At 36.7% G+C, this 60,948-nt stretch overlaps 5 protein-coding genes and 1 long non-coding RNA gene across 9 annotated transcripts; 4 read left to right on the plus strand and 2 right to left on the minus strand.

Annotated features, from left to right (window-relative positions):
• Nucleotides 1–9,109: 9,109 nt before the first annotated feature.
• Nucleotides 9,110–11,453, plus strand: LOC107779763 (glycine-rich RNA-binding protein 4, mitochondrial). The gene is made up of 4 exons (XM_016600248.2): nucleotides 9,110–9,314; nucleotides 9,430–9,498; nucleotides 10,963–11,069; nucleotides 11,153–11,453. Exons 1-4 carry the CDS (start codon nucleotides 9,188–9,190, stop codon nucleotides 11,267–11,269), a joined length of 420 nt encoding a protein of 139 aa, XP_016455734.1. The 5' UTR covers nucleotides 9,110–9,187; the 3' UTR covers nucleotides 11,270–11,453.
• Nucleotides 11,454–12,307: 854 nt separating this feature from the next.
• Nucleotides 12,308–20,154, plus strand: LOC107779764 (plant UBX domain-containing protein 4). Its single transcript, XM_016600249.2, has 4 exons — nucleotides 12,308–12,866; nucleotides 14,035–14,308; nucleotides 19,398–19,493; nucleotides 19,598–20,154. The coding sequence occupies exons 1-4, from the start codon at nucleotides 12,427–12,429 to the stop codon at nucleotides 19,976–19,978; spliced, it is 1,191 nt and encodes a 396-aa protein (XP_016455735.1). The 5' UTR covers nucleotides 12,308–12,426; the 3' UTR covers nucleotides 19,979–20,154.
• A 3,672-nt stretch (nucleotides 20,155–23,826) lies between these two features.
• LOC107779766 (chromatin remodeling protein EBS) lies at nucleotides 23,827–30,686 on the minus strand. 4 transcript variants are annotated; one of them, XM_016600250.2, is made up of 6 exons: nucleotides 30,288–30,686; nucleotides 29,198–29,540; nucleotides 29,003–29,071; nucleotides 27,636–27,774; nucleotides 24,645–24,699; nucleotides 23,827–24,291 (listed from the first exon to the last, which is right to left on the minus strand). In XM_016600250.2, exons 1-5 carry the CDS (start codon nucleotides 30,358–30,360, stop codon nucleotides 24,673–24,675), a joined length of 651 nt encoding a protein of 216 aa, XP_016455736.1. In that variant the 5' UTR covers nucleotides 30,361–30,686; the 3' UTR covers nucleotides 23,827–24,291; nucleotides 24,645–24,672. The 4 variants fall into 4 exon arrangements, with proteins under 4 accessions (XP_016455736.1, XP_016455737.1, XP_016455738.1 ...); XM_016600251.2 differs by having other exon boundaries at nucleotides 24,070–24,294; XM_016600252.2 differs by having other exon boundaries at nucleotides 24,162–24,297.
• Nucleotides 30,687–34,122: 3,436 nt separating this feature from the next.
• Nucleotides 34,123–40,136, plus strand: LOC107779767 (serine/threonine protein phosphatase 2A 59 kDa regulatory subunit B' zeta isoform-like). The gene is made up of 2 exons (XM_016600253.2): nucleotides 34,123–35,813; nucleotides 39,388–40,136. The coding sequence occupies exons 1-2, from the start codon at nucleotides 34,548–34,550 to the stop codon at nucleotides 39,775–39,777; spliced, it is 1,656 nt and encodes a 551-aa protein (XP_016455739.1). The 5' UTR covers nucleotides 34,123–34,547; the 3' UTR covers nucleotides 39,778–40,136.
• Nucleotides 40,137–40,603: 467 nt separating this feature from the next.
• Nucleotides 40,604–42,702, minus strand: LOC107779769 (uncharacterized). Its single transcript, XR_012702764.1, has 2 exons — nucleotides 42,582–42,702; nucleotides 40,604–41,315 (listed from the first exon to the last, which is right to left on the minus strand). It is a non-coding gene; the product is annotated as an uncharacterized LOC107779769 (long non-coding RNA).
• Nucleotides 42,703–44,462: 1,760 nt separating this feature from the next.
• LOC107779768 (peroxidase 3-like) lies at nucleotides 44,463–46,286 on the plus strand. The gene is made up of 4 exons (XM_016600254.2): nucleotides 44,463–44,763; nucleotides 45,050–45,247; nucleotides 45,466–45,628; nucleotides 45,739–46,286. Exons 1-4 carry the CDS (start codon nucleotides 44,548–44,550, stop codon nucleotides 46,161–46,163), a joined length of 1,002 nt encoding a protein of 333 aa, XP_016455740.1. The 5' UTR covers nucleotides 44,463–44,547; the 3' UTR covers nucleotides 46,164–46,286.
• The last annotated feature ends 14,662 nt before the right edge of the window (nucleotides 46,287–60,948 follow it).

Raw genomic sequence — 60,948 nt, forward strand, 5'->3', positions numbered from 1 at the left:
TACATAGGATATGCAACCAATAGTAAAGCATATAGATTTCTGGTTCATAATAATACGGTTATAGAATCAGATAATGCTGAATTCTTCGAAAATATATATCCGTATAAAAGGAATATGAGTCGATGGGTGAAAGATCTAAACAACCTCAAGAAGAAACAAAAGAAAGTGCATCTAATAAGGAGGATCCAAGACGTAGTAAACGTCAAAGAACGTCTACTTCATTTGGACCAGATTTTATAACTTTCTTATTGGAAAATGAGCCTCGTATATTTAAAGAAGCTACGTCTTCTTCGGAATCATTATTTTGGAAATAGGCAGTCAATAGTGAAATAGAATCCATATTGAATAACCATACAAGGGAATTGATTGATCTTCCTCTTGAAAATAAACCGTTGGGGTTCTAAATGGATTTTTAGGAGGAAAATAAAAGATGATGGCACTATTGATAAATATAAGGCAAGACTTGTGGCCAAAGGGTAATACAACGAGAAGGTCTTGACTATTTTGATGCATACTCTCTAGTTATAAGAATTACGTCCATACGAACGTTTGTAGCATTAGTTGAAGTATATGGTCTTGAAATTCATCAAATGGACGTTACGACGGCATTTTTAAATGGATATTTGAAGGAAGAAATCTGCATGGAACAACCTAAAGGGTTTATGGTTCCAGATAAAGAAAAGAAGTTATGTAGACTTGTTAAGTCGCTTTACGGACTAAAACAAGCACCCAACAATGGCATGCTAAACTTGATCAAACAATGTTGTCAAATAATTTTAAGATAAATAAATGTGATAAATGTATGTACATTAAAAATGTTCCAAATCACATAGTCATTGCTTATTTATATGTGAATGATATGCTCGTGAGTAACGACATTGCCAACATAAATGCGACTAAGTGTATGCTAACTAGCATGTTTGATATGAAAGACTTGGGAGTTGCCGATTTAATTCTGGGTATTAAGATCCATAAGACTCCTCAAGGTCTGGCATTGTCGCAAGCTCATTTCATTAAAACGGTACTTGAAAAATTCAAGCACTTAGATTTTAAAGTTGCAAAAACTCCAATTGGCGTGAATCTTGCACTAGCAAAGAACAAAGGACAAATCATATCATAATTGAATTATGCTCATGTGTTAGGGATGTTTAATGTATATCATGAATTCTACATGACCAAATATATCTTGTGTTATAAGTAAATTGAGTCGATACACGATTAATATAGGTCAATCTCATTGGATGGAAATGAAACGAGTTTTGGAATATTTAAAACATACTCAGGACTTTGCTTTGCACTGCAGTAAATATCCTGCGGTGATTGAGGGATATTGTGATACAAATTGGATTACCGGTTCAACTTATTCTAAGTCCACAAGTGGATATGTATTCACTATTGGTGGAGGAGAGGTATTTTGGAAGTAGTCCAAACAAACTTGTATTGCCCGTTCTACAATGGAGGCCGAGTTTATAGCCTTAGATAAAGCTAGTGAAGAGGCTGAATGGCTCCGAAATATTTTGAAAGATATTTCATTTTAGCCCAAACCGTTGGTACCAATATGCACACATTGCGATAGTCAAACGGCAATTGGAAGGGCTAGGAGCGTTATGTATAACGATAAATCTCGTCATACACAACGAAGACATAAAATCGTTAGGCAACTACCCTCTAGGGAGATTATCACAATTGACTACATAAAGTCAAGCGATAATGTGTCAGATCCGCTTACAAAAGGCCTAACTAGAGATCATCGAGGGGAATGGGACTATGGCCTAGGACAAATTATTGTGGAGGTAACTCTACTAGAAGAGTGAAGATCCCAAGATCTAGGTTCAAGGAGATCAAATAAAGTCATTAATAACGGTTCAACATTGTCAACTAAAATTTTGATCCATTCTCGTGATGAGACAATGTTCAGTACTAAGGATAAAGTATTAAGGATTTTTAATAAGTTTTAAATTTGAAACGGTTTATATCAAAGAGTGTATCTACGGGATGACACATTTAGGAATCACTTATATAAGTGTGAAGTGTTAGCCGCTTCAAGAAGAATTTTACAAGGCCAGTTCTCTAATGAAACCATGCGGTGTTAATGGCTGAAACGAACACAACAATGAGAAACAAAGACGGTTAAGGGTTGATTGTGTGACTTATGGTTGTCTAGGTATACACCAAAGTTCGACGGTTCAAAGATATCACATCTACCGATTGACCGAGTATATCCGACATAAGTTCGCTACTAAAAGTTCAAAGAAAAACCTACTTATCTAGATACGATTAATCCTTACTTGTGAATCACACAGTTTTCATGCATATTTTCGTGATATAGCCATTCCCCATTCATATAGGAGATTGTTGGGACTTGGGTTTAAGCTTGGTTTAGCTTAAAATATGGTGAATGGAAAATTGAGGGGAAAATGAAATTTGGATTTTTCCTCATTTACAAAGGAACATTGTCCCATATTGGAGGATGAAAGCTCATTTGTTGAGTATATATATGATTACACTTCTTCTAACTCTTAAAGAGTTGAGAATGAGGCAAGCCTCGCGTCGTCGTCGTTGCTCGGCTCGGCTCGGCTTTGGTTTCGGATTTCGATTCGGATTTGGTTCAATAAAGATTTGATTGATTAATTTTTTGGGCCAAATTTATTTGTTAAATATTAATATTTAATCCAAATCGACCATTTTGTAACGGTAATTTAAAGTTTCCCTCTGATTTTATTTTACCATTTTATTTTGCGTAAATAATCATTTATATAATAGCCGTTTTACGTGAACGGTTATCTTGAAGAGTTGTACCTATTCATTTTAACCCAAGGCCATTCTCTCAGATTTTTCTTACGAAAATTCTAAATTTTTCTCTTCCTTTCTGCATTATTTTCTTACAAAAACAAACAACGTAAGTGTGATTGCTGCTGCCATTTGTGTTCGTTGAAACACTGGGGTTTGAAGTACTACCACATTAGAGTGTAATCCATTCTATCATGGGAGAAAATAATCCATAATCTCGAGTACTAGGAGGTGATTAAGTTCCTTAAGGAACTTCTAATCCATAACCTCGAGTACTAGGAGGGGATTAATTTCTACTTCTTCTACATTTTTATTTTTTCGTTGTTTTTCTTCTCCATAATTAATTTACAAATATAGTATACTAACAAGCTTAAGGAACTTAATTTATATTCTATACTTGTATTCTATATACTGTTCTGGAGATTAAAATTTGTGCGATTTTCTACTCCCAGTTTTGGAGATTAAAGTTTTCGTGGTTTTCTACTCCATTCTTATATCTTAATGTATATTATGTTTTGTCTTATTATCTATTTTTTGAGACTAAAATCCTAGCGATTTTCTACTCTATTGGTAATTAAAATCTACGTGATTTTCTACTCCAGTTTTATTCGGTTTGAAGATATAAAAACTTCACTGTATATTAAACATTTATTTGCGTCATTTTTTTTTTTTTTACAGAAATGACGACTGAGAACGGAAATCAGTCTGTTCCTATGGTGACTGTCAATGCATCGACAAGCCGAACAACACCGGCATTGGCACTGGCAGAAAAGCCCGAAAAATTTTCAGAGATTGATTTCAAGCGGTGGCAGTAGAAGGTGTTCTTCTATTTGACAAATTGAAGTCTACAGAAGTTCATTAGGGAGGATGTTCCTGTTCTGCCCGAAGAAACTCCAGAAAATGAACGTTTCCTCGTGACTGAGGCGTGGAAATATTCTGATTTTTTATGCAAGAATTATATTCGTAGCGGACTGAAGGACGATATGTATAAAGTCTATAGTAATATGGAGACGTCAAAAGAACTGTGGGTTACGCTTGAAAAGAAACACAAAACTGAGGATGTCGGGTTGAAGAAATTTGTTGCCGCAAAAATTCTGGACTACAAAATGGTAGATAGCAAGTCTATTATTACCCAAGTCTAGGAATTGCAAATTATTATTCATGATCTCCTTGCTGAAGGTATAAGTCGAATTAATACTTTTGTTAAAAGTATTAATTATATTATTATTACTAATATAATTTTTATTTAAGATCTTGTCATCAATGAAGCATTCCAAGTCGCAGCGATGATTGAGAAGTTGTCTCACTTGTGGAAGTACTTCAAAAATTACTTGAAACACAAATGCAAGGAGATGTCACTCGAAGATCTCATCGTTTGGTTGAGGATTGAAGAGGACAAAAAGTTGTTGAAAAGAAAGGACGTGGAAACTCAATAATAATGGGAGCAAACATTGTTGAGGATGCTCCAAAAAATAATTAAAAGAGAAAGAAGCCTCGTGGACTAAAAAGTAACCCAAGCAAGAAGCGGTTCAAAGAAAATTGCAATAACTGCGGGAAAGCTGGACACAAGTCTGCAGATTGTCGTGCTCCAAAGAAAGACAAGAAGAAGGTTCAAGCAAACATGGTTGAAAAGTATGAGGATATTGATGACTTGTGTGCTATGCTTTCTGAATACAACCTGTTGGAAAATCCCAAGGAATGTTAAATTGATTCTGGAGCCACTCGCCATATTTGTGTTGTTAGAGAATCGTTTGCTACATATGCTCCCGTTGGACCCGAAGAGACGCTTTCTATAGGAAATTCTGCAACGGTCAAGATTGAAGGATGTTGGCAAGATATTTTATGAAAATGACTTCTGGCAAGGTGGTGACTCTGAACAGCGTCCTTTATGTTCCTGGAATTAGGAAGAACTCAGTCTCTACTGCACTTCTCATCAAGATTGGGTTTAAGTGCATGTTTGTATCTAATAAGGTTATAATAAGTAATAACGAAATGTTTGTAGGAAAAAGTTACCTCACTGAGGGCCTTTTCAAACTGAATGTAATGATTATTGAGAATAATAAAATTTCAGCTTCTTCTTACTTACTTGAGTCAAATGATTTATGGTATAGACATTTGGAATATGTCAATTATAAAACCTTGTAAAAAATAATTAATTTGGAAGTATTGCCTAAGTTTGAATGCGATCAATCAATATGTCAAATATGTGTGGAATCTAAGTATGTTAAACATCCATATAAATCCGTTGAAAGGAATTCAAATTCTTTAGACTTAATTCACACAGATATTTGCGACATGAAGTCAATACCATCTCGTGGTAGAAAGAAGTTTCATAACTTTTATAGGCGATTGCATACGTTTGCTATGTTTACTTACTTAGTAGTAAAGATGAAGCAATAAATGCATTCAAGCAACCAAAAAAAGAAGTTGAAAAAAGAAGCGATAGGGGTGGTACAAATTTCCTTTTGAAGAAATATGTTTAGAATATGAAATTATTCATCAAACAACGGCCTCTTACACGCCCCAATCCAATGGGATTGCGAAAAGAAAGAATCGATCATTAAATGAGATAATGAACGCTTTGTTGATAAGTTCTGGTTTGCCACAGAACTTATGGGGGGAAGCCATTCTTACGGCTAACCGGGTACTAAATCAAGTACCCCATCGCAAAACGCAATCCATTCCATATGAAAAATATAAATGAAGGAAGCCCAACGTAAATTATTTTAAAGTGCGGGGGTGTTTGGAAAAAGTGAAAGTTCATAAATCCAAAAGGGTAAAGATAGGATCGAAAATCGTTGATTGTGTTTTCATAGGATATGCATCCAATAGTAAAGCATATCAATTTCTGGTTCATAAATCAGAAAATCCCGGCATTCATAATAATACGGTTATAAAATCAGATGATGCTGAATTCTTTAAAAATATATATCCGTATAAAAAGGAATGTGAATAGATGAGTGAAAGATCTAAACGACCTCGGGAAGAAACAAAAGAAAGTGCATCTAATCAGGAGGATCAGAGACGTAGTAAACGTCAAAGAACGTCTACTTTATTTGGACCAGATTTTATGACTTTCTTATTGGAAAATGATCCTTGTACATTTAATGAAGCTATGCCTTCTACAGAATCATTATTTTTGAAAGAGGCAGTCAATAGTGAAATAGAATCCATATTGAATAACCATACATGGGAATTGGTTGATCTTCCTCCTGAAAATAAACTGTTGGGTTCTAAATGGATTTTTAAGAGGAAAATGAAAGACGATGGCACTATTGATAAATATAAGACAATACTTGTGATCAAAGGGTATAAACAACGAGAAGGTCTTGACTATTTTGATACATACTCTCCAATTATAAGAATTACGTCCATAGAAGCGTTAGTAGCATTAGTTGCGGTATATGGTCTTGAAATTCATCAAATGCACGTTAAGACGACATTCTTAAATGGAGATTCGGAGGAAGAAATCTACATGGAACAACCTGAAGGGTTTGTGATTCCAGGTAAAGAAAAGAAGGTATGTAGACTTGTTAAGTCGCTTTACGGACTAAAACAAGCATTCAAACAATGGCATGCAAAATTTGACCAAACAATGTTGTCAAATGGTTTTAAGATAAATGAATGTGATAAATGCGTGTACATTAAAAATATTTCAAATCACATAGTCATTGTTTGCTTATATATGGATGATATGCTGATAATGAGTAATGGCATTGCCAACATAAATGCGCCTAAGCGTATGCTAACTAGCAAATTTGATAAGAAAGACTTGGGAGTTGCCGATTTAATTCTGGGTATTAAGATCCATAAGACTTATCAAGGTCTAGCATTGTCGCAATCTCATTACATTTTAACAATATTTGAAAAATTCAAGCACTTAGATTTTAAAGTTGCAAAAACTCCAATTGACGTGAATCTTGCACTAGCAAAGAACAAAGGCCAAAGCATATCACAATTGGATTATGCTCGTGTGTTGGGATATTTAATGTATATCATAAATTATACACGACCAGATATAGCTTGTGTTATGAGTAAATTGATTCGATACATGAGTAATCCAAGTCAATCTTATTTGACGGCAATGAAACAAGTTTTGGGATATTTAAAACAAACTCAGGACTTTGCTTTGCACTACAGTAAATATCATGCGGTGATTGAGGGATACTGTGATACAAATTGGATCACCGGTTCAACTTATTCTAAGTCCATAAGTGGATATATATTCACTATTGGTGGAGGAGCAGTATCTTGGAAGTCGTCCAAACAAACTTGTAATGCCCGCTCTACAATGGAGACTGAGTTCATAGCCTTAGATAAAGCCGGTGAAGAAGCTGAATGGCTCCAAAATATTTTGAAAGATATTCCATTTTGGCCCAAACCGTTGGCACCAATATGCATACATTGCGATAGTCAAGCGACAATTGGAAGGGATGGGAGTGTTATGTATAATGGTAAATCTCGTCATATACGACGAAGACATAAAACAATTAGGCAGCTACTCTATAGGGGGATTATCACAATTGACTACGTAAAGTCAAGCGATAATATGTCGGATCCGCTTACAAAAGGCCTAACTAGAAAGGTAGTTGAAAGATCATCGAGGGAATGGAACTATGGCTGAGGACAAGTCATTGTGGCGGTAACTCTACCTAGAAGACTAAAGATCCAAAGATCTAGGTTCAAGGAGATCAAACAAAGTCATTAATGACGGTTCAACATTGTCAACTAAATATTTAGTCCATTCTCGTGATGAGACAATGTTCAGTACCAAGGATAAAACATTAAGGCTTTTTAATGGTTTCTAAATTTGATACGGGGTATATTAAAGAGTATATCTACGGGATGACACGTTTAGGAATCTCCTATGTAAGTGTGAAGTGTTAGCCGCTTCAAGGAGAATTTTGCAAGGCCAGTTCTCTAATGAAACCAAGCGGTGTTCATGGCTGAAATGAACATAACAATGAGAATCAAAGACGGTTAAGGGTTGATTGTGTGACTTATGGTTGTCTAGGTATACACCAAAGTTCGACGGTTCAAAGATATCAAATCTACCAATTGACCGAGTATATTCGACATAAGTTCACTACAGAAAGTTCAAAGGGAAACCTACTTATCAAGATGCGATTAATCCTTGCTGGCGAATCACGCAGTTTTCATGCATATTTTCATGATATAGCCATTCCCCATTCATGTGGGGCATTATTGTGTTTAAGCTTGGTTTAGCTTAAAATAGGGTGAATGGAAAATGGAAGAAAAAATAAAATTTAAATTTTTCCTCCTTTACAAAGGAACATTGTCCCATAATGGAGGAGAAAAGCTCATTTGTTGAGTATATATATATGATTACACTTCTTCTAGCTCTTAAAGAGTTGAGAAGAAGGCAAGCCTTACGCTGTCGTTATCGCTCGCTCGGCTCGGCTTCGGCTTCGGATTTGGTCAAATGATCTAATTCATTGATTGGACCAAATTTATTTGTTAAATATTAATATTTAATCCAAATCGACCGTTTTTGTAATGGTAATTTAAAGTTTCTCTCTGATTTTATTTTTCCGTTTTATTTTGCGTAAATAATCATTTACGTAATAGCCACTTTACATGAACGATCATCTTGAAGAGCTACACCTCTTAATTTAAACCCAACTTGTTGGCTATAAATAGCAGGCCATTACCTCATATTTTTCTTACGAAAATTTTGAATTCTCCTCTTCCTTTCTGCATTATTTTCGTACAAAAACAAACAACGTAAGTGTGATTGCTGCTTCCATTTGTGTTCGTTGAAACACTGGGGTTTGAAGTACCACTATACTAGTGTGTAATCCGTTCTATCATGGGAGAAAATAATCCATAACCTCGGGTACTAGGAGGGGATTAAGTTCCTTAAGGAAACACTATGAATTTAGTGGGCTCAGATTAATTTCTACTTCTTCTACATTTCTATTTTTTCGTTATTTTTGTTCTCCGGAATTTTTTTACAAATATAGTATACTAACAAAACTCCATATATACTTGCAAATATCTTCAAGAAATAGTCAAATATTAATAGAGGTCTCCGTACTAATTTTTATGATCACTTATAAATTTATATTGAATGTTATGCCGACCTGTGATGAGAGGAAATGATTAGATATTTTAACCCTAGTAATTTTGGATTCTGTACTTTTTTAAAAAAATTATTATTAAAAATGAGTATTTAATATGAAATGGGAGGAAATGTTACGTAGGCAACATGAAGGAAGATATATATAATTCACCTATAAAAATAATTTTTTAAAATAATAAACTAATCTCTTACCGTACAAATTCATATAATCATGAAATTTGGGGATTTAATTTCCTTTTTTCTAGAAGGAGCGTATAGTAGTCACTTTGGAGATTTATTATTAAGGAAAGAAAAATGAAGGGAAGTTTGATACAGATTTCCAGAAGAGTAATAAGACTTCCAAACATTCTAAATGGGCGATTGTATTTCTCTCATCCTTCAGCTTCTTCCCAACCTCCCAATAACAAGCTCTTCGTCGCTGGTATGATTAATCCTCTTTACTCAAATAACCTATAACTTCAACTTGTTTACAGCTCATGTTGTTATTTAATGGGTATATTATATTAGTTTTATCATATTGTAAATTACTTATACAGGTTTGTCATGGTCTGTGGATGAGAAGTCGCTCAACGATGCATTCTCTTCTTTCGGGCAAGTAACAGAAGGTAATATAAGTAGCGTATGATTGGTAGTATATATATGTTGTAGTTTACCTTTTTGATAAAATGCCCCAATGGTTTAACTCTTTATGAAATGTAACTGCCCTGTGAAATTCTATGCTTAGTACTTTACATGAAGATAAATTCATATGAAACTAATTGGTCATTTGGTTGAGGGAGATTGAGGGTCAAATTATGCGTGTAAAAGATTTTAACATCAACCCAAAATTCTAGCACACCCTTTGCCGGTGGGTTATGCAAGATTGTTCAAAGTCTATTTTTTTTTATCAATAACAAGTACTACTAATATTTTACCTTATACACATTTTATCCTATATACAATATAATTTTTCGGCGAAGGGTGCGCATAGCTTCGCCCCTGGCTACAGGTGGCACAGTTTAAGAACTATTTTTTGGTAAGGTAATTTGTACCTGTAGGACTTAATGGCTTTTGTTTCTTTTAATAGACAAGCAGCAAGTGTCTTTATTATTGAGGGCATGAATTGAAGGACAGAAGGAGCTAGGTACCACCAATGTGTAGAAAGCTGTGGACCAGCGGTCAGCTCATAAAAAAATTAAGCTCATGGTATAATTCGATGAAGCTTAAAAAATTGTTAAGAAATCATCATACTAATAAAAGATGAGAGATAGCGGTGAATGTGAACAGACTATACCTGAAAGGTTCACAGCGAGAAAGTCTTCTGCACGCAACGCATGAATATGAGGTGGCACTAAAATTAAGACTCTAGAGAGCCCAGCCAACTACAAAAGTAGTGGAGTAGCAAATGGTTTATGGTTTTCACATCCTTCAAACAAGCATGAGGCTGCAATTGACAAGAAATTTTGTTTGTCTTCTACTAATTATCCTTTCTTGATTAACCTTTTCGTATTGCCTCTCTACTTCCCCAGGGTAGGGGTAAGGTCTGCGTACACATTACCCTCCCCAAACCCAACTTGTGAGATTCCACTGGGTTGTTGTTGTTGTTGTTGTGTTGCCTCTGGAACACAGTTGTTAGAAATTATTCAATTGGAACTCACTCTTTGGTGAGTAGAAACTCACACCCCAGAGCCCATTTCGTGATGATGCTCCTGACAAACTTTCTCTGCCTTTACTCGACTAGGGAAAAAATTGACTAGCTCATCAATCAATCAAATCTTTTTTCTAAAGTAGGTAATCACCCCCGATTCTGCTTCACTCAAAGCATAAACTGTAAGAATTAGCTTTTAGAACACACTCCCCTGGGATGAAGGAGGTTTATTGCAGAGTTCTTAATGGTTAAGTATCAGATTATTTAACATAGCAGCCACTCGAGTCTCTTCAACAATCAGACAGTAACATTGAATTGCATGATATTACTGATTGTCAAGATCCTTTTTCTTGTTTCCTTTTGTTTGAACATACATGCACATTCCCACGTATTTCTGAGCTGAACTTAAATTGCTTGAATATCTGCGTTTTCATGTGTCTAGTAAGAATAATGTATGATAAAGAAACTGGCCGATCAAGAGGCTTTGGGTTTGTTCACTTTTCAAAAGACGACGAGGCCAGCTGTGCAAAAGATGCCATGGACGGAAAGGTGAGCTGACGACTATATACTGTGATATTTCAGCCTCGTCAGAATGGCATGGAACTTCCATTTGACGTTATTTTTTCTTTCAGGCATTTCTAGGTCGCCCCTTGAGGGTAAGCTTTGCCCTTGAAAAGGTTCGTGGTGCACCTGTCGTTGTCCCTCGACTAACAGGCATTGGAAATGGCGAGATAAATAAGACTCGTTGAATTCTGTTTTTTGGAAGTGTCCTGGCATTGAAGAGTGGGTTTCTGCTGCATTTTTATAGTTAAGTGAATATACCATTTGTTACTGGATCAATGTACTTGAGTAATTCTATGGACACTTAACCAAAGGCGCTTATTGTATTCAAAAGCTACTAGGAAATGAAGCAAGTGCTGAGGTAGTTTGGGTTGAAATTCATGTGTTAATTTGAGTTATACTTGTTATACATCCCTAAGATACAATGAGAAAATCTTATGATGCAACCAGGAAATTGTTACCGATTTGTAGCTTTTCTTCTTTTGGTCATTTTGTCGTCTGACAGTGCTAAGATCTTATTATAAATTCTTTAGATACTAATTAGTTGACATAATTTCCTTATTTGTCTGGTAAAGCGGCCATTTGGATTAATCATACTATTTTTATTTAGGTTAAACAGGCTGAAGCTGCACTGCTTTCTATTTGATTGTCAAAAACAATTCGGTGGATAGCTTAATCTGATGGCCAATAGGTCACTTTGGAGCAAAACATTGGAATACAAAATAGTAATTGAGGGTGCCAAATTATGTTTCGCTTTTGTAAAGAGCAGGAGCTTCTGAAATTACAATCTGAATTAAAACTTAAATTAAGCTGCTTACTCATTCAATATTTTAATTAATTAAACATACCATCTTGCATTGCATTCCTAGACTATTTTACTACAACAAACGACCTATCCAGTAATATCGGGTCTGGAAAGATAGTGTGTACGCAGACCTTACACTTACCTAAATATTAAAACTTGACACCATATTATTTGAAACTTTATTATCTAAAACATTCATGCACATTAATTTGCAAAAGTAAAATAAATTAATTGACTTAACTATGCATCCAGTACCGACTCCGATCTCTATACGTTTAAAAGTAAATATCTTTAAAAAATCACTAATTAAGAAAAAACTTTCTCTTCTTATTTATTTATTTATATTAACGTTTTTGCTTTTCTTCCCTTACAAGTCATAATAAATCCAATTATAAAGAGACTCGAAGTCATAAACCTGAAGAAACGAATATATACCAAACTCTGCCTCTTGTTAAAAAAGAGAAAAATTAGTACAGTACATACTAGTACTCCTAGTAGAAGCAGAAGGAGAGAAAGACGAAGAAGCAACAGCAGAAAAAGATGGAAAATCAAGCAAATCTCACCGCCGATCCACAAAGAGAAGCACTCGTCAACACATTCTGTGAAATCACTTCTGCTTCAAAACCCGAAGCCCTTTTCTTCCTCGAAAGCCACAACTTCGATTTGGATTCCGCCGTCTCCACTTTCTTCGAGAACAATACTCTCCCCGCCGCCGCCGCCGCTGACGAGGATTACAACGATGCCCCTGCTTCCTCCGCCGCTAACCTCGCCGCTGACCAACGCCGTTCGCCATCGCGCTCCCGATCCCCGTCTCCGCCTCGACCTAGAAACCCTTCTACCTCTAGTGGTGCTGCTGCTGCTGCTGCTGGGCGGAGAACTGGTGGAATTCACACTTTCTCTGATCTGAATCGTCGGCCTGTTACTGGTTCTGGTAGTGACTCCGATGAGCCTCAAGAGTATTATACCGGTGGAGAAAAAAGGTATTGCCGCTACTACTGCTGCTACTTTACTATTGGTTTTCTATTGCTTCTTTAGTATTCAGTAATAAAGTATTGGTCTTTATGCTGTACTTTTGTTTTTGAGTAAGAATTGGATAATGTGTTTGAGAGAAATTTGAGGCAATAATTCGAGGAATATGTGAAAACATCACCTTGACTATGCAGTCGGCTACCTGCATCCTCCCACTAGGTACCGGGTGACTTCCAATGCTTAGGTGGATTAGAACAAAATCATATTTTTTGCCTTTGCTAGGATTTGGTTCCTTTCATTCCAGCTCATTGGATTGCGTTATGTATCGTGAAATCATAATGTTGCACTATAGTTGCTTATCACTATCAATGTAACATGTTTGTGCTTTGTAACTTTTTGCTCTAAGCCAATGGACCCTTGGCCTATTAGTTAAAGAAGGAGGTGATAAGAGTAAAGAGTTGAGACACCATCAGGTTCAAATTTTGTTGAAGTATGGGGTCGGGTCTAATTTATGGGTTCAATGTGCTTTTCCTGCTAGTGTGTCCTATATGCTACATGTTTTCGCCACTTGGTGGTGTAAATATCGGAAATATCCTGCCCCCATGTCAAGGTTGAGGGACTACTGGACTAATGACTTTAGCTGACCGTTTTGAGTCCTGCACCATGCGAACTAAGCCTGGTATTTAAGTGGAGAAGGCTGTGGTTGGTCCTAATGGTTGGGCCCAGACAGATTTCTCGTTCATCAAATAAATAAATAACTATTGGAAGTATTCCTACGATTACAATGTTGTGGGATTTCACGATTTAGGTTGAGGTTTGGTCTTTATGATTTGTCATGTATTTAAGTACTTCTAAATTTTTTGGAATATGAAAGATTAAGCATGCAGTTCTGTTATCTAAAAATTTATACATGCAGTGCTGTATAAGGATTTGTTTCTGGTCCATGAGCATATGTAGATCATTTTAACTACAGGTTCTCGCTTCATCTTTCACTGTATTACATCATCCAATTTCTTGTTCTGTTGTTGTGAGACGGAGAATGCAAACATCTTAAATGCATAGTTCTTGGTTCTTAAGATGTTCTGTTACATGGATACACTTGAATACTATTCAGCCTTGTCTTGTGGAGATGCAGTGTGCACTCTCATTAGTAATTTACTGATCGAAGTCTTTTTGTAGTGGAATGCTTGTTCAAGATCCATCTAAAGCAAATAACGTGGATGCAATATTCGATCAAGCTAGACAATATGCAGCTGTTGAAGCACCTCCTGCATCTTCTGGCTCAAGAAGTTTTTCTGGAACTGCTAGAAGACTTACGGGTGAGACTGTGTCCGCTGCTCCTCAGCCACCTGAGAGTATTACTCATATTATCACTTTCTGGACCAATGGGTTCACTATAGATGACGGGTCCTTGCGGAGGTTTGATGATCCAGAAAATGCCTCTTTCTTAGAGGTAATGTCAATGTTGGTTTTACCTTTTGAATGCTACCTGTAGTTCTTCATCTTTGTGGTTTTATATTCACTATACAGATTGTGATTCTCTTCAGCTGAGTCAACTAAACCTCCGTTTGTTAAAATAGGGTTTCATAAAATTTGCGCCATTCTACTTTTTTAGTTGAAACTGATATGAACCATAACTCAACTAAAGCTTAATCAATTCTACTTCGCATTTTTAAAATAGGCTATGTCCAATATTACCTTGACAAGAGATAGGTCTTTGGGCACAACTTGGATCTTGCAGTTTCAATAGTCAAAACCTCCATTTTAAACTAGTTAATGTGATGGCATTATTCAGACTATTGAACACAAAAACTTCACAACAAAGAGACACTTTACACGGAGATACACTCAAGGGTTTTATTAGGAATTATCATATAGAAATGACCTTTGGAGTAGGTAGAGGATTCCTCGTGCTTACTGTTTATCTTGTACAACTCGAAATTTCTTACTGTTGAAGTATTGTGCATGTAGAAAATTGAAAAAAGGCACGTTGTAGGTTCGAAAAACAGTCTTTAGATTATACTGGCTTCTCCTACTCAAGGGTTTTATTAGGAATTATCATATAGAAATGACCTTTGGAGTAGGTAGAGGATTCCTCGTGCTTACTGTTTATCTTGTACAACTCGAAATTTCTTACTGTTGAAGTATTGTGCATGTAGAAAATTGAAAAAAGGCACAAAGCAGTCTTTACATTATGCTGGCTTCTCCTACTCCGTCAGCTATATGCCTACTTCCTGTAGCTATGTGTGAGAACTGAATTCATGGTTTCCCTCATAAAAAACCCTCCCACAAAACACCCCTTACATTTTGTTTGCTTTCAAGCGCTTCAGAGTCAGACCTCTAGTTATACATAAATGTTATAGTCCTAATCGTGGTGTCCAACATACATCCTCAGTTTAAAGTTAGTGACTAACTGAAACTTTTCTCGGAAAGAGAAATTTTGAATACAACATTTATGGGAGATTTTATGGCATGAACTAGCAGCTATCAGAGGTATATGGGAGGAGCAGTGGGTTATAGGGGGCGACTTTAACGTCTGCAGATTTGAGAGTGAAAAGATATAATTGTGTCAGAAGGTCCAGGGCGATGAGATCCTTTACAGATACAATTCAAGATTTAGGTATCATTGATCTTCCCCTTCAAGGAGCTCACTACACATGGAGAAGATTCCATGCTACACATGGTACAGAGGAGAAGATTCCATGCAAGCCTCAAGAATTGATAGGTTCTTAATATCTCCAGAGTGGAATGAAAACTTCAAGGCAATTAAGCAATTAGCTCTTCCAAGAGTTACTTCTGATCATAGGCCTTTATTGTTGGGGTGTGGTGACTGGGAAGCCAATCCCTTATATTTCAAGTTTGAAAATATGTGGCTTCAAGTAGATGGTTTTATGGACAAGGTCAAAGGATGGTGGCAGAACTATACAATTGGGGGCAGTCCAGATTTCATTCTAACTCAAAAATTGAGAAGTTTGAAAAGGGACATTACAGTTTGGAACAAGGAGTCCTTTGGCAGAGTGGAAGCACAGAGGAACAAACTGCTAGAGGAACTCGCATTATTAGAACAAGCAACTGAAACAAGACATATGTCCCAAGCAGAAAAAGAGAAATCCATGTAGCTGAAATTAGACCTCAAAAGAATGGCAAAGGCTGAGGAAGTCTCATGGAGACAAAAGCCTAGGTGTCTATGGCTCAAAGAAGGGGATAAGAACACCAAGTTCTTCCAAAGAATGGCAAAATCCAATAGAAGAAATAACAGCATAGATAAGCTAATGATAGAAGATGAGCTATGTGAAGACAAGGAAGTCATTAAAGCAGAAATTTTGAGTTTCTATCAAGACCTTTACACTGAGAATGAACAAAGGAGGCCAGAATATAACTGTTCAAATCTGCCAAGTCTTTCTCTCACAGAGAAGGCATGGTTAGAGAGAGATTTTGAGGAAGATGAGGTGTTGGCCGCAATCAACTCTTGTGCTCCAGACAAAAGTCCAGGTCCGGACGGTTTTACAATGGTTTTTTTTCAAAGGTCACGGGTCTTTGTTAAATCGGATTTAATGGGTGCTCTTAATCATTTTCATCAACACTGTTATATGGTGAGGTCCAGTAATGCTTCTTTTATTGCTCTAGTTCCCAAGAGGAAAGGTGTTATAGAGCTCAGAGATTCCAGGCCCATAAGTCTCATTGGAAGTGTCTATAAGATAATTGCTAAACTCCTAGCTGAGAGGATCAAAACAGTCATCGACAAGCTGATTTCAAAAGAGCAAAATGCTTTTTTGAAAAATAGACAGATCACAGATGCATCACTGATAGCTAATGAGCTGCTATATGGGAGGTTGAAAAGTGGTGTTCCAGGTATTCTTTGCAAGCTGGACATAGAAAAGGCCTTTGATCAAGTTAATTGGTCATACCTTTTTTCTATTTTAAAAGGAATGGGGTTTGGTGACAGATGGATCAGGTACAACCTTACTACTGTTAAGTATTCCATCTTGGTGAATAGAGCTCCAGTTGGTTTTTTTCACCGCAGAAAGGAATTAGACAAGGAGATCCACTTTCTCCTTTTCTTTTTATCCTTGCAATGGAGGGTTTGAGCAGAATGCTTGATAAGGCAAAGCAAATGCAGTGGATTGAAGGGTTCAGGGGGGAAACAACACAGTTGACCCAGTTGCAGTGTCACATTTACTCTATGCAGATGATACTTTAATCTTCTGTGGGGCAGAGAAGCTTCAGGTCCAGTACCTAAATTTGACTTTACTGATTTTTGAAGCTATCTCAGGATTACACATTAATATGCAAAAAAGTGTGATTTACCCTGCGAATACAGTGCCTAACTTGGAAGAGTTGGCTAGTATTATGAGTTGTGTAATTGGCTCCTTTCCAACAACATATTTAGGCCTTCCACTGGGAGCAAAATACTAAGCAATAGGGGTTTGGAATGGAGTTCTTGAGAAGGTGGAAAAAAGATTGGCAACTTGGCAAATGCAATACCTATCCATGGGAGGAAGACTGACACTGATCAATAGTGTCTTGGACAGCCTACCAACCTATATCATGTCCTTATTCCCTATGCCTAGAAAGATCCAAAGACAACTGGACAAAATCAGAAGATCCTTTCTTTGGAAAGGGAACAGTGAAGGCCACAAGTTTCATCTGGTAAAATGGTCTAAGGTAATTCAACATAAGGATCAAGGTGGATTGGGTGTTAGAGACTTAGCCAAGCACAATAAGAGTTTGCTTATGAAGTGGTGGTGGAGATATGGTCAGGTAGGAACATGTTTAAGGCAGTAGTGAATGCCAAGTACGGGAAACTAAACCACTGGAGTACCAAACAGAGTAGAGCCCCTCATGGTGTTGGTCCTTGGAAATTTATCAACAGTCTGAAAGAGGAATTCTTTCGGGACGTTTCATTTAGAATTAGAGATGGCACCTCAGTTAGGTTCTAGAAGGATAGATGGCTTCACAATCAACCATTAAAAGACACTCATCCAGCCCTGTACCTGATAGCAGTTGATCCGGACTCAAAAGTTGCCCAATGTAGATCAGGGAACATATGGGATCCCCTCTTCAGAAGACAGATGCAGGAATGGGAACTTGGAGAACTCTTTGATCTTTTCCGGCTACGGGAAAGCTTTCAAATGAATACACAAGCTCAAGACAGTTTAAGGTGGGGCAATCTGAACGAAGGTTGTTATTCAGTGAAGGAAGGATACAAGAAATTGTGTGCTAGCAATGAAGTAACTGAGCTTTGGCCATGGAAGCTCATATGGAAGACAAAACTCCCCACAAAGGTCATGTGCTTCACCTGGATAGCTCTTAAAGGTGCGATTTTAACCCAAGACAACTTGTGTAGAAGGAATTTCCAGCTTGTGAATAGATGTTACATGTGTCTAGACAACTCAGAATCTATAAACCATTTGCTATTGCACTGCAGAGTGGCTGCAGATTTGTGGCACATGTTCCTTTCAACAATTGGCATAAGTTGGACGACACCACAAGGGATAAAAGCAGTTGAAAGTTGGAGTCAGTGGAAAGTTGAGAGAACCATCAAGAAGATCTGGCAGATAATCCCAGCAAGTATATTTTGGTATATTTGGGCAGAAAGGAATCGCAGATGCTTTGATGGAATATCAACTCCCAACAGCTACCTGAAAGCAAAGTGCCTTAGGAATCTATATAGCTGGAGCAACCTTTCCTCTGTAAATGATTTAATTCCATTTCTAGATTTTATTAGCTCTTTGTCTTTGGCTTGATTGACAACCATAGGCTTTTGGTGCTTCTGGTTAGCTCCCTGGTCAGAACTGTATTTTTGTGTAAATGTAGCTAACCAACCTCTTTTGTAATGATTTGCATCAACCTCTTCCTGATGCCAGCAATATAACACCTTACTTCATAAAAAATAAAAAAATAAAAAAAAGTAACAAACTAGTGGACTTTAATTGGACACAGATCATTCAAGTGTTATGATTGTAGAGAAGGTAATCACGTGTAAGGTAGTGATATGGAAGAGAGTTTGCAATAATAGTAGTGAATTTCCTTAGAGATCCATGATCTTTCCCTGGAAGGAGCTGAAGAAACAAATTTGAGGGTGTCTTAGGTGCTCCCTTGAAGCATATATCGAGAACCATTTGTTGTGTCCTAGCCGTGTCAAATCATGAAACTGTTTTGCAACTTCCATGTTGGTGTTTGTATGTCCTCTACAATTTTCTCCAATCCTCACATAGGGAAAAGTAAAAACATAATATCCCCAAGTTTTAACCTTTTTCTTTTCTTGTGTGATGGCTCTGACTAGTTGAACTTAAATCTGTGAATTAAGCTCTTAATTCTTATTCCCTTTTTTTTTTGGGCAGAGTGCTCTAAATTCTGATATTCTGTATAACCGTTTCACAAGACCTTTTGCTTGTTGGAATTGGATAAATCTCTTATGTAATTTTATGCTCTTCTTGTTAGGCAGAACCAACCAATATGAGCTTTGCTTGTTTATGCTTTTGCTTTGTAGTTTTTTTGTCTCCAGAGTTGCTCTTAATATTTTGGTATCTGTAATACAGAGTATCCGGAAGTCTGAATGCCCAAAAGAACTTGAACCAGAAGATAGGAGTACATCTGTGCGAGTTAATCTGACAAGGAGAGAGGAGGACTGCCCTGTACGTCCTTATTCCTCTAACAAAGGGTCTCGATTATGCTGCTAAAAATCTCTGCTTTTCACAGTGACGCTCTTCTTTTATTTTTTATTTGATCTTATTTGCAGGTTCCAGAGAAGCGCCGTGCTACATTTCAGGGTGTTGGAAGAACTTTAGGTAGCACTAGCAATGCTGAACAAGTTGAGTCAATTGGTGCTGTCTCATCATTCACCGCAGCTCCAACCCCATCAGTGGGCCTAGTTGTTGATCAATCACAGCCTTCAACCTCAATTCAACTGAGATTGGCAGATGGTACACGAATGGTTTCGCGGTTTAACTTCCAACACACAATCAGAGATATTCGAGGGTTTATTGACGCATCAAGGCCTGGAGGACCAAGGAGTTATCAGCTGCAGACTGTGGGCTTTCCTCCCAAACAACTCTCAGATCTGGACCAGACAATAGAGCAAGCAGGCCTAGCCAATTCAGTTGTAATCCAGAAACTTTAGCTGGGCACACATTTTATGTTATATCTGCTGCAGTTACACCAAGAACCGTGCTGATTTTACCTCTCTATTTAAACTATATACGCACTCCTAATCGCAAGTAACTTCCAGGGCTAGCTGATGTTTTTCTTGCAGCCTACTGATGAATTTATCTTATGAAGTTGAGAGGCACTCAGAAATTTCTTTCTTCTTTCCATTGGCTACGTTTTGTTTTTTGCATATTGTTGAATCGCAAATGTCACCAATACATGTTGTAGTAAGATAAAAACCTTGGTATAGGATTGGCATCACAATACTACATCTAAAGTTCAAACAGCTGCAACTGTTAGATATTGGGCAAACCCATTTTTAGATACTGTTATCCATTGTCCTCTGTCATTATCAACTCTAAGTACTCTAGATCCTCAACTGTAAATTATTGACATACAAATTTCCCTAGTTCCTCAACTGTAAAAGGATTGGGATACGCCTTTCACTTAGAAAAAGTATATGATAGAGCAAAAAAAAAGTATATGAAGAACAAGGAAAAGGAGCAAACAAGGTATGACAAATTCTATCTAATTTTGTTGAGTTAAACCAATCAATTAAACTATTCTAATTCCGTGATAAAAGTACGCCTGAGAAGCGTTTATCAAAAATATCTCGTTTCTCTTGTAAGAAATAAAATAAGATTATAAAAAATTTGAGAGAAATTTATTAGCAAAAACCAATAATAAAAAATTAATTAACAACTTTGCATCTAATTTCAATATAAAAATGTACATGAAATTGTAGTAAAATAGGCAACCAGCTTTATTGAATCAAAAACATGATTTTCAATATCAATTTAGATGGAATAACTGAATATCTTTAGCTCCAAAGAAATAATACTAGTAATTAACATTAAAGCAATTAGAATTGTCAGTTTGTCATTATTCCTCCAACTATGTCCAAATTGTTTACGTAACTAATTTTACTAAATGAATAAATATTTTACTTACCATTTTTTTGTTACTTTTAATTGCTTTTGAATGGTCTGATATTGTAAATCCGTGTATACAAGTCAAACCAAGTTAAAGAAAACCTATTCCTAGCGTATTTAGGATTGAGTTGTTAGATTTTCCTATATATAAAACATATTCCTAGAGTAATTAGGATTGAGTTCTCAGACTTTCCTCTATATAATCTAAAAGTTTATAGAAAAAAACAAAACAAAACAAAACATGGTTAGCGTTGGCGCGGCAATGTCGTTCATTCGCCGTGTAATGTCCCACCCTAACATATACACTCCCTACATTCGACTCCTTAGTAATTTTGTAAGTGGAAAGTTGGACGGACCAACTGCTGCTTCAGAATTGCAAACGCTGTTCAAAGGATACGACGATTTGCTATATGGATGTCGTATGTTCTTGCCTCCTCAATGTCATGTATCATTGCCTTTCCAACCTCGGGAATTCCGAAAGAACAATGTAGTCGCAGATATGGACAAGTTAAAATCTTGCATTAATTTTCAGAATAAATTGGAGAATCGATTCGCTGATAATCAAGGTGTTATTTGTGCATACTTGAAGATTATCAAGGCTTTGACAAAGAGTGAACTTTCCAATAACGAGGCTTATGATACAGTTAAGAAAATTTTTGGTGATGAAAACCAAGATTTGGTGGATGAGTTTGCGTCAGTTTTGAAAATTAAGAAGAGAAAAAAGGAGGAAGAGAATTTATCTTCACCAAGTAGTAGTAGTGAAGAAATCAAAGCCAAAAGGCAAAAAACTGCAGAGGAACGAAATATCTACATGCGAATGGAAGATGAGATGTTTGAAATTGACGTTCACTTGTCACGTATGAGAACAACTATGCAATCTTCTAAGGCTTTATTGAAAAACTTGAGGGACTCAACACAACAATATCAGATTATTAATATTGTTGACAAATATATCAGTGATGTGAGTCTCAGTTGCATTAGGGAAGAATACAAAGAACAAGGTTTCTTTATTATAAAAAGACTAAAGGAAGATCCGAAACATGTTTTACCCCGAATTTTGTCAAATTTAGAGTCCAAAAAGGAGGAATTGGTAAAGGCCAAAGAGAAGCTGAACAAAAGTTGGCGTGAAGTTCATCAGCAGAAAAAAATTTCTCTGTTAATGGCATCATAGATAGATGTTGTTTTGAAGTTATTTTGTTTATCTGAATATTGCTATTCTGGTTTTTTGCCGACGAATGAGTTGTAGATTATGTAATCAATGGATATATCGTGTTTTGGGAGTGATCAAAAATCACGTTTAATATTTATTACTGTAATTTTAACTATACACATCAATTTGATAGTTCATCAATTTCCTATTGAACTTTTCTTCAGTATTTTCATCTTAACTTTTTTATTCTTGTATTTTTCAAACTTGTTATAAAAACATGTTTCTTGAGCCGAGAGTATATCAAAAATAATCTTTATCTCACACAAGGTAAGGGTTAGGTCTGCATACACCGAATTTGTTGTTATTGTCAATTTCCTATTTAAATAATGACTAGTTTTTACGCTCAAAATAATTCTTACGAGGAATTTGGAGCAAAGTTGGATTGCTTCACAGGGTGTAGCCTAAATAGTGAATTTTTTGGCTGATTCCTTCAAGTTCCCAAGGTAGCTTGTGGACATCATATTTGTTCGCAAATAGAATATACATATTCAGATTCTTTTGACTTCTAAAATGAATATAAAAAATTTAAACCAACTTTTTTATACAAACAAGTGAGGATTCGTATAACCAACCCCAGCTTGGCGTAATTGTTGTTGTTGTTTAATTATTGAGTTTTGATTTGTGCTAGTTAGTCAGAGATTCAATGACAAAGTCATTGTTTAACCAACTCTTGTCATTAAAATTAAAAATTCAACATTTACTTCATTGTCAAAAAATGGCCAAAAAATAAGAAAAGAAATAGTATGTTTAAGATGGAGGCTATATTTATATTTATATTTATATTTATATTTATAAATAGAAATATAAGAAAGAAATTTGAAAAGTTGCCTTCTTTAAATATATTTACAATATGCAGTTGTTAGCAATTCTTAACCCCTCCCCTTGAAAACTGCAGTGTGATCGCATTTCTTCAATTACAATAGACTATATTACACCAAGTAATTACATGATCCGACAAACAAGCCAAATTGTGTAATTACCACTCAAATTCAATTCTCATGTGCCTCTCTACCTTCTCAAGATTAGGGGTGGGCATAGTTTGGGCAAACCCGAAATCCGAATTTTTTGAATTTTTGATTTGGATTTTCAGATTACGAATTTAATTTTGGATTTAATTTTAAAAAATTTTAAATATTGGATTTGGTACTTCGAATTTTTGAATATCCGAAAATCCGAAATTCTTATAACTTGATATTTAGTCCATTATCCATATGTCAATAGTAATAAGTTCAATACCCTACCCATTAGATATTATCCCATATTCAATATATTAATTACTAAGTTACCGTGAGAACACTTTTTATTTGGACATGATTTTACTATTTCTACTTCTTATCGGCCGTATTAATGTCTATTATATTTTTTTGACAATAATTTCATTACTTGAATACTTCATTTTGATAATTGAGGCTAGAATGAGGAACTTTTCAGACAATTTAACATGAATACTTCATTTGGATATTCATTTTTTGTAAAAAGAAGAAACATCTCAACTTATATGCTCAAAACCGAAAATTCAAAATATCCAAACCGATTAATCCAAAACCGAACTTAAAAAATCCAATCCAATCCAATCTGAACTTATTTGAATTGGATTTGGATTGTCATTTCTTCAATCCGAAAACCGAAAATCCAAAGAGAAATTTCCATATGCAATCCGAACGCCCACCCCAAATCAACTAAGTAGCAAAAATAACTTCATTTTCAGATGATGAAGCAAGCTCTCTGGTACTAATTTACAAGCATGTTGCCATGACCTAGATCAAGAGATCACCATCGGTCGACGAATTCACAGGAACATTTAAGTGAATTAGATCACAACTCAATTTTACCAATTTTAACCAACTCAATATGCATCTGCAGATTGCATTCTCCTATGTACCAATTGCTAGTGCATACATGGCCTTGGCGCCCCAACTCAGCTGGAGAGGCTAGCCTAGCCTGATCCGAGAAGTGCTAGTTTAAGTTGTTTGCTATTTAAAATAGAGATAGAGCAAATGCTATAGCGCTATGAAATAAGGACTCCAGAGATATTGCAACTCGAGATCAGGCAAAGTTCTTATTCGTCAATACGAAATTCTTGATCAGCATCAGCTCCTAGAGACTTGTCATCATACATCCAGCTTCCTATCTAAACCAGACATCCTACTTCTCCATTTTCAAGAACAATAGGGGAAGACACAGGAAGAGGAAAGTCATAATTATAAACTAAATAAAACATAGAAAAAGACACCTAGACTTAAAATGTTTATGATACTTTTACCAATTAGGATTAATCTTTTGGTAGACTCTGCAATATACAGTTATTACGCATTTAGGACACACAAATTGCATTCAGTTGACAACACAGTCTAGTGCATAAACTTTAATAAATAGCAAGTTACCACAGTAAATAATAGAAGGGTTTCTGGCTTTTGGAAAAAGGATAGTATCCTCTCAGTGCTATACAATTTGATAACACATACAACAATGCCAGAGCTAGGCAAGAAAATGCGTACCTCCTCATACTGCATCAAGGTCAGCTATTTATCTCTTCCTTCGCTTCGACTCCACCTAGCAATGGGAATACTGGCAGTTCAGATTAAATGGTTGCCAACTACAGATAAACTTTAATCAAGATTACAAACAAGAGCTTAAATTTCAATGATAGCATTGTCATGATGCAATCCCCTCGAGGAACCCCCACAGCTTTGGTTCAATGAAGATAAGCACATCATGGGTTGAGAGTTTGAATTCAGGCTTTGACAGTAGAGAAAGGCCTTTATCCACCGAGTTTCAAAGTTGGAAATAGTGGATTTCTCAGTTATCAAAAATAAAATGATGTGACTTGAGGAACATAGAAAGATGTACATGGATGCATATGTAGTTTTTTTTTAATTCCTATCTACATGTCAGCAGGTAATATTCCAATAAATAGCTCAACATATGATTATTCAGCTATGCCCATGCCCAGCCTATCTCTCCCCTCACCCCATATCCGCTTCTCCTTCTAACAGTCAGCCACTCATATCACCCCAATTACCAACCATTCTGCCACTCTATTAAACATTCACCGTTACAGGAAGATAAGAGATTTGAATCAACAACCTGAGAAGTCAATCAACCACCCTCCTTTACTTTTCCGTTAACAGCCATTTCTCTCCCTACCCTTAGTTTCTTACATTAAATGTCACTGCATAATCTACTCTTCTTCCCTCTTAATTCTTACATAAAGTACGATGATAGGAAGAAATATCGACATCAATTACCTCAAAAAAAAAAATACCTTAAGAAACTCGAGTCTCATAGGGCACAAGATCCAAATCTAAAATCAACTTTGACAAGCACTGGTTCAGAACTCTCCGTGTCAAAAGGGTTAGGGGGGTTGTTGGGGGGGGGGGGGGATTAGCGAGGTTTTGCCCACGTGGTTTGCATGTGCTCAGTGATTCCGTTTCTCCAAAATTATTGACATGCAAATTTCCCTAGATCCCTCAGCTACAAAAGATTGGATACCCCTTCGACTTCAGAAAAAATATATGAAGAAGGAAGAAGAGTGAACAATAAGGTATTACATGAAGCAACTCAAGAAATGAATTAAATAACATATAGAACATTCTACAAGTTAATACTTTATTGATATGATGGGCCGAGCCCCGTGTACGAGTTGCATGCCAAAGGTACATATAAAATATGAATGACCACACAACCAGCACTACGCTAACTGAAAAGCTTTTGAAAGTAGATATATTTATCCTGTTAATTCCATCAAAACTGTCCCAGGGTACATTATGGAAATCTACAAGAATCAGAAGGTGAGAATTTGTAGGAAGTGGAAATGAAATGCATGATTATATGCACCTAAAAACATCATATAACATGATCATCACTTATTGACAACCAGTCCTACAACTTCTGCTGGTGATGTCTAGAGCAACCTGATATCATTATGACATCAAACCTCACGTTCAAGTTAAAAGTTTACTGCTTACTTAACTCCTCTTATACAAAGCCTAAATATTTTTTCCTGATAGTGCAAGCTTACAGAGCCTGCGTATTTTATATGAAGCAAATTTAAAGCGGAAGAAATGAAAGTAATATGCAACTCTCTAGACAGCATAGAAGATTAGAACAATATCTAGGAGTTCATCTTTGAGATTTAACCTTTGCAATGATTCTTCCTTTTTTAATTATTTTTTATAAAGACCTTTGCAACAATTTACATCAGTTCCAAGGTACCAGAACTCCTATATATCTCCAAATAAGTTACCACAGACATTCTAAAAGAATCAGATACAGTACTCACAAGCTTGATTCAAAACCAAATGACACGACACCATACAAAGGGAAGCTAATTCTGCACCTTAGCGTGAACATATGGTTAGTGAAGCAACAATTACCGAATACCCCAGATTAATGTCACATGTAATTGCCCAACTTTTCCTTCTGAATTATTCTAAATATATGCCATTTTCCTAAAAGAGTAACCCCCCCCCCCTTCCCACCTTATCAGATCCTTCTCCAATACCTAAAGACTAATTAAAAAACAAATACAAAGGTAACTTCTCTTATATGAGCATTTTCAGTCACAAGCTTGGATAAAAGAAGAGGGGTTGAGGTAGGTTCATGGCAATCGGAAAAATAGTGGCTAGTTTGAAATTGAGGCAAAGTTAATTCATTGATTAAAGGTAACATGGATGTGATACTAGAGACTTACACTATTTAAAGTCATAAATCTCTCAAAAGTTAACTTTATCTCAGCTTTATACCTACTTTTATAACTTATCTTCATGCCATATCTCATTCCCAAAGTCCAGCCAAATAAGGACACTTCAAAAGGGAAAGTGGAAATTTTCTTTATGTTGGTAAAACCTAGTGAGATTCTACCCAACCAATGTACTTCTATTGTCAGTGAAAGCAGTTCCTAATTCTAAAGGCTATCTTACTACTAATAGCGAGTATTTTGAGTAATCCCACTTGTTAACTATGGTGAACCTATCTGAAGTATGACATAGTTCCGCAGGATCTAAGTTCATGTTATCTAAGTTGTCACATAGGCCTAAAACTTGCGACATTCTCCATCCTCAGGTCATCCATGTTTTGAACCTTTTTCTTTCCTTCGAGGAACTCAACAGCGAGAGATTGAAACCAGCTTAGTTTGGTCACTAGTTATTGATTGTATCAGTAGCTCAGTGTATTAAATGAGCAGGTAACATCATGACTTAGGAGATACCCTTTCTCAGGTCCGCTCCTCCTTTCACTCTAATAGAATCTGATATGTTAGATATAACCAAACTAAATATGCGCCACTTACTGAGTGCAACCTTCTCCGTCCAAAATTATCCTCACATCAGGCCACACATAAGAACATAGTGCAAAAAGTCCACCCACCACCATTACCCTCTCAATCACAAACAACAACAGTTTGTTAATTGACTTGAGACACAACATCTGCAAATAATACTAATACTATCATGTCAAAGGTTACCAAGTGTGTGCAACAGAAATTTTACCTTTGACTCAACAGGTGGTGAAACATGAAATGAGCTCAAGGGACGTTTGCCATCATCTTCTGAGGAACAGTCAGAACATAAGAAATGCTCTAATTTCTTTGCTTCTTCAATGGTCATACCCATACAAGAGGGATGGAACCTGCAATAAAATTGCAAGGAAAATGAGAAGACTTTCTTATAGACACAGTTATCAGATAATCATAACACGGACAATTAGATTAAGATAAACAGACTTCATAACAACTCAGGCCTCCTAACATACAGATGCTGAATAATGCAGCCATTTCACCCAAAGCCAATGGAGGCAATTAAAAAGACGAGAACATTTTCACTTTCCCTGATTCACATTCCACACCATACTGATGAAGTTACACTTCCTTTTTTTAGTTCTATGCCATATCATATAAACAATACAGTCCTCAAGTATTGCTTAACCAATGTGACGTTGCTGAACTCATCATAGAGCCTTGAAACCACATGTAATTTTGACATACAAGATTTCTGGCACCATCAGAGCTTTGCATCCAATTCATAAGATATAAAGACACCAATTGGATCTAGATATTTTAGTCAATCATTTTAAACTTAACGTAAACTTGTCACTTTGTCAGGACCCATGTGTCTTCTACGTGGGCACTTGGCAACAAATCCAGATTCTGGTGGAACTTCCATATGATATAATATTGTATCTGTATACCTAATAATGCCCCACAGCAATATTTTTCACTTCAGCAATGACATGGACATAGACGGGTACAGTACATATGTATACACATGCGTGGGTGATATCAGCATTCAAACTCAAATTTCTTATTTAAGTTTGCCTCAACTGGATTTTTAACAAAGGGCAGTCGCAGCTCGAATTTACATGGATCAGCATTTCATGCTTACATGATACACAGGAATTTCATCTACAAGACTACCTGAAATGCAAGTAAAATATCATGACAGTTATAAGTCTGCAAAATGTAATATTTATGTATGTTTGTTGTGCACCTGATTGAAATAGTAAGATAATGTAGATAGTGGACAGTTAAAAGGCAATACAATTTAACAATCCACTTTACAAGATAAAATATGCACGAACGAACCAACTAAACTTGCCCCGTATGCTGATATACGAGAAAGGGGGAAAGATGCAATATTTGTTTCCTTTTCAAGCTTTGAGTCCTTGATGCGGACTGTATATTTATTTGCCTTTTTCGCTGCTTTCGATCTAAACTGAAAGTAATTGCACATATAAAGATATCCTTTTATGTTCAACTAGAGCATTAAATGGAGCTATGCTTGTTGACTTCCATGCATACAAGCAAAAAAGACATGTTCATGTGTAAAGGAGATTAATTTTGTCGACATTGTCAGTTTACCAGTCTTTACATCCTTCACACTGCACCATCAGATCATCAGGGTTGTAGGGCATCTCACATTTACAATACCTTCAAAATAAAAACATCCCAAAGTATCCAGGTGTTAGTAAACACTACGAGCATAACTTTCAAATTCAAAACTAAAAATGCAAAATATAGCTCTCATGTTCTGGAGCAAAGCTAGTAGAAACTCACACAGCGACGCGGTCAGGAGTAAATCCCCCTGTGGCAGCTTTGTACTCGAACCTACAAAAGTAATCCTCAGGGCCCACATTCTCCAATTTGGTGTAGTTCTTAAAAGAGTGCACTATGCACTTCCCTTCAATGGTGTGTGCACTTTGCATATCGAAGTGATCTGACAAGAACAGCTCTTTGGCCCCATGGAATTGTCTGCGACCACCAATAGACTCCTCAGGTCGGTAGTACCATCTAACTTTGACCTTCACATTGTTCCGGTGATCAGACTCAAGCTTCTCTACTCTTGCCACGTACGGAGGTTTATCAGAATCAGATGGTCTCATCAACACACAATCACCAGCTGAGAAAGAAAGTTCAAAGCAGTTTAATTTTTCAGTCTAACGACCTCCAACAATCGAAAACTTAAATAACTGAAAAGGACTGTGCGCGCGGTGAGGGGGGAGGGGGGTGCAAATGCTAATATTTAAGAGAAGAAAACGCCCCAAATCTCATCAAAGTCCACAATACACAAAATATGTGTGCTTTTCTTTTGTGTGTGTATTAGTACAACAACTACACACTGATCGTAGAAAAATTAAAGCAAAGTTAAAGAATGGCCAAACAATTTAGGAAGGCAAAGCCCAATGAGCTACAAATAAATGCTTTACAAAAGGCACTCAAGGGTGTGTCCTAGTAGTTAATGAAGTGGAAGGAAAACCATGTGGTTCCAGGTTCAAATCCAAGTAGAGGCAAAGCCCAAGTCTTGGTGGCCACACTTATTCGGTACATATGCTGGTGGTAGGTAGTCGAGGTGTATAGAAGCTGGTCCAAACACCATATTCATAAAAAAAATTGCTCAACAAAAAGATAGTACTAATAGACAATCTATAATACAAAGCATAGAAGGGGGAAAAAAAAGAGTATTACTTCAATGAGACAAAGTAAAAATCTTGTAACACCAAAAAAGGACCAACTTTATCCTTCTTTGCACATAACAAATCAGATTACCAAAATCCAAATTGATCAAAACAAGAAATAAATTAAACACAAGCACAATCATAAAGGTACAGCAATAAAGAGCCGGGGGAGGGGGGGGGAGGTGTATTACGTCTAACGATTTTGTTGGTGCCCTTGATAGAGTAAGAATCAAGGTCTTTTTTTCCAGGTTTAGTCTTAGCCATCAATCTTTCAGCTCAGTCTTCAAGAATAAACAAAACCCAGCAATAAAGACTCAATCTTTTTTTCTTTTTTTAAGTGAAAATGAATGACCCACTAAGGAAAATTTCCTGGTGATGACAACTGTAAAAATGGAAATGGATAACAGTTGAAAAGCTCCTTTTTAGTAGAGAAAGAGAGGAGCAAAAACCCTAGTTGCTGGAAAATGGGGGGTGGAGAGTAGAGCATAGGACTGGGAGAGAGAGAGAGAGAGAGAGAGAGAGAGAGAGCGCAGGAGAAGGGTCGGAGACACAGAGGTTTTGTTCCTATACGTGCGACAATTTAGGACCGTGCGTCCAACCCCTGATTCAATTGTATTTATGAGATATTTGCACTTTTTACCTATAGGGTTTTTATAATATCGAATATTCCCGTTTGAGTTTTCTAAAATTATTACCCTGGACCATTTCATATTAGATGGATTGAGAGGTTAATGTGTGTCTCAAACTCCTAAGCATATTATATAAGGAAAACTGACACTAAATTTGAGCGTTTTAAGAATATTCCCTTCAGGGATTAATCCTTTACAATATATGAAACTTATAGAAAACATAAGAGAAATATACATTATTACGATAAGGAGCGGTCCGACGAGTTTTGTGGCCTAAAGCCAAGCTTTACGAAGGGCCTTCATTTTTTTTTAAAAATATTTATTATTTGAAGTCTATTTTTCTAGCGTTTCTTAAATACAAAGTTATTAGTAATATTCTTATAATCAATAACTCCTAATAAGTCTTTCTTAGTTGACAATATAATTAATCCATTTAACCTTTCTTGAGACATTGTTGATCTTAGGTAAGATTTTATCAAATTTAATTTTGAAAATTTCTTTCAGCTGAAGCAACGGTAACAAGAGTTATTAACATTATTCCATGAGTAATATAGGCATTGGAAAAAGAATCAAATCTTTTTATTTGACCGAGTGTATCAATTAAATTGTTATCTTCTAATTGTATTATTTTTCTTAATATTTTTAATTCCGAAAATAAATCTAAACTATCAATATCAAATTGATTATTATGCTTTAAGGAACATTCAAGATTAAGGCAGTATTTCCTCAAATTTCCATTATATAGTGATCTTAATTTTTACGCTAACTAGAAACCAAAAATATTTTCATATGTTTCGAATTGGTCAAACCTATTTTGAAGTAAAAAAATAGCTTTGTCTACTATGTATAAAGTAATCAACTCCAAAGGACTATTCGAAAGATTTTGAGATTTTATTATCAACATTCTTATTAAATTGTTACTTCCTATATATTATACGTTTCTTACGAAATTCGGGTTCGATATTTATTTCAAGAGCAATTTTCGTGGCAGAAATCATAGCAATTGCAAATCCTTCTTCTCTATAATTGTTAAAGAAAAAAATCAAACATTTTCACTTAACGTAACATTTTTAAAAACTTATACATAACCTATTAGGTGTAAACAAAAAATGGAATCCCCACAAATGTGGGGCCTAAAGCAGATTTACTTGCTTTATGGATTGGTCGCCCCTAGTTACGATTCGCCACCCCCCACAAGGTTGTAAGTATTTGAAATTAGCTTAATATTGTTCAATTACACCTTAAATGATTATATTTTGTCTCTGGTAAAAAATATACCGCTAAAAAAGCGACAACAAAAATATAAATAAAAGACAAACATATTTAATACATATACATAAAAGGGTCAAAAATGACCTTAACGTATTGGAAATGGCTCAAGTATGCCATCCTTTCACCTATTGGACCATAAATGCCTTTAACGTTAATTTTTTTACTACAAATGCCCCTCCTTCTAATAGAACTATGACATGGCATACGTGGGGCTTTACATTAAATACGTGGCACTGATTTATTGGTACACATAAAGCTATCAAACCCAGCACAAATAACCCCACCCATTTAGACTAACCTTAAACCCAAGACATTTTATCTCAAACCTATTTTCCATCTGAAGATTGAAAGCCATTGTCACAAAAGGTTGAAATTCTCTTGCACGATAAAAGAGAAGGTTTAAGAAAAATTTAGAGTTATACCCTTTTAAATTTTTATATTTTTCTTCTCTTTCCTTTTTTTCTTTTGTTTGAAGTGATTGTATTTTATGTTGTTGATAAATTATAGATACTTCAATTTGGTTTCTAATTTAGCGACGTATCTTTTAATTATTGGAATATCCAAGAAGAATAGTAAGAGGTTGACATCCCTTAATATATAAACCCTCTCACTATATGAGTAAAAATCAAGCGTAAGTTCAATTCAATAATTTATTTACTCATTCATAGTATTAAACATTTGATCTCACGTTTATTCATGAATTTTTCTCCGGTATGTATATTCATGAATTGTAAAATATAAGCGATGGAATGTAAAATTAGAATGAAGGAAAAAATGGGGAAAAACAGTGATTGGAAGCTACAAAAATGGATAAAGATTCACCATTCATAGCGATAAAAAATCTTTATCATCTCCTTAAAACTAAGTTAGCATAGAAAGAAAACCCCTTTAGCCCATCGACAAGTGACAACCATGAAAAGTCTCCATCACTTTTTGAGTGTTGTTTAGAGATAAAGAGGATTTGGTTTTGAGGAAGATGAATTATTTTTCGAGAGGGGTTGATTTTTGGATTAGTCTTGTGTTATTTATGTTGGGTCTAATATCTCTATGTGTACCAATAAACCAGTGCCACCTATTTGATAAAAGCCCCACATATGTCGTGTCATAGTTCTGTTAGAAGAAGGGGCATTTGCAGTCCGAAAATTAACGTTAAGAGCATTTATAATCCAATAGGTGGAAGAGGGGCAAATTAGAGCAATTTTCAATGAGTTAAAGGCATTTTGACCCTTTTCCGATAAATATATTACAAAAGTGGAGTAAACTTAAGCAAATGAAACTAACGATTACAGATATAAAAGAAATAATGATGCTCTTTGATGTTTACTCGAAATTATGATATGATTGTATGTATATATGTGAATAATAGAGCAATGTCATATATTAGTGAAAGTGAACAAACATATGGAATTGCCTGAAAAATATTAAAACGAAATAAAACTTCAAAGTTTATTTCTTTTGGTACATTTCAAAGTCATCTACTACGAGTCGGGCTCTACAATTGTCTAATCCATCCAAATTAAGTAAAAATTGTACGGTCTAGTCATTTTGTATCAATTTTTGAAAAATAATTTGTGTTCGAAAATTTGTTGAAAAACAATCACTTTTAACAACGAAACACCATAATAAGTATCGTGGGTTTTGAACGAATTTTAAATATACAGATATTTTCAGTTACTAGTCCAAAAATAATTATTTTTGTAATTTCGCCAAATTAGCGGGTTGGACTGAAAAAATATTTATTAACTCGCCGATCCTAGTAAATGCTTTTTAAAATATCTTTATTCAATTAAAAGATTTTCTTTTGTTTAGAGATTAAACATATTATAAACTAAATGAACAAATGAAGAATAATATCGAGTAGAACCGATTAACTTAAATTGACAAATTAATTTACTCAAGTAAATTCGAAATGAGTTTAGTCATAATTCATTCCGTATAAATCCACCCATTTGACATCTTTAGTCAAACATAAATTGACTAGGCGTAAATAGGCAACCTCGGAGCACGAATAGCATGAGATAACTTGTCTGTTGTGGGCCCATCTTGTGAACATGTGGGCCCTTTGACTAATTGATTTTATCTTTTAGTCCCACTATTATGTATTATTGCACTATTCCTTTTCCTCGCCATATTTTCCTTCTTTCTTAAAAAAATTTAGCTCATATTTCCCCTTATCACTCTCCATAGTTCAAAATTCTAGGGTTTTGCAAAATTCAAATTCCGTCCTGTTCTTCTTCAATTCGCCGATGGTCAACTCCGCCCGCGGCAAATATAGCGGCAAAAATGTATTGTCAATTTCCGGCTTGGGAATTCGAGCCATTTCGATAGCTGATTTGAATTTCTTCATTAACTCTTCAAAGGTATGACTTAAGCCTATGGTCTGTTTCAATTTATAGGAAATTACTTTTGTGCCCTTCCATGGCCTTACTATGGGATGGACAAATTCCGATTTGAATCCACAGAGTTGCAATTTTTGTGGCTTTTATATGCACATTTTGTGTAGTTCAAGTGTTGGTAGTATTTTGTTTTTTGCTTGGGGTTTTTGTAGACATGTTTAAGCAGATTTTAGGGAAGCTTCCTCGGAAGCCGTCAAAATCATCATCATCATCATCTAACAGTGACTCGAATCATAGTGAAGTTTCAGCATTCTCATCAGTGAACTCAAATTCGAACTCTAATAGTAGTAATAAATCAAAGGGCTCGGGAAATATAGGGAAAATGTCGAATTCAACAAGTTCCGGTGTGTCTCAGCTTGCTAGCAATGGGAATCATGTCCCAGTGAAGCCGAATCAAGGGAAAAAACCTTTTCGGGTTAATGAACTGGCTGGAACCTCTGTTATGAACTCCATGTTATCCTCCTATGAGGTTCTTCCAAGTTTTCGAGATGTCCCAAGTTCAGAAAAGCAAAATCTTTTGATTAAGAAGTTGCAAATGTGTTGTGTACTGTTTGATTTTGGCGACCCTACGAAGAATCTGAAGGAGAAGGATGTCAAGAGGCAGACATTGCTTGAACTAGTTGATTATATTTCATCTGTGAATTCCAAGTTTAATGAAGTTACGATGCAAGAAATAACGAAAATGGTTGCTGCCAATTTGTTTAGGACATTTCCCTCGCCGAATCATGACAATGGGCTACTGGATATGTTTGATCCGGAAGAGGATGAGCCCACTATGGAACCCTCGTGGCCTCACCTTCAGGTTGTTTATGAGTTTCTTCTGCGATTTGTGGCTTCATCAGAGACGGATGCCAAGCTTGCAAAAAGATACATTGACCACTCTTTTGTCTTGAGATTGCTTGAACTGTTTGATTCAGAGGACCAACGAGAGCGGGAATACTTGAAGACAATTCTTCATCGCGTATATGGAAAGTTCATGGTGCACAGGCCATTTATCAGGAAAGCCATAAATAATATATTTTACCGCTTTATCTTTGAGACTGAGAAGCACAATGGAATAGCAGAACTATTGGAGATCTTGGGCAGTATAATCAATGGATTTGCTCTCCCTTTAAAGGAAGAGCACAAGCTTTTTCTTGTCCGTGCACTGATTCCCCTTCACAAACCTAAATGTGTAGCCATGTATCACCAACAGCTCATGTATTGCATCACACAATTTGTGGAGAAAGACTGCAAGTTGGCAGACACTGTGATCAGAGGACTTTTGAAGTACTGGCCAGTAACCAATAGTGGCAAGGAGGTCATGTTTCTTGGTGAGTTGGAGGAAGTTCTGGAAGCTACCCAAGCTGCAGAGTTTCAACGTTGCGTGGTCCCTTTGTTCCGTCAGATTGGTCGTTGTCTCAATTGCTCGCATTTTCAGGTATTATATCCTGGTCCTCTTGATTCCATTTTTTGTTAGCTTGAAGTTCTCAGTTTATGTTGGGGTTGGTCCCTGTTTCTACCTCCATCTTCTTGGCAATTCATACTAAAAAATCTTTCTGGTTCGGTGCTTCGTTAGATGAGGGAACCTATTGTGGGTTTCCCGTGCTTTACAAATTCGCAGGTGGAGTGTGGGTTTATTAAATATTTGGAGGAGAGAATAATGACTGATCTCTTCCGTTATTGAATTAGCTGAGCTAATAACAAATTTGCTACTGGATTGAGATTGTTTTTTTCAGTAAGTTTGTCTCAGTATCTGCATGGAGGAAAGTATAATTTCACTGTAGCTTAATTCGAAAGATAACAAAGAAGAAATACCACAAATGTGGTTTCTTGAATGATAATAAAGAAGAAATGACGAGGTATTCCAGTTGGCGAACTGGTCATGTCTGGATGAATGTGAAACATTACGATTAAATAACGGTATATGCTTATTATTGCTCATGTTATTCTTGTTTTTCTTCTTCTGTTTCGGTCTTAAAAAAGTTTTGTTATTACTTTCTTTTGACGGGCTGATGATACACATACCGCCACCATTCCTTTAGTTAATATCGTTTTTTTGCTTCGATTGGAAGACCTATTCAACGTTCAATTTGACCAGTCCATAGGTTTAGGAACCTCGTGCTGTTAGTTCTTTGACGAGCACATGTGCTCCAAGTTTTATGAGTGGTTTACAACCAGGGTCAGATTTAGGGTGGTAGAAGGGGGTTCAGGCTCGCTAGAAAATTTCACTGCACATATAAGGCAAAATTTGTTTTGTGCCTCTATATATTATATTTTGAATCCCCTTGAGACAACCCAAAAGCATAGCTCAGCGGTCAAGGGGTTCAAAACCTTTGTGAGGTGGCTGGTTCAATTTTCACTAGCCACAATCTCTTTTAATTTCTTAACTTTTTCTTTTTTGAACCCCCTTAGCGAAAATCCTGCATCCGCCCCTGCTTACAACTTACAAGTGATATATCATCAATCATATGAACGGAGGAGGACAGAAAGTGCTGTTGAGCTTCAGTTTAAATAGATAGATACACAACTGGGAGTAGTTTAGGCAATTAGGCTAAGTTTAAATACTCCTTAGTTAGAGTTGCAAATCAGCTGAACAGCAGATATATTTCATACCAAATTAGCAAATAGGCGGAGAAATTTGTGTCTAGAAGCAGAGTATAACCAGTCTACCTAGCAAGCATTGTTTACTGAAGAATGCATTAAAAATATTTGTGATTGCTGAAGTATAAAGGAAATGATCAGACTCAGTTTAAGCTCTCACATCTTGCCTCATCAGCTTGTCATATTTTAGGCACCTTATATGACACAGACACAGAAACGCAGGTAAACACACACACACGGCAAGTTTGTTCACGAGCTATTTGTGATGCCAAAGCTTCACTTATAGTTGCTTTTTCCCAATAGAGATCAGGTCTATCCATTAATCTTGACATGTTATATGTTGATGGATGGTTTCTGTAGACATTATTTACATGTTCTTAGATTTCCGGCAGTAGGCTAGAAAGATTGATCAAGGATGACTCACGGTTAAGGTCCCTCATTTTGAAGCAGAATTTAGGTATCAATTGCCCTTCACATTCCCTGGTGAGCCTGGTTATGGTTTCAAGAAGATAAGGCAAAATTCCTTTGTTGAGTTTCAGCTTGTATTTATTTTGACTTGTTAGCACCAACGAATACGATTAAACTCTTGTGGATTGTTTCAGCTCACAAAGTTTTCACAGGTGTTGGAAAGCGGTGCAACTTTGAGGCAGAAGCTAGAACAATTTACTACTACAGTTCTATAGTTGTTGCCACTACTATTATTGCTGCCAGTATGTGTAGAGTATTGTTATGATTGGCAATGTTTATTTTGGCATATCAGAAAAGAGGTTAATTTGTTATGCAGTAAACCAGAAAGCAGGTACGACAAAATGAGATGGAAGGTGTATAGCCTTTTGTAAATCAAAGAGGAAGCTGAAGGAGATACTTGCATGATAACTTCAAACATTGTCAATTCGTGATAAGTCATAACAAAAACTAGTAAGGGAAGTGTAAAAGTATTGCGTGCCGTGGGTGGATGATTAAAATCTATGAGGAAAAGGGACAGTAAGTAGTATTTGGTGTTTTCTCTTTTATTCCCGCAAAACTATATCTTTTAATGATTTATGAGTTCTGCAGAGCAACAACACATGGTCAGAATGCTAATCTCCTTTGTGATTTATGTGTTTAGCGACAACACATGGGCAGAGTGCTATCTCCTTTGTGATTTATGTTATGTCTCCTTGGTTGAGTTTCCTCAGCACTTTTTTGATATTCTCTAGGATTTAAGTTTGATAGAGCGTCTATCTAAGCGGATCATTGTTCCACCTATAAATGAAAGGCAAGGCTTTTATGTTGTTATAGTTAACTTGAAAATATAAATGATCTCAAAGAAAAAAGAAGTAAATGATAAATAAATGCTATTTCTAGTCAGATTGTGGAATTCCTTGAGTGAGAAAGATGAAAAAAAATTCTAAGACATGGTTGGAACATGCTTTACTTGTGAGTAGGCACCCTTTCCTTTTCCTAACAAACTGTTTCATGGAACCAAACAAAGCATTTATGATATTCAGGATTCATGCAGCCAAATCCAACTAACTAGGGATTGAGGCTTAGTTGTTGTATACTGTTTCACAGCTTTCGTGGTTGACAATTGTTTGCTTGACTTTCAAGTACTGGGTGTTTTTGGGGGGGGGGGGGATTCATGTGTAATGGAGGATTCATCACCTTGAAACACTTTAACGTTGAGATGCAGAGCTGGGATGTAACCTCTCGCCCTTTGGCCCTTATGTGGGTTATATGGACATAAAGAAATAGTTGAGCTCTTTGGCATGCCTTTTGCTTCTAGTTAGTTTTTGGGGCATCCATGAGGTCCAATTAGCATAGATTTTGGTGCAATTTTCTGCACAAGGTTATCTACTTTTCGTTTACCCTCTATGCCTTGGATTTCCCCCCACTACACTAATAAAATTATTACCTCATAAAAAGCCACTTTGAAAGGAAGATTTAACTTAGATAGCTTGGCTTGGGAATTGCGGCCTTCCCTGACTTTTTCCAGTGATCAATGTAACGAATACGTCAAATTAGTCAAATGCTTTTGCCTCTTTGTCTGTTTCATATTTTGCGCATGGTTCATTTCTCTTGTTCTGCTAAGATGTCCTTAATTCTTTAACACTGCCATTTATCAATTTTCCTGGTTGGTTCTGTATTATGATTCTAAGTCACTTATGAATTGAATTTTATTATAAATGGCTAGAGCCTGGAGGATAATTTCAAGCTGCATGTGTTCTTTGTTAACAGAATAACAAAGCAACCTAATCTTGTCTGAGAAACGTCAAAATACACACTGCCTATTTTTATTTGTAAGAAACCTCAAAATACACCTTGGCTATATTTCCTATTGGAAAAAGATTGTCAAGTTGTTACTTCTAGAATCATCATTTGCATAAGTCTATTCTGCTCTTGAATGTCTCCGTTTCCCATTGAATTGGCAGGTAGCTGAACGTGCTCTATTCCTGTGGAATAACGATCACATTAGAAATCTAATAATTCAGAATCGTGAAGTGATCTTACCCATAATTTTTTCCCCCTTGGAGAAAAACACCCATGGTCACTGGAACCAAGCTGTTCAAAGTCTGACCTCGAATGTAAGGAAGATCTTTTCAGATGCTGATCAAGCACTTTTTGATGAGTGTTTAGAGAGATTCCAAGAAGATGAGATAAAAAACAAGGAGACGCAGGAGAGACGGGAATTGACCTGGAAACGTTTAGAAGATGTAGCAGCTTCCAACTTTGTGAGCAATGAAGCTGTGCTCGTCTCTAGATACGCTTCTTCTGTCGTCATTGCTACCAGCACCAATTCACGGACAAATATGGGTAGTTGAAGAAAGCTTGCTTGCTAATCTAGAATTTACTATTTTCTACTAGTTAATGAACCGTAGATGTGGGCCCAAGAATTGTATTTTGTTACTTGGTCCCACATCCATGGTAATGAGCTTAGCCGCCAGAGAATGAAGGTCAAAATGGGTTTCGTGGATACCAAGTTTCTCTTATTTTTCTCTTAATTTCTGATTTCTTTTGGGGGCTGAGGAGCTGGTGTGCTCGGCTCATTGCTTTTGGTCCCATCTGCACGGGGTGTTTGTACTATAGACTTAAGGTGCTGATAGTAATATTTATTTGGTTATATTTTTTGAAAGAAGGAATATTTATTTGGTATATGATGCTCAATTTTGAATTTCAGCAATAGCATCTTGAGCACTACCAGAGTAATGTAAATTGCAACCCTTTTGAGGGACTGTCCCTGTTACAGGTGCAAATAGTTGATGAACTCCAGTGACTCTACAAAGTTTATTTACATGTAAAGAGTCCATCAACTCCAAACACTGCATATACTGCATAGTGGAATTGTATTCCAAGTTTCTCCGTATGCTTGTACGTACTACGTACTAAACCAGTTGAATATGCGAGTTTATGATATTTCCCTTTGTGGCTAGTTAAGTTAAAGAGCTTTATTGTTATTGTTCTATTGTTAAGAGAAAAAATCATAAGTCCTATGCTTTGCCAGATCTAGAAAAGATTAAGGAACATGTCTCACAAGTGCTTTACTAAAAAAAAATGTTATTTATATTTGACCTATTTCATTCCCCGTTAGTTGGGCGGAACTATCTCAAATGAATTAGAAAGTTGATCTGTATAGATGTTTCACAGATATAACATGCAAAACAGTGCACACATTATTTCTAAGGCCAAGGAAAAGTTAAGGTTACTAAAGTGAATGCTATCTGGCCACCAACCCATACAGACAGACCAATGTTCTGCCATTTTGTGTTACAAAAACAGCAACCTGAATATGCTAATGAAACAAATAACTTATAGTAAGTGAACTGCCCCACAAAAACCAGGAAATTAAAATCTTTATGAGCCTAGTTGCAGGAAATTAATTCACTAGCTATCTCCATATGCTCGAAAGCTATATCGCTCTTGGTAGAAGTCATTGAAGTAGAGATCAGCTTCAAACCATTTAGGATACCGAACAAGGTCTCCCGCGACAAACTGCATAAATCTTTGGCTTCCTTCAGGTACCACCCTTACTTCACCTTCTTCAATGTAAACCAACTGATCCACATGCCAATCCCAAGGTAACTTACATTTGCCAGTTTTCCACATTGACCATCGTGGAACTCCAAGCTCCATTAGTCGGTCTTTTGTTACATTTCTCTCTACTCTCACATTATACAACTCTTCCAGTGGTTTCTCTGTCCTCATTGCCCTAACTCCTTGATATCCCCTGGAGGATGGGCGGAAATTTGTTCGTTCTAGGCTGCTAGTGTTGGTGGATAAGTAGCTTAAAGCAGGCATTGTTATGAAACTCGCCATATGATACAAATGTATTGCTATTACAAGAAAAAGGAGCCAGCCTCAGCTGCACAATGTCAGCAGAAGGTTAGTCTAAAGCAAGTATATTAAATGCACACAATTACTGCTTGTATCTTCCAACATAATGTCAGAGAGAAATACAAGAATCTCAAATTACGCAGTACAAATCACACAAGCATGATTTATGGATTATGATGCATCACTTATAAATAGTCCTGATGTAGGAATCTCAATCAAATGAACTACCACAGCCCTAATTTGCTCTTCTTAAAAGCTCCTTCAATCGTGTTTAAAGTATTACTAACCAATCAAATATCATATGTCTAGAGCATTTTATAGCAAGTTATGATGCATTTCATCTCGAATCTTCTAGTCAAATGGTACTTATCAGAACAAACAAATATATATTTACATGAAGTACATTAACTGCTTTTGCCCAATTGTTTCTGAATTCATAAAAGTAAGTCGCCTTGACCTGATACAATCAAAAGAAACCTTTTTTCTTGGGGGGAGAAACTGGCCCATATCTCTTATTTTCCAAAGAAAGATGTGAATGTGAAGCCTATTCAAGACCAAGTTTGCTCGGTAGCAACAGGATGGTATCAATCAGACCTATTGGGGGCTTGGAATGATAGTTTCATCCTTGCTTAGTGCACATATTAAAGCAAATGTAAAATTTCAGGTTTGCACCAGCAGTTGACTCAGTTAAGTTCTAGCCTATGAACTATTTTCCAAATTTTTCTTTTTTGGTTTCCCACCCGGTGTCCGGTACTCGCATTGGAGCCTGACTATATTCAGATTAGCGCCGTGTAGGGCCCCCATTGGGGGAGCACTCGCTGCCAATGATTTATCCATACCCAGGGCTCGAACCCGAGACCTCTGGTTAAGGGAAGAGTAGTACCATCCACTTCCAGCAAAATTATTACTCCCCCTTCACATTTAAAATACAGTTTCCTCATTTTGAGATGTTCCTAGAATATTTACACCATTTATTAATTATATGATTCTATAGAACCTTCACATCCAAAAAAATTTATTTACTCAAATTTCAAATTTTGATGTGAATTTTCTCTAATAAACTAACATTTCAACCTTCAATACCACAAATATAACAGACAATCAGATTAACATCCAAATTATACAGTCAATTAAAACACCTTGATATAAGAGGGAGTTGAGGGAGCACTAATTTCTAAAAAAGATACTCTGTTCAAGCAAAAAGGAGCAAAAAAATAAAAAAAGAAATGGGTTCCCATCTATACATGTTTGCAACCAAAACGCAAAAGGAGGTTTCATAGAACAATAAGCTTACCCTTTTCTTAAACCCAGATGAAGCAGGGAATGGTAGATTGGTTCTAAAACCCTTGAGAGAACTGTCGCTTTATCTTATCCAACCTTTGAAAAAAAAAGATAAAAGAAGAGTATTGAAATGGTAGAGTTACCTGCCGGTGAACTAAGGCTTATAAGCATTTTTGGCCAATATTCTAAAATCAGAGCAATTAGTATTTGTCAAGGTATTTTTTTCAAAAATATATTTTAAAAAAGTACTTTTGGAGAAAAGTTATTATTTTTTTGCTTCTCAAAAGCTATTTCTTTTTCTACTCAAAAATATTTTTTTGCTTTCTAAAAGCTTGGTTAAATATTTATTTTTTTTAAAAAAAAAATACTTTTACCCCGAGAAAATACTTTCGGCCGAAAAGAAGTTTGAAACTATTAGTTCGGAGAAAAGCGTAGGAAAAACTTTTTCCTATTTTTTTTCTTACTAATGTTGTTTGGCTACGAGGAAAGAAAATAGAAAGAGAAAATTATTTCGGTCTTGTGAATTAATGAGAAAGAAAGCTCATTTTTTTTTTTGAATTAAACAAAATCAAATAAAGGGAAGAAAATAATTTTCCTCCCTGTCCCAATATTGATGTTATTTTAGTAGGACTATATGTGAGAAATTGCCCAAAATTAACCCATAATTCTCGTTTGTTTGTGCTATTTTCTCAAAATAAAAATAAAAAATTAGAAAATGTTATTTTCGCTCTCTACGCATTTCACCGACTTAGATGTCTCATATTTCTCGAAAACCTTCAGTTTTTCAAATACACAGACCTAATTTTATATCATCAGATATGAAGAAAATAAATGATTCAAGATATTCCCTCCTTAATTTTCTTAAACTCATATTATGTTCTGTTTTTGATTGATGATTTTATTTGTTTCTTCCTTTAGATTGTGTAACCATTAGTGTCAACTGTACTGACCTCATTGTATCAATAAAAACTTATCAATATCGGATGTTTATATCAATCCAATTAATACATAAATTCAATAAATACATAACATGTGTCTTCACAAACATAATTATCACTAAATCATACTAGTTAACTAATACACATACTCACCTTAATTTAATTTATTAGTAAATTAAGATATTGATATAAACACCCGATCTTCTTGTCACAAAGAAACTAGTGGACTTTAATTTGATTCTCTACAGATTCAAAGATAGTCACAAAGAAACTAAGAAAGTACATTAATATGAGGTTGGTGGTTTCTGGTGAAGTTGTTAGCTTTAATACTGCCGGGCTCCAACTTTTTATACAAAAATCCAAACTTTTTCTATATTTTGACTTAGAACTAATATTACAAATTTTAATCCCCACATTGGGGTACTAATACCAAATACTACCTTATACTATCTCTTAATACCGAGAAAAAACAAGAAACAAGCCACCTTTCCCTCTATTAAATTAACAAGAATATGAATAGGTATCAACTTGTATAAATGTCAACTATTGTAGCAGGTATTACTACTCATTATCATAAGAACTTGGGACTCCCATGCACCATTATGAAGGTGGCTGTAACATATATGTGAGAGTTTGGTTGGTATGATTAGGGGTAGAACCAGAGTGTCCACTACGGTTCGGTTGAACCTAATAACTTTGATTCAAATAATGTATTTATCTTAAAAAAATTATTGAATATAAATAAATTATTAATTTAGAATCCAATAACGTAAAAAGAAATTCATAAACTTGAAATCCTGGCTCTGTGAGTGTGATCATGACATTTGAATCTAACTAAATGAAAGAGAGAGTCTATAACGAATCAATTTTTTTCTGTGTACTACTAAAAAAGATGGAAAATGACAAACTAACGCAAGTTAGCTAAAGGAATGTGCCTATAAATTCTCTCTGATCCAATTGTATTAGATGTGTGTGTAGCAACTCGAAGAAAGAAAGAGAGACATCTTTCAATTCAAAGTTGCAAAAAAACTTATAATTAAAATGGCTAACTTTGGCTATTTGGGTAATTTTCTACTGTTCTGTATTCTACTAGGAATAGTGACTTCTAGCCATGCTCAGTTACAGCTCAACTTTTATGCAAAGAGCTGTCCAAAAGCAGAGAAGATAATTCAAGATTATGTCCAAAAGCACATCCCAAATGCTCCATCTCTTGCAGCTGCCTTGCTCAGACTGCAGTTCCACGATTGTTTTGTCAGGGTAAGTTTTTCACATATATGCAAGCTCTATATTCACTCAACAGTTACTGCCATTCTTGAACGGCAACCCAATGGACTAAGCTCCCATTATGTGCGGGGTCCGGGTAAGGTTCGGACCACAAGGGTCTATTATACGTAACCTTACCCTGTATTTCTGCAACACGGCTCGAACCCATGACCTCCTGGTCATGTGACATCAACTTTACCAGTTGCGCCTAGACTCTCCTTCACTACCATTTTTGAAGTAGTGTAGTTATTTTTTTAATCTTTCATTTGGGATTTTACAGGGTTGTGATGGATCTGTGCTCCTGAATTTCACTTCAAGCACGAAAAACCAGACTGAAAAAGTGGCTATCCCTAATCAAACACTGAGAGGCTTCTCATTCATTGATGATGTGAAGAAAATAGTTGAAGCTGAATGCCCTGGAGTTGTCTCTTGTGCAGATATTGTTGCATTAGTTTCTAGAGACTCTGTTGTGGTCACAGTAAGTACAAAACTAGAACCAACTTGTTAATTGGTTCCAACTTGTCAGACCATATTTGCTTATGTCGTATCTTTCTCAGACCAATAAATAGAGCTGAAGTTATACTTCAATCCACTAATAAAAATCCGAAGTAACTAGTTCTAGTAAGTATGCAAGGGCTAAATTAGATGACATATGTTCTTAATCTCATCGCCTCCCTTTATATCTTTGCTTGACAGGGAGGTCCTTACTGGAATGTTCCAACTGGTAGAAGAGATGGAAGAATATCAAACGCGTCCGAAGCTTTGGCAAACATCCCTCCTCCAACTAGTAACTTTTCCAGTTTAAAGACATCTTTTGCTAGCAAAGGTCTTGACCTAAAAGATTTGGTCCTATTGTCTGGTAAGTTTAAATTAGGTCATATTTCTACTTCTTCTATATTAAGTTTTTCCATATATTTAATAAGTCTTTCTTAACAAGAATCATTATTACTATGACCAATTTGTTATTAGGTGCACATACTATTGGAGTTTCTCATTGCTCGTCATTTTCAACACGTTTATACAATTTTACCGGAGTTTTGGGCACACAAGATCCGTCTCTAGACAGCGACTATGCAGCTAATCTTAAGGCGAAGAAATGCAAATCAATCAATGACAATACCACAATTGTTGAAATGGATCCTGGCAGTTCAAGCACCTTTGATCTTAGCTACTTTAAGCTTTTACTAAAGAGAAAAGGGCTATTCCAATCAGATGCAGCCTTGACAACAAGTGCGACAACAAAGTCATACATCAACAAGCTAGTACAAGGATCGCTCAAACAGTTCAACGCTGAATTCGCTAAGGCTATGGAGAAAATGGGCAGTATTGAGGTCAAGACTGGCTCTGCTGGTGAAATTAGGAAGCAATGTGCATTTGTGAATAGTGAAGTGTAGTCTTTGTGTTTGTTCCCAATTTCCAATATTGTTGTGTTTGTATTTGTGTGTAACCTTGGTGAGATTAGGAAGCATTGCGTGTATCATGTTTTCTGATGTACTTTTCCAATTTATTCTTGTATATTGATGGTTTTCTTGAAATAAAACTAAGATTTCAAGAGCCGCTTTTTATAGAAGTTAGAAATTGGGAAAAATATATTTTTCACGGGCTTGAAAAGGTCAGTTCATTTTTAGCTCCGGAGTAAAGTCAGCCATCTTCTCATTGATCATGCTGAATAATTTCCAGGCATGGGGGATACAAATAGAATTAGCTACATTCTCATCTTCCATTACTTTCACTTGACATGTTTAAAATTTACCTAGTCATTAATCTATACACTTCTTGCTTGTTGATTGGGACTATCAGCTATGGCGTTTTTGCTTGTTAGTGTTAGCATTATTAATTTATTCACTTCTTGATTGGTGATATGGGCTAATCAGCTAAGGCAGGTTTTTTCTATTGCAACTAACCACTTGGTATAGAAATTATTTAATTCTACTATTTGCTCCTCCAATTACCAAAAGTACCACAACCATGCATTGCAGCTTGTAAATATACTTAAGTAGAAGGAAAAAAAAGAGTTATAATGGAAAGTAACAAATGAAACTGAAAGTCCAAAATACGATAAAAATGAGAATGAGTAAGAAAGACCTGTCCATTTTTTCAGCTATTGAATATTTTTAATATTATTTTGTGTAACATTGAATTTTTTTAATACTTGATTATTATTATCTAATCTTTTGCTATTTAAAACTTCAACATTTTATTCTATGCGTCCACCCAACCGATTAAACTAAAAATAACCAACTGTATAATTTATTTATACTGGCTAAAAAAAGTAAATTGTAAATCCAATCGACTATTTATGTAAAGATTTAGAAAAATAAACTCAACATGCAATATAGTGGTTGGACCCATGCTCGGCATGGGCCATCCTTTACTAGTGTATTAATGAGAAAGAAAATTCAAATATTTTTTTTTCCCTTTTTAGTTAACCAAAATAAAATAATAAAGGGAAAAAAATAATTTTCCTCCCTGTCCCAATATTGGTGTTATTTTAGTAGGATTATATGTGAGAAATTGCCCAACATTACCCCATAACTCTAGTTTGTTTGTGCTGTTTTCGCAAAAAAATTAAGAAAAAAACCGCATGATCAAATACGAGGAAATGAACGAATCCATCCTTAATTTTCTTTAACTCATGTTATGTTCTGTTTTTTGGGCCTATCAATTTGATGGTTTCGTTTATGAGATTTTTAGCCATTAGTAAGCAAATATTTATATAAACAATATTACTTTTGTTTTATTTCATATGTAGCACATTCATTTACATATATAGCATATCTCAAAATTGATACATTACCATCCGTCTTTATTTTTTAAAACTGACCCATGATTCAAGGGATGATGTATTAGAGATTAAAAGTCTTCCATATTCCACCAAATTTTCAAGTGATTATTTCTCCACTAATATCTCCATCACCACAAAATCTCACTCTTTTCGTTCCTTCTCTCATCAACGAAGGCAAAATCTTACCCAAAACTCTTTCCTCTTCCCTTCTTATCGTAAACTGCAAATTACATGGCAAAGAATAAGGTGAAACTCATTAAGATTGTTGATAGAAAATAATTCACTGAATATAAGGTGTATATAGCAGCTTTCTTTGTATACTAATGTATTAATATACATGGTATAATTTTATTGAGTTATAATATTATATATATCTCGTAAAATATTTTTTTTAGAGAAATACAATGTATGATAATGGTATTAAGGTATAACATATATATAATTAGTATAATGATATTTCAAGAAATACTAATGTAATAATATACCTTTGATCTTTTTAATAAGAAAGTACTCCCTGGTATAATAATTATATAAAATTACATTATTTATAATGTATATATACCTCAAATATACAATTACTTTTTTCATGAAACATATGTATTTTATTTTTTCAAAATATAAAGATGTATACTTTCGCTAGAGTTTATGTTGTATAAAAAGGTACTAGTACTCTTTTTTCTAGTAAAAAGATCCATATATGGAAAGTATAAAATCCGTTATGGAATGAATTAGTTTCCAACGAAAATAGGAAAAGATATTACCATACATATATATATATATATATATATATATATATATATATATATACTTAGTAATGTAATATATATTCATATATAATATTACTATTCATCATGTATTCACTAATTATACAACACAATATATTATTAAAGTTAATATATTATAAGTATAACAATTAGAGTTAAAAGCAGTTAATGAGAGCAGGTAATGCATTAATTGAGGGAGAGAATGTTGTGGGAATGATTGTTTTAGCATTATAGGGTTGTGTTAGAAATGTAATTAATTAGGTGCCATATTTGTTAATTACTTATTAGTGCTAGGACTCTGTAAAATTTTCTTAAATATTGGCTAAATATGTTTTTTTCCCATTATGAGCAAAGTTCATTTGTAGCCACTGGGGCCAAACTTATATCACCTGATAGCCACAAAATAACTCCATACATGTCATAGCCTAAAAATAATAATAAAGGCTAGCAACTGAAAAACCTGAAACCATACGCTCAACGCAAACCAAAAGGAAATCACTCCTAAACGATTTTGTATCCTAAATTCCCGCCTTCAGTATGGAATCTTCAACCCCCAAGCAGTATAAAAGTCGTCCAATTATTCACATTGTCAAATAAATTCTAGAGTTTCTGAAGAGTAAACGCAGAGCAGAGCTCCAAAAAATTCGCGCTGAAATTTAAAGTTTTTGCACAATTGCGGCATACAATCAGTTTAATAGAGTTGAGATTTCGTTCTTAAATTGTGAAATTGATACAAAATTGACAAACTCAACTAATGTCTATGGAGATTGTGAATGTTGGAACTACTTTTTCAATTTTGATTCCAATTATACTTCAACACAGTGGTGAGTGGGTAAGTGAGAGTAAATTTGTTAATTTCCTTGTTAATGGCGTGCTGATCAATTCGGACTGTAGCTATGAGTATTGTCATGACCCAAAATCTCACCTATCGTGATAGCGCCTATCTCAATACTAGGCAAGCCGAAAATCTCAATAAACCACCATATCTCCTAAATTTGAAAACATAAAATTTAAATTCAGCGGAAGAAATCGCACAAATACATATATAAATACTCCCAAAACCCGGTGTCACTGAGTACATGAGCATCTAATATGAATACAAAGTCTGGCTGATAAAGCACTATCTGAAAGTATAGAACAGTACAATAACTGAAGGAAAGAGAGTCAAGGTCAGCGGACACCAGACAACTACCTTAATAGTCTACAATTGATAGCACTTTGAGATCTAACAGTCGCCGTGTCAGAAAGCACCTGGATCTGCATACGAGGTGCAGAGTGTAGTATGAGTACAACCAACTCAATAAGTAACAAGACTAACCTCTAGGCTGAAAGTAGTGACGAGCTCTGCAGGTACAGTCCAATATATATAAATAATGGTACATAAATGTAGGCATGTTTTCAAGTTCAACTGTTAAACTCAGTACAAGAAAAATAGATCAATACTGTATGATATGAGGAATATGACATCTCAGTGGACCTCATGTACTACTAGTCTCTAATCATTCGGTCACTCGGTACTGTTTATAGCCAATCCAGCCCAGGGATATTCCATCCCGTATATATATTCACATCGACTGACAGTTAGTATATATAAATACACATCGACTGACAATCAGTCACTCAGTACCGTATAAGGCCAATCCAGCCGTGGGGTAATTTATCCCTTATGTGTAAATGATACGGACAAGATCCATGTCCAGAGAAGTTCATCACAATATAAATTAATAAGGCAAGTCCATGCCCTGGGAAGTCCATCCCGAATATATAGTCATCTACGCTCGCTTGGGGTGTGTACAGACTCCGGATGAGCTCCTTCAGCCCAAGCGTGATATAAAGCCGATATGGCCTACTGCAGGCAGACAATCCCGATCCGTATAATAATAAAGCCTATAAGGCCTGCTGCTGGCGGTCAACCCCGTTTCATATAATAATAATATATATAAAGCCAATATGGCCTGCTGCAGGCAGGCAACCCCGATCCCATAAATATACTCACAATGGATGAACATGACTGAGTATGAAATATACATTTTTAAAATAATTAAATTCAATAGCAACACGATCCTGTGGGTCCCAAAATATTGGCACGTAGCCCAATCATGATCTTTAATACGAGTCTTAGCTCAATTCTCCTAACACGTGGAAAATGTTCGGATAATAATATGATTCTTTAATTTTACAACTTCACAGAATTTATTCAAGTCACAATTTCTATGGTGCACGTCTACACGCTCGTCAACTATCGTGTGCGTCACCTCCAAATAATTTATATAACACCAAATTCGGAGATTCATACCCTCAGAACCAAGTTTAGAAGTGTTACTTACCTCAAACCATGTAATTCTTTACTCCGCTATACCCTTGCCTCGCGAATTGGCCTCCGAATGCCTCGAATCTAGTCATAATTAATTCGATTTAGTCAATACCAATTATTGGAATTAGTTCCATATGAAAATACTAATTTTCCAATAAAATCCGAATTTTAACTAAAATATCGCCCGTGGGGCCCATATCTCGGAACCTAATAAAAGTTACAAAATATGAACGCCCATTCAACCACGAGTCCAACCATATAAATTTTACCAAATTCCGACATCAACTCAGCCCTCAAATCTTCAAATTAAACCAAGAGGGTTTATTAAATTTTCCAACTTAATTCACCAATTAAATGTTAAAAACAACCATGAATTCGGATAATTTAACCAATATTGAGTTAAGAACACTTACTCCGTTGTTTTTCTTGAAAATCTCCCGAACATCGCCTTTTCCCGAGCTCCAATTTGTACTTAAAGTTTCTGTCCAGGCGTTTGTTCTTCACCGATAGCTCCCTCGCGTTCGCGAAGCATATTTTTGTGTTGCCCGAATTTCTTCTTTGCGAACGTGAAGGCAGCCTTGCGAACGCGATGCTTTACCAAGCTTGGCCATCGCAAACGCGAGCTACCCTTCGCGAACACAAAGCTTTAATGTTTCACTGCTACCAAACCTTCTTCGCAAACGCGTCACCCTTCTCACGTTCGCGATGCACATCCTGCCAACCCTTCGCTAACGCGTCTTCTCTTCGCGAACGCGAAAAGAAAATATTGCCAGCCCCTCAGTACCTCTTCGCGAACGTGAGACTCCTCTCACGAACGCGATGAAGGAAACCAGATACAAGCATCAGAAAATTCCAGCAGCTGTTTAAGTGAACATTTCGATCCGTTAACCATCCCAAACTCACCCGAGGCCCCCAGAACCTCAACCAAATACACCAACAAGTCCTAAAACATCATACGAACTTAGTTGAAACCTCAAATCATATCAAACAAAGCTAAAATCACAAATCACACCCAATTCAAGCTTTACGAGAACTAACGAATTCCAACTTCTACATTCGATGCCGAAACCTATCAATTCAATTCCGATTGACCTCAAATTTTGCACACAAGTCATAAATGACATAAAGGAGCTATAAAAATCTTCAGACCTGGATTCCGACTCCGATACCAAAAAGTCAACTCTCCGGTCAAACTTCCAAACTTAAATTTCTATTTTAGCCATTTTAAGCCTAATTTTGCTACGGGCTTCCAAATAATTTTTCGGATACGCTCCTAAGTCCAAAATCCCCATACGGAGCTATTGGAATCATCAAAACTCTATTCCGGGGTCATTTACCCATAAGTCGACATCCGGTCACCATTTTAACTTAAGCTTTAAACCTTGGAACTAAGTGTTCCAATTCATTCCAAAACCTCATCGGACCTGAACCAATTTCCTCGGTCACATAACCATTGTAAAGCATAAATTGAGCGGTAAATGGGGGAACGAGGTTGTAATACTCAAAATGACTGGCCGGGTCGTTACATTCTCCCCCTCTTAAACAAACGTTAGTCCTCGAACGTGTTTAGAATTACACTTGGAGTCTCAAATAGGTGTGGATATTTGCTCCACATCTACCGCTCAGTCTCCCAAGTAGCTTCTACGACTGGCTAGCCTCTCCACTATACTTTCACTGAAGCTATATTCTTTGATCTCAACTTTCGAACCTGCCTGTGTAAAATGGCCACCAGTTCCACATCATAAGTCAAATTACCATCCAATTGCACTGTGTTGAAATCCAAAACATGAGACGGATCTCCGACATACTTCCGGAGCATTGATACACGAAACACTGGATGAACACCCGATAGATTAGGCATCAATGCCAGTTCATAAGCCACCTCTCCAATCTTCTTAAGTATTTCAAAAGGTCCAATATACCTAGGACTCGACTTGCCATTCTTTCCAAACCTCATAACACCCTTCATAGGCGAAACTCAGAGTAGTACCTTCTCTCCTACCATGTAAGCAACATCACGAACCTTCCGGTCAGCATAACTCTTCTGTCTAGACTGCACCGTGCGAAGTCGATCCTGAATCAATTTAACCTTCTCCAAAGCATCCCGAACCAAGTCAGTACCCAATAGCCTAGCCTCACCCGGCTCAAACCAACCCACAGAAGACCGACATCGTCTCCCATATAAAGCCTCGTACGGAGCCATCTGGATGCTCGATTGGTAGCTGTTATTGTAATCAAACACTGCAAGTGGCAGAAACTGATCCCAAGAACCTCCAAAATCTATAACACAAGCTCGTAGCATATATTCCAATATCTGAATAGTGTGCTCGGACTGTCCATCTGTCTGAGGGTGAAATGCGGTACTCAACTGAACCTGCGTACCTAATTCTCACTGCACTACTCTCCAAAACTGTGATGTAAATAGCGTGCCCTGATCTGAAATGATAGACAATGGCACACCTTATAGGCGAACAATCTCGCAGATATAAATTTCAGCCAATCGCTCCGAAGAATAAGCAGTACTAACTGGAATAAAATGTGTAGACTTGGTCAACCGATCCACAATCACCCAAACAACATCAAACTTCCTCAAATTTCATGGGAGCCTGACTACGAAGTCCATGGTAATACGCCAAGTCCTGATACATCTTTGCGGTGCCCGGATGAATGGAATACCGCGTACTGTGGGCTTCTTCAAGAATCAATTCACGCAGCCCATCTACATTTGGCACACAAATTCGACCCTGCATCCTCAATACCCTATCATCCCCAATAGTAACATCTTTGGAATCACCGTGCTGAACTATGTCCTTCAGGACAAGCAAACGGGGATCGTCATATTGGCGCTCTTTGATGCGGTCATATAAGGAAGACCGAGAAACCACATAACCTAGAACCCGACTGGGCTATGAAACATCTAACCTCATGAACTGATTAGTCAAGGTCTAAACATCAACTGTAAAAGGCCTTTCACCAAAAGGAATGAATGCAAGGCTACACATACCCACCGCCTTCCTACTCAAGGCATCGGCCACCACATTGGCCTTCCCGGGATGATACAGAATGGTAATATCATAGTCTTTTAGCAGCTCAAACCATCTCTGCTATCTCAAATTTAGATCCTTCTATTTGAATAAGTGCTGAAGACTCCGATGATCTGTAAATACCTCACAAGACACACCATAGAGATAGTGTCTCCAAATCTTCAATGCATGAACGATGGCTGCCAATTCTAATTCATGGATTGGGTAGTTCTTTTCATGTGGCTTCAACTGGCGTGAAGCATAAGCAATCACTCTACCCTCTTGCATTAATATACACCCAATACCAATCCGAGAAACATCACAATACACTGTATAAGAACCTGTAGTTGAAGGTAGGACTAGAAGTGGAGCTGTGGTCAAGGCAGTCTTGAGCTTCTGAAATCTCTCTTCACACTCATCCGACCACCTGAATGGAGCACTTTTCTGGTTAATTTAGTCAAAGGCAATACAATAGACGAGAAACCCTCCACAAAGCGATGATAATAACCGGCCAAGCTAAGAAAACTCCGAATCTCAGTAGCTGAAGATGGCCTGTGCCAACTCTGAACTGCCTCTATTTTCTTCGGATCCACCATAATCCCTTCACTGGACACTATGTGTCCCAATAATGCCACCGAACTAAGCCAGAACTCACACTTAGAGAATTTGGCATAAAGTTTCTCTTCCCTCAGCCTCTGTAGTACAATACTCAAATATTGTGCATGTTCCTCCTGGCTACGTGAGTACACCAGGATATCATCAATAAATACTACGATAAGTAAATTAAGATACGGTTGGAATACACTATTCATCAAGTGCATAAATGCTGCTGGGGCGTTGGTCAGCCCAAAAGACATCACGAGAAATGCATAGTGACCATAACGAGTCCTGAATGCCATCTTTAGAATATCTAAATCCCGAATTTTCAATTGGTGATACCCAGATCTCAAATCAATCTTGGAGAATAACCTCGCTCCCTGGAGCTGGTCAAATAAATCCTCAATACGCGACAAAGGATATTTATTCTTGATTGTAACTTTGTTCAGCTGTCTATAATCGATGCACATCCGCATAGTACCATCTTTCTTTTACACAAACAAAACCGGTACACCCCAATGTGACACACTAGGCCTAATAAACCCCTTACCAAGGAGTTCCTGAAGTTGCTCTTTCAATTCTTTCAACTCAGCTGGTGCCATACGATACGGAGGAATAGAAATGGGCTGAGTGCTCGGCACCAAGTCAATATCGAAATCAATATCCCTGTCGGGTGGCATCCCTGGCATGTCTGTAGGAAATACATCCGGAAAGTCTTGCACTACCGGTACAGAATCGATAGTAGGGGTATCTGCATCAACATCTCTCACGAAGGCCAAATACGACAAACACCCCTTCCCAATCATACGTTGAGATTTCAAATAAGAAATTACCCTGTTGGGAACATAATCTAGAGAACCTCTTTATTCGACTTTCGGCAACCCCGACATTGCCAACGTCACAGTTTTTACGTGACAGTCCAGAATCGCATGACATGGAGACAACCAATCCACACCCAGAATTACATTGAAATCAACCATACTAAGCAATAAAAGATCAACTCTAGTCTCCAGTACCCCAATAGTTACCACACACAATCGATACACACGGTCCACAATAATAGTATCGCCCACCGACATAGATACACGAACAGGTGAAACTAAGGACTCACGGGGAATATCCATATAATGAACAAAATTTGATGAAACATACGAATATGTAGAACCAAGGTCAAATAATATAGAAGCTTCCCTGTGGCACACTGAGACAATACCTTTGATCACTGCATCTGAAGCAACGACATCTGGCCTGGCAGAAAAAGCATAGAATCGAGCCTGACCACCACGTGATCGGCCTCCCCCTCTTGGGCGACCCCTAGCTGACTAAGCCCCACCCCGAGATGGGTGGGTGGGTGGTGGAACAATTGGTGCAGAAGTCGTAGCCTGACTCCTCTACTGAACTGGACCTCGCATAAGGCGGGGATAATATTTCCTCACATGACCCAGCTCTCCACACTCATACCAATCCCTCTCGAAAAATAGTGGCAAGTTCTAAGGCGGACATCGAGAACCAGAATAACTACCAGAAGAACCTGGTATAGATGATCCCTGAACTAAATGAGCATGGGGCGTACTCTAGGCTGAAAGGGCATTGAGAGATGACTGACCCAAAAGAGAACTGTATGAATCATGGCTGGATGATGCACCACGGTGAACTGGACGACCCATCTGGGTGTGCCTGTAAGGATGACCCCTGTTGTGGTAGGTTTGCTGTCACGACCCAATTTCACCTATAGGTCATGATGGCGCCCAACACTACAGCTAGGCAAGCCAACAAATAAATTAAACATATATCAATTATTTTCAGAATAATTTTGAAAGTAATTTTATTATTTTTCTAGCAATATTAAAGAAATAAAAAAATACTGATTACTTAAATCCAAGAAAATAATACAATTTCAAATTCTACCAATGTATGTGCCAAGATCTGGTGTCACAAGTGTATGAGCATACAAAACCCCAAATACTGTCTGAAATAAAAATAGACAGAATGAAAATACAAGGAGAGGCACTGGTAGCTACAGAATGGCTCAGCAAGGCAGCTCACCACTACGCCTCTGGATAACGTGGATGTACGATGATAGGTTCTCCACTAGTACCTGCCTCAGATCCTGCATAAAAAGTGCAGCAAGTGTAGCATGAGTACGTAAACAACGTGTACCCAGTAAGTATCAAGCCTAATCTCAAAGCGGTAGAGACGAGATGACCGACTTTGACACTCACTAAGAGTCAATAATAATAAATAAAATAAAAATAGCAATATCTAGATCAACATGATTTATAGAATTTACAATGATTGTCTTTAACCAGCAGAAATAATTAAATTTCTTCAAATGCAACAATTCTCAATATATTAATTAAATTCCTTTAATTCCAATAAATTTTCAATTTATCAATTAGCCTCATTTACAGGAATAACAATAATATCCTTAACACGCAGAGATAATTAATTCTTTAAATTTCAAAGATTTTCAATTTATCAATTAGCTTCACAAGCTGCAATAAACTATTAAAGTATCGTGTAATTATTATTATTAGGCATGATTTCTGCCGAGGTCGTACGACCCGATCCAGAGTGTCGTGTACACTGCCGAGGGACGTGCGGCGCAATCCATAGATGCATCTATCCTGCCGAGCCGTTCGACCCGTTCCACAAGAAAGGATGACGTTTTCTTATGTACCTTCGGAAGGAGAGTATATTTATTATAAGATCAATTCGAGAGGAATTAATAATTTTTTTTAATAATTAATTAATATATATATATATATATATATATATATATATATATATATATATATATATATATATATATATATATATATATATATATATATATATATATATATATATATATATATATATATATATATATATATATATATATATATATATATATATATATATATATATATATATATATATATATATATATATAGGAATACAACTTGCACAAGTAATTCATGCTTTGAGTCCTAAACTGCCTGGACTTTAGCATTAATAATAGCTACGCATGGACTCTCGTCACCTCGTGCGTACGTAGCCCCCACAATTAGCAATAATTATTAATTTAATCATCTATGAGTTAATTTCCTCCTCACAAGATTAGACACGAGACTTACCTCAATTTGCTCCAATTTAGTCCACTAGAAGGCCTTTTCCACGATTATCCAACTCTGTCTGGTTCGAATCTAGCCAAAATAATTCGATACAATCATTAAAAATTATAGGAATCAATTATCTAAGAAAATACTACATTTTTCAATAAAAGTCCGAAATTAATTTAAAAATCGTCCGTGGGGACCACGTCTCGGAATCCGACGAAAGTTACAAAATATGAACGCCCACTCAACAACGAGTCTACCCATACCAAAATTACTAAATTCCGAAAATAATTCGGCCTCAAATCCTCAAATCTATCCAAGAGGGTTTTCAAACTTTTCCAACTTAATTCACCAATTAAATGATAAAAACAATGATGGATTCGGATAATTTAACCAATATTGAGTTACGAACACTTACCCCGTTGTTTTCTCTGAAAATCTCTCAAAAATCGCCTCAATCCGCCCTCCAAATCGATAAAAATGGAAAATGGGACGCGATCGCGAACTTCCTCACGCGATCGCGTAGCACAAATTTCACTGCCCAAAAAATAACCCTACGCGATCGCAAACTATCACATGCGATCGCGAAGTTCAAACCTATAGGCCCATGCCTTCCCTGCTGCTCCACTTACTCTATGCGAACGCGACCTCCTCCACGCGGTCGCGAATACCAAATTCCCACACCTATGTGATCGTAGCCCTATTCACGCGATCGCGAAGAACAAAAATATCACTGCCTCAAACAAGCCTACGCGATTGCAAACTATCTCACGCAATCGCGCGCATACCAACTTATGCGATCGCGTATAAGAAAATCAGAAGAAAATTCCAGCAGCTATCAACAATCTCCCAAAAGTCAAAAATGTTCCGTTAGCCGTCCGAAACTCACCCGAGCCCCTCGGGACCTCAACCAAATATACCAACAAGTCCCAAAATATCATCCATACTTAGTCGAACCCTCAAATCACACCAAACAACGCTAAAACCACAAATCATCCTCCAATTCAAGCTTAATGAAACTTAAGATTTCCAACTTCTACATTCGGTTCTTAAACCTATCAAATCAAGTTCGATTGACCTCAAATTTTGCACACAAGTCATAAATGACATAACAGAGCTATGAAAATTTTCAGAACTGGATTCTGAGCCCGATATCAAAAAGTCAACTCCCCGGTCAAATTTCCAAACTTAAATTCTTGTTTTAGCCATTTCAAGCCTAATTTAACTACGGATTTCCAAATAAAATTCTGAATACGCTCCTAAGTCCAAAATCACCATACGGAGCTATTGGAATCGTCAAATCCCGATTCCAGGGTCGTTTTCTCAAAATGTTGACCGAAGTCAAACTTAGCACTTTAAGGCCAACTTAAGGAACCAAGTGATCCGATTTCAACCCGAACACTTCCAAGTCCCGAACCAACCATCCCCGCAAGTCATAAATTATTAAAAGTACATACGAGGAGTTTTATTTTAGGGAACGGGATTCTAAAAGTTAAAATGACCGGTTGGGTCATTACATTCTCCACCTCTTAAACAAACGTTCATCCTCGAACGGGTTTAGAATAATATTTGGAGTGCTAAATAAGTGTGGATATTTGCTCCGCATGTCCTCCTTGGCCTCCCAAGTCGCTTCCTCGATTGGTTGGCCCCTCCACTGGACTTTTACTGCAGAGATCCTCTTGGACCTCAACTGGTGAACCTTTTTATCAACAATGGCAACTGGCTCCTCTTCATAACCCAAACTCTTATCTAGCCGAACTGTGCTGAAGTCCAACACATGTGATAGGTCGGCATGATACTTCCGGAGCATAGATACATGGAAAATTGGATGAACTCCTGATAGATTGGGAGGAAATGCAAGCTCATAAGCAACCTCCCCAACCCATCTCAACACCTCAAATGGGCCTATAAACCTTAGGCTCAATTTCCCCCTTTTCCCAAATCTCATGATTCCCTTCATCGACGAAACTTTCAAGAGAACTTTTTCACCCACCATAAATGATAAATCACGCGCTTTCTGATCCGCGTAACTCTTATGTCTGGATTGTGCTGTACGAAGTCGCTCCTGAATCAACTTTACCTTTTCCAAGGCATCCTTTACCAAATCAGTACCATATAAGTTGGCCTCACCGAGATCAAACCATCCAATGGGCGAATGACATCGCCGACCATATAAAGCCTCAAATGGAGCCATCTCGATGCTGGATTGGTAACTGTTATTATAAGAAAACTCGGCCAAAGTCAAGAAACGATCCCACTGACCTCCAAAATTAATTACACATGCCCTGAGCATATCCTCCAAAATCTGAATTGTCTGCTCTGACTTCCCGTCGGTCTGCGAATGAAAGGCTGTGCTGAGCTCTACCCGGGTCCCCAACTCACTCTGTACTGCTCTCCAAAAATGTGAAGTAAACTGAGGGCCTCTATCTGATATGATGGAAATTGGCACGCCGTGCAACCGAACTATCTCCTGAATATAAATCTGGGCTAACCTCTCTGAAGTATACGTAGTCACAACCGGAATGAAGTGTGCCGACTTGGTCAACATGTCAACAATGACCCAAACTGCATCAAACTTTCGCAAGGTCCGCGGCAACCCAACTACAAAGTCCATAGTGATGTGTTCCCATTTCCACTCTGGTATAGTCATCTGCTGAAGTAGGCCACCTGGCCTATGGTGCTCATATTTAACTTGCTGGCAATTTAGACACCTAGCTACATACTCCATTATGTTTTTTTTCATTCGTCGCCACCAATAATGCTGCCTCAGGTCACGATACATCTTCGTAGCACCTGGATGAATAGATTACCGAGAACTGTGTTCCTCCTCTAGGATATTTTTCCTCAGTCCATCCACGTTAGGAACATATAGACGATCCTGGAGTCGCAGAATACCATCCGCTCCAATAGTAACTTCCTTGGCACCACCCCGTAGTACCGTTTCTCGAAGAACCATTAAGTGTGGATCATCATATTGGCGAGCCTTGATCTGCTCAAATAGTGAAGACTGAGCTACAACACATGCAAGAACTCGTATGGGCTCTGAAATATCCAACCTCACAAGTCTGTTAGCCAAGGATTGAATATCCAAAGCTAATGGCCTCCCCTTTGCTGAAATGAAAGCCAAACTAGCCATGCTCTCCGCCTTTCTACTCAAGGCGTCTGCAACCACATTTGCTTTGCCCGGATGATATAGGATAGTAATATCATAATCTTTCAGTAATTCCAGCCATCTGCGCTGCCTTAAATTTAGGTCCCTCTGCTTGAACAAATGCTGCAAACTGCGATGATCAGTGTAAACTTCACAAGACACCCCATAAAGATAATGCCTCCAAATCTTAAGAGCGTGAACAATCACAGCTATCTCCAAATCATGTACCGGATAATTCTTCTCGTGGGGCTTCAACTGACGTGAAGCATATGCAATAACTCGCCCTTCCTGCATCAATACACAACCCAAGCCAACGCGTGAAGCATCGCAATACACTGTATACATCCCCGAACCGGAAGGCAACACTAACACTGGTGCTGTAAAGCTCACCTCACAATCATCGGACCATCGGAATGGAACACCCTTCTGGGTTAATTTGGTCAA

This window comes from Nicotiana tabacum, chromosome 2 (genome assembly GCF_000715075.1).
Source record: "Nicotiana tabacum cultivar K326 chromosome 2, ASM71507v2, whole genome shotgun sequence".
Taxonomy (NCBI): domain Eukaryota; kingdom Viridiplantae; phylum Streptophyta; class Magnoliopsida; order Solanales; family Solanaceae; genus Nicotiana; species Nicotiana tabacum.

What these genes read in the sequence shown, in the direction of transcription:
- LOC107779768 (XM_016600254.2), top strand. Translation starts at nt 44,548, where the DNA reads ATGGCTAACTTTGGCTATTTGGGTAATTTTCTACTGTTCTGTATTCTA. An exon ending in GAGACTCTGTTGTGGTCACA is followed by an intron (nt 45,248 to 45,465) that starts GTAAGTACAAAA and finishes TTTGCTTGACAG; the next exon opens with GGAGGTCCTTACTGGAATGT. An exon ending in AGATTTGGTCCTATTGTCTG is followed by an intron (nt 45,629 to 45,738) that starts GTAAGTTTAAAT and finishes ATTTGTTATTAG; the next exon opens with GTGCACATACTATTGGAGTT.
- LOC107779764 (XM_016600249.2), top strand. Translation starts at nt 12,427, where the DNA reads ATGGAAAATCAAGCAAATCTCACCGCCGATCCACAAAGAGAAGCACTC. An exon ending in TATACCGGTGGAGAAAAAAG is followed by an intron (nt 12,867 to 14,034) that starts GTATTGCCGCTA and finishes GTCTTTTTGTAG; the next exon opens with TGGAATGCTTGTTCAAGATC. An exon ending in GGAGAGAGGAGGACTGCCCT is followed by an intron (nt 19,494 to 19,597) that starts GTACGTCCTTAT and finishes TCTTATTTGCAG; the next exon opens with GTTCCAGAGAAGCGCCGTGC.
- LOC107779767 (XM_016600253.2), top strand. Translation starts at nt 34,548, where the DNA reads ATGTTTAAGCAGATTTTAGGGAAGCTTCCTCGGAAGCCGTCAAAATCA. An exon ending in TCAATTGCTCGCATTTTCAG is followed by an intron (nt 35,814 to 39,387) that starts GTATTATATCCT and finishes TTGAATTGGCAG; the next exon opens with GTAGCTGAACGTGCTCTATT.
- LOC107779766 (XM_016600250.2), bottom strand. Translation starts at nt 30,360, where the DNA reads ATGGCTAAGACTAAACCTGGAAAAAAAGACCTTGATTCTTACTCTATC. An exon ending in CACCAACAAAATCGTTAGAC is followed by an intron (nt 29,541 to 30,287) that starts GTAATACACCTC and finishes TTTCTTTCTCAG; the next exon opens with CTGGTGATTGTGTGTTGATG. An exon ending in TGTGAAGGATGTAAAGACTG is followed by an intron (nt 27,775 to 29,002) that starts GTAAACTGACAA and finishes ATTTTATTGCAG; the next exon opens with GTTCCATCCCTCTTGTATGG.
- LOC107779763 (XM_016600248.2), top strand. Translation starts at nt 9,188, where the DNA reads ATGAAGGGAAGTTTGATACAGATTTCCAGAAGAGTAATAAGACTTCCA. An exon ending in TAACAAGCTCTTCGTCGCTG is followed by an intron (nt 9,315 to 9,429) that starts GTATGATTAATC and finishes TTACTTATACAG; the next exon opens with GTTTGTCATGGTCTGTGGAT. An exon ending in AAGATGCCATGGACGGAAAG is followed by an intron (nt 11,070 to 11,152) that starts GTGAGCTGACGA and finishes TTTTTCTTTCAG; the next exon opens with GCATTTCTAGGTCGCCCCTT.